The sequence below is a fragment of the Bubalus bubalis genome, chromosome 2, assembly GCF_019923935.1.
Source record: "Bubalus bubalis isolate 160015118507 breed Murrah chromosome 2, NDDB_SH_1, whole genome shotgun sequence".
Taxonomy (NCBI): domain Eukaryota; kingdom Metazoa; phylum Chordata; class Mammalia; order Artiodactyla; family Bovidae; genus Bubalus; species Bubalus bubalis.
In genome coordinates this window covers 2,556,303-2,627,629 of record NC_059158.1, presented here as the reverse complement: position 1 = coordinate 2,627,629, position 71,327 = coordinate 2,556,303, and the positions used below count along the sequence as shown (strand labels likewise).

At 47.5% G+C, this 71,327-nt stretch overlaps 1 protein-coding gene and 2 long non-coding RNA genes across 3 annotated transcripts; 1 reads left to right on the top strand and 2 right to left on the bottom strand.

Annotated features, from left to right (window-relative positions):
- Window positions 1–21,248: 21,248 nt before the first annotated feature.
- Window positions 21,249–38,179, bottom strand: LOC123328728. The gene is made up of 3 exons (XR_006543760.2): window positions 38,034–38,179; window positions 34,671–34,809; window positions 21,249–21,476 (listed from the first exon to the last, which is right to left on the bottom strand). It is a non-coding gene; the product is annotated as an uncharacterized LOC123328728 (long non-coding RNA).
- Window positions 38,180–38,736: 557 nt separating this feature from the next.
- Window positions 38,737–46,698, bottom strand: LOC112579149. Its single transcript, XR_003103590.3, has 3 exons — window positions 46,506–46,698; window positions 39,753–40,076; window positions 38,737–39,218 (listed from the first exon to the last, which is right to left on the bottom strand). It is a non-coding gene; the product is annotated as an uncharacterized LOC112579149 (long non-coding RNA).
- Window positions 46,699–67,584: 20,886 nt separating this feature from the next.
- On the top strand, window positions 67,585–68,837 carry LOC102414718 (ERI1 exoribonuclease 3-like). The gene has a single exon (XM_044925391.2). The coding sequence runs from the start codon at window positions 68,164–68,166 to the stop codon at window positions 68,644–68,646; it is 483 nt and encodes a 160-aa protein (XP_044781326.2). The 5' UTR covers window positions 67,585–68,163; the 3' UTR covers window positions 68,647–68,837.
- Window positions 68,838–71,327: the final 2,490 nt, after the last annotated feature.

Genomic DNA, 71,327 nt, shown 5'->3' with positions numbered 1-71,327 from the left:
CCACCTTTGCATGATATGTTCGCTTGGTATCTCTAATTTTGAACTCTGCACTCAAATGGGTATATCTTTCCTTTTCTCCTTTGACTTTAGCTTCTCTTCTTCTCTCAGCTATTTGTAAGGCCTCCTCAGACATCCATTTTGCCTTTTTTTGCATTTCTTTTTCTTGGGGACGGTCTTGATCACTGCCTCCTGTACAGTGTCACAAACCTCTGTCCATAGTTCTTCAGGCACTCTGTCTATCAGATCTAATCCCTTGAATCTACTTGTCACTTCCAGTGTATAATGGTAAGGGATTTGATTTAGGTCATAAATGAATGGTCTAGTGGTTTTCCCTACTTTCTTCAATTTAAGTCTGAATTTGGCAGTAAGGAGTTCATGATCTGAGCCACAGTCAGCTCCCGGTCTTGTTTTTGCTGACTGTATAGAGCTTCTCCACCTTTGCCTGCAAAGAATATAGTTAGTCATCTTATTTTGGTATTGACTGGTGATGTCCCTGTGTAGAATCTTCTCTTGTGTTGCTGGATGAGGGTATTTGCTGTGACCAGTGCGCTCTCTTGGCAAAACTCTATTAGCCCTTGCCCTGATTCATTCTGTACTCCAAGGCCAAAACTGCCTGTTACTCCAGTTATCTCTTGACTTCCTACCTTTGCATGCCAGTCCCCTATAATGAAAAGGGCATCTTTTTTTGGTTGTTAGTTCTAGAAGAGTGTTAGTTTTTTTGGGGTGTTAGTTCTACAGTTTCAACTCTAAAATTGTATAATTCTAAATACAGAAATAGGGAACAAACTTAAGTCTGAGCTTATAAACTATACATTTATTCTTGTCAATGAATCACGGCTACAGTGGTGTTCCAGAGCCATCACTGACGCTCACATGGAGCTCACAACACTAAGGCTCTGTTCAGTCATCAAACAGGCATCATAGTTCCATTTTTACACACTGATGCCGAGAGCTGGCCTGCACACGATACCTGACTGAAAAGCACCGTAAGCTATGAGGTGGGCAAAAGCAACTCCACTTCCTCTTGAAGAGTCTGAAAGGGAATTCACATGGTTGACTGGACTGGAAATCAGGTATTCTTAATTCTAGAATCCATGTTTGTTTCATTTTCTCTATCAAATTTATTTGCTTCCTTTGAATATTATATAGTTCATAGATGATTTACATAATAACTCTTCCAAACCTCTGAGGGACATAAAAGATGTTTGAGATCAATCCTTGCCCTCCAAGGAATTTAAAATCTGACTGGGGATGCAAGACACACACACACACACACACACACATACACACACACATCCCTTACGACCAAGGCAACATGCAGTTGAGCTGAATGAGTACTGTGAATAATAAATACAGTCATTGGAGGACTCCCCTGGCAGTCCAGTGGTTAGCGCTCAGTACTTTCACTCCTGGACCTGGGTTTGGTCCCTGGTTGGGGAACTGAGATCCTCCAAGCTGGGTGGAGCAGCCAATAAATAAACAAAGTAATTGAACTTTGCTGCTGCTGCTGCTAAGTCACTTCAGTCGTGCGACCCCAGAGATGGCAGCCCATCAGGCTCCCCTGTCCCTGGGATTCTCCAGGCAAGAACACTGGAGTGGGTTTCCATTTCCTTCTCCAATGCATGAAAGTGAAAAGTGAAAAGTGAAAGTGAAGTCATTCAGTCGTGTCTGATTCCTAGTGACCCCATGGACTGCAGCCTACCACGCTCCTCTGTCCATGGGATTTTCCAGGCAAGAGTACTGAAGTGGGTTGCCATTGCCTTCTCCGAATTGAACTTTAGAGGAAGGTAAAAACCACAGAACCAAATCAAAGGCTTGAATTGTGCCTTTCAGGGGCAAGAGGTGGAAGAAGAATATTTAATTCAAGTGAGGAAACACTATGAACAAAAGCTCAGAAGGAAAATCAAATCTCCGTTCCAGGAAGCAGAGGAGTGCTGGGCTGCAGGAGCTGATAAAATCAGAGAAACAGCTTAGGTCCCATTGTGGAAGCCTAGCCTGTCAGGCTCAGGACCTGAAGCAGTGTGGTCGGCTGAAGGCTTCTGATCAGATAAAAGGACGGGCAAGTTGTGCCCTCGGAAGGTTCATCGGTGGTGATCCGGGGAAGGAGGGTGTGCAGAGGAGTCAGACAGAGGGAGAGGGCAGCAGTTTACTGGAGACGCTAATGGGTAAGTGTATGAATGCGAGGAAGGAGGAAAGAAAAATTAGGAAGAAGCACAATCACAGGACCTGGTGATAGATTCAACATGAAGGGTGATGAGGAGGGAGGACCAATCAAGTACCCAAAATTTTAAGCTTTCATATTTACTAGGAGGATTATGGTACCATAGGCAAAAATAGGGACAGAGCAAAAGTTTGGGATAAAATAAAACAATTTAATTTTAGGTATAAATTTTGGGAGGCAGCTTCACATGACAGACGTGAGTTCACATTTTATTTTCGTAATGTTGAACAAGCCTGGTGAAATCAAGATTCTGTGCCTCTCTCTTTCCCAGTCTCCTGCTAGGTAAAGCGAAGGTGGCCCACCTCTAGGATGCTTCGGAGGGTTAAAAAATGACATTTCATTTCAAAGCACTGGTGGTAGCCTGTGGTGTATATGATCAATAAAATGACTTTGTTTTTGCCATTGCCAAGCCTTATTATGGTGCTAATGAATGAAATTGACAGGCGTCACTAACGGCGGACACAAGGCCTTTGGTGTGTCAGTGGAAGTACCCAGTAGGTAATCTGAGTGGAGAGGTTGGAACTAAGTGAGTGTTCAGACTGGAGAGTCATCTGTTCCAAGTGATAGTTGATGCTTGAAGGAGGATTCGTTATTTAGCAAACACGAAAGGAGAAGACGTGGCCTGAGTGCAGAACTTAGGGGACACCCAAAGCGGGAGGCTGTGAGGAGGAAGAGGAAAGCTTCACAAAGGCTTAATCAGCGAGGGAGAGAGGAGAAACAGGATGCAATATTACAGAGTTCAGGACAGGGGTGAGGGAATCCCCGGGTGGTCCAGTGGCTAAGACTCCACGCTCCCAATGCAGGACCTGGGGTTCAATCCCTGGTCAGGGGACTAGATCCCCCATGCTGTACTAAGAGGTCACATGCACAGCTAAGACCCAGTGGAGCCAACAGAGAAAAAAGAGGGGGGTGATTTCAACAAAGAAGTAGTGAACATTTCCAAATGTTGTCAAAAAGGTATGCTATGCTATGCTAAGTCACTTCAGTCATGTCTGACTCTGTGTGACCCCATAGATGGCAGCCCACCAGGCTCCCCCGTCCCAGGGATTCTCCAGGCAAGAACACTGGAGTGGGTTGTCATTTCCTTCTCCAGTGCATGAAAGTGAAAAGTGAAAGTGAAGTCGCTCAGTCGTGTCCTACTCTTCACGACCCCATGGACTGCAGCCCACCAGGCTCCTCCGTCCATGGGATTTTCCAGGCAAGAGTACTGGAGTGGGGTGCCATTGCCTTCTCCATCAAAAAGGTAGGTATTACTTAAATTCTTGAGCAATATCAAGAATTGGCATGACTATCAAGATCATTCACATTATATATGGGAAAAGAATCAGAAGATGAATGGATATGTGTGTGTGTGTGTGTATGTGTGTGTATAGAGACAGAGAGAAAGACAGAGGTATAAATGAATCACTTTCTACACCTGAAACATACAACATTGTAAACCAACTATAATATAAAATAAAAATTAAATTAAAAAGTGAAAAAATAAATGTTTGTGTTAAATTTTAGGGATAACCACTAATATAGTGGAAATAGAATATATTATTTCTAAGAATTTGCCCGCAATGCAGGAGACCTGGGTTCCATCCCTGGGTCAGGAAGATCCCTTGAAGAAGGAAATGGCAACCCACTCCAGTATTCTTGCCTGGAGAATCCCACAGTCAGAGGAGCCTGGTGGGCTGCAGTCTGTGGGGTCGCAGAGTCAGACATGATTGGGCAACTATCACTACTAATTCTAACTCAGCAATGAATACAAAGAGGACAAAGATCAAATCTAACAGAAGATGGAAAAAAGTGGAGGCAAGTAAAAATGATGGCAAATAGAATTTTTTAAAAAGATCATATACGTTACAAATGATTTAACTACTAGGATATTTTTCAACAGTACATATTTATCACCTTCAAGGATAGACTTTCTAATCAGAGTAATCAAATATTAATTTAAGAGAGAGGAAGACTTTGTAATCAGCATATTAAAGTACTAGCCAGAGCAGTGCTGTTTATGAAGATAATCTAATGACATTTTAATATACACATAAGAATAAAAATTGTTGGGAAATAACTCTTTAATATTCATCTACTCCTTCTTACAAATTATACTCTTCATTTGTTTAATAAACCCAGAGAACAAAGAGTCAACTTCAACCATTCTTTGTCCAAATTTTCACAAATTTCAAATGATACAATCTGATTGGGATTTTACTGTTTAGCAGGTGGGTGAGTCCAAGAACTGAACGTCAAAGACCAAGTGCCTTGTCTGCCCTTCAGAACCTGTCTGTAGGTTTAAGAGATCTTACAGAGAAGGCAATGGCACCCCACTCCAGTACTCTTGCTGGAAAATCCCATGGACGGAGGAGCCTGGTGGGCTGCACTCCATGGGGTCGCGAAGAGTCAGACACGACTGAGAGACTTCACTTTCACTTTTCACTTTCATGCATTGGAGAAGGAAATGGCAACCCACTCCAGTGTTCTTGCCTGGAGAATCCTGGGGACGGGGGAGCCTGGTGGGCTGCCGTCTACAGGGTCTCGCAGAGTCAGACACGACCGAAGCGACTTAGCAGCAGCAGCAGCAGCAGCACAGAGGTAAACACAACTTCTGCAATGAAGATCTGTCGACTTTGTGTATTTAAGCTGCATTATGATTGCCATAGGTCCAAGAAAAATCATAGCTCAGCATGGTTGCCAAGGCCCAACTGCTACAAGTACTTGGCATAAAGGCTTCGCCAGCAAATAAGGCCAGGGACTCCGTTCCATTCAACTGAAATTTATGAAGTTGATACAGCTGATTTATAAAAATGAGTTGATTTACAAAATACAGGTGATACAAAGACATAGAAGAAATTTTCAGAGGGAAAGGGGGATCAGAAAATTGCAGCATGCAACAAGGATAAAATTATTACAGAGTAATATATTCCATTTGCTAAGCAAATTTGGCCCAAGTTTCCCAGTGGCCAGAGGAAAGAGGAAACCTTCCAGAAAGGAAGTGAGCACTCACTGCTGATCAGAAGATTAAAAGGTTGTTTAGGAAAATCGACGGTCCCCCTGCATTCCCAGGGGAAGTTTTCCTGTGGGTCCTCACAAAGAGGAATCTAGCGACAGAGCGGACCAGGCTATCAATAAAGCCCCTAAGCTAAGAGGAAGGACACATTCCTGGGCTGGGTCTGATAGCAGCCCTCTCTGTGCACACAACTTGGTCAAGTCCGCTCTACAAGGAGGCAAGTGCCTCTGATCTAAACGCACAGTGCTCAGATGCCCAGACTTGATCCCAAGTTAAATTTGAGGGTATCCAGCAGAATGGATAATTTACATACCCTTCAGGGAATTCTCAAACATTATTTTTCAAAAAATCACTATTTGCTAGAGGACTGGCCAGTAGAGAGCTCGAGCTTGGATTCTCTAGTGCAAGGCCAGAGCGCCGGTGTCCTGTCAGATGGAGGGCAGGCAGGCGCGCCTGGACCACTGCAGACCACGGGCAAGGACCAGGGTCGCTCGGGAAGGCAACCTGGTCCAGCTCGGCTCGCAGATGGGCAGCACATGGTCTAGTGACTGTGGGCAAGTTACCAGCTGACTCTCTTGAACCTGCCTTCTCAGTTTAAAAGAATATTGATCTTTAAAAACATACATTCTTTTGGTTGACAAGCATGTAAACCAGAAACATAAGGGTTTTCAAAGACAGTCTCTCGTTTCGTCTGACTTGGTCCTTCCTGCCGTAAGATGAGACAGGGCAGGATTAATCCTCATTTGATAAGACTGCACAGAGATCCAACCAGTCCATCCTAAAGGAGATCAGTCCTGGGTGTTCATTGGTAGGAGTGATGTTGAGACTGAAACTCCAATACTTTGGCAGCCTGATGTGAGGAACTGACTCATTTGAAAAGACCCTGATGCTGGGAAAGATTGAGGGCAGGAGGAGAAGGGGATGACAGAGGATGAGATGGTTGGATGGCATCACCAACTCAATGGACATGGGTTTGGGTAAACTCTGGGAGTTGGTGATGGACAGGGAGGCCTGGCGCACTGCAGTCCGTGGGGTTGCAAAGAGTCGGACACGACTGAGCGACTGAACTGAACTGATAGACAGTGGCCAAAAGAGGGAGAGGGGACCAAGGCCTCTTTGAGGGCTAAGAACCCACGATCGTCACCGTGAAACCTCTCACCTCTCTGGCCTTCCAGGACCATGGCCTCGATTCTTGCGGCATCCGCCCGTGCTTCTTGGAACAGGCACCCCCTAGGAGGCAGACTCAGGGCGTTTGTCAGGAGCAGCACGCAGTTGCTTTGTGAGTATTATCCTGACCTCTGATTCCTCCTCCCCCATGTTGGATGAACACCTGTTGTCGGGACATGGAAATGTTTCAGGTTGTCGTACCAGCAGGCAAAAGAGACTGTGAGCTTTCAAGAGCCGTGCAGACCTGTGTTCAGAGGCGCTCCGGGCCCTCACGTGGTCCTGCACGACCTTCGCCTTGGGAAGGACGGTCGGTTGATGTCCCTCCTGGTTCCCAGGCTGCAGGACAGTCATGGGGCGTTAGAAGAATTCTCAGGAGACGCCCCCCCCACCCCAATGCTTCCCAGCCCGGGACATGCTGCAGATGTGGCCAGGAAGCCCCGCGTGCTGTCTCATTGCCCGCCACGTGATTGTCTTCGTCCAGCAGGGGGTTCACAGGGTCGTGTGTGCAGCAGCCCAGGCTGGGGCCTGGAGAAGCTGTTTCCGGGCCGCAGAAACACTCCAGTGTGCAGCTGTGGCCTTGCTGGGGGTTAGCAAATTCGTGGCAGCCGAGCCAGCAACGCTGGCAGAAGAGCTGGGCGAGGGACCCCCAGAGCACCCTCACAATCCTTCAACTTGTACCAGATAAAACCTTTTGTTCACCATTTACAATGAAGGAAAGTGGAGATTTCCTGGATTAGTTTGCGTTTCCAAGCATGGTTTCTTCCGTCATTTACTTGTTTTTCCTCCCACTGGGAGAAGTTTTTGCACCAAAATTGGTTGGCTAGAGCTAAAAGCTGGTCTCTGCCAGAAAGGAGTCGCTTATTGTGTGAATCTGAGTTTATTTTCTATCCTTACCCCAAATGGAGAATGCAGTTTGTGGGGATATCAGGCGTCTCAGCCCCATTTTGATGGATCTCTTGGTAAATAACAGTCATCCCCATTATCATCATTAACGTTCTAAATGCTGAAATGGCTTAAAAGCAAAAGGAAACTTACTTTGGATATATTTTATACAGGAGAGCAGCAGAAGAATAGAAGTATATTTAAGTGTTTAACTAAATGTTATTCTTTTGGAAGAATTAATGTGGTACAGAACAGTGCTTCCCAAACACTGATGTGTCTGCAAACTGCCCGTGGACCTTGTTCAAGGTGGATTCTGACTCTGCAGGTCTGGAATGGGGCCTGAGAGCCTGCATTTCTAGCGCATCCCCAGGTGACGCTGACACTGAGGTCCAGGGACTACACCTTGGATATTGCTGCTGTTATTTAATCACTGCAGTAGTGTTCGATTCTTTGGGGGCCCCATGGACTGTAGCTCGCCAGACTCCTCTGTCCATGGAATTCTCTAGGCAAGAATACTGGGGTGGGTTGCCATTTCCTTCTCCAGAGGATTGTCCCAACCCAGGGATCGAACCCACAACTGCTGCATCAAAGGTGGATTCTTTATCACTGAGCCACCAGGGAAATCCCTTCACGTTACACAGGAAGGGCATAAACCTACCCTTATTAGGAACATTTCCAGCTCTTTAAAAATAATTCTGGATTACCTTCATTAGATCATTAAAAGAGGCATTTTGCTCAAAGCCAAATGTCTGTCATTAAAAACTCTAGAAAGACATGTCTGATTTTGTGTGTGTTTAAGACAGCTAACTCATTACTACAAACTTGAGGCATGTACAGAAGCTTTTAAAAATTATTCCTCTAGCCTTTATTATTCACACACAGTTTTTGTTCCCATTTAATACTTATTAACTTATTAGGGGCTTCCCTGGTGCGTTAAAGAATCTGCCTGCAGTGCAGGAGGCTCAGGTTCAATCTCTGGTCTGGGAAGATCCCCTGGAGGAGGGCATGGCAACCCACTCCAGTATTCTTGCCTGGAGAATCCCATGCACAGAGGAGCCTGGCGGGTCACAGTCCATAGCGTCGCAAAGAGTTGGACACGACTGGGTGACGGAGCACACACAGCATGATCATACTTATTAATTCTAGAAGATTAAGTAGTAGTGTCCTAATTAGGAATGAGATGGCAGGTGTTCCAAATGGTGGGAATGGTATATGCAAAGGCCCAGAGGCTCCCCCGTGGAGAATCTGTTCTCTCAAATGAACGCCCTTATACCTGCCTTGACCATATGGTCTAGTTGGTTCCTACTCTCTTGGTTTATTTATTAATAAGTACCCCTTTCAGTCTCAAAAGCATCCCAGTTTCAAAAGTAAAGTAACTCAGAGAATCACTCTACATAGAGCCTATATACTCGTATAGTCGCCCGACATTTAACACACTGTTGTCCTGTATTGCTATTATTATTGCTATTATTTTTGCTGTGTCCCTGTCTTAGGTTTCCAATGAAATTATAGTCTCCTTTAGGTTATCAATAATCACATTCACTCACTTGATCAATGTGTACGGAACATTCTTCAAAACAACCTGAAGGCACGGTCCGTATGCAACTACGAGCTGGAGTCTGAGAGCGCTCGCCGTCAGAAAACACAGGTCTGGCCACTAACACCTGGGTAGTACTGGTAGCCCTGGTAGAGTGCTACCCACCTACCCACCTAAGCTGTCCACCCTTCTGTCTGTCCATCCGTCCCCCCGTCCCTCCATCCACCCACCCCTCCACCCATCCACCTACACTTCCATCCACTCATCTGTCCACCCACCCTTCCATCAACCCACACTCATCCACCCCTCCATCCACCCACCCTCCCATCCACCCACCTATCCATCCTCCCATCCACCCACCCTTCCATCAGCCCACACTCATCCACCCACCCCTCCTTCCTCCCGTCTGTCCATCTGTCCAAACAAAACCTTACTGAGAGCCACTCTGTGCCAGGCACTGGGCCAGGTCCTAGAAATACAACAGCAATTGAAACATAGCCTCTGCCTCCGAGACTTCTTGTTCCTTTAGACAGAGATGTTTATTGACTTATTTTTTAAAACAAACATATTTTTTCAGTTCTGTTTGGAGAAATAGGAACAGTAAGTGAATATCTACTGCGAATGAACAAAGGTCTGGAAGCACAGAGACCATGATTTTGCCGACACGGACGTCCCTCCGTCCTCTGGGCCTCGGTTGCCTCGTGTGTGAAATAAAGGTACTGTTAGGGTTTCTTCTAATCTTACAGTTCTGTTATAGGAGTTAAGATGCTTTCTTCCCTCCTGCTAAAGATTTCTAGGAAGAGGCTTTTAGAAAAGCTTTGAAGAGGACTTCCCTGGTGGTCTACATTTGCTTGCAACGCAGGGGACACAGATTCTATCCCTGGTCCAGGAGGATTCCACGTGCCTCGGGCAGTGGGGCCACAGCTACTGTCTCCCCGTGCCCACAGCCGGTGCTCCCACGCCCACAGCCGGTGCTCCCGTGCCCACAGCCGGTGCTCCCGTGCCCACAGCCGGTGCTCCCGTGCCCACAGCCGGTGCTCCCTGCCTACAGCCGGTGCTCCCGTGCCCACAGCCGGTGCTCCCGTGCCCACAGCCGGTGCTCCCGTGCCCACAGCCGGTGCTCCCTGCCTACAGCCGGTGCTCCCGTGCCCACAGCCGGTGCTCCCTGCCTACAGCCGGTGCTCCCGTGCCCACGGCCGGTGCTCCCTGCCTACAGTCGGTGCTCCCTGCCTACAGCCGGTGCTCCCGTGCCCACAGCCGGTGCTCCCTGCCTACGGCCGGTGCTCCCTGCCTACAGTCGGTGCTCCCGTGCCCACAGCCGGTGCTCCCGTGCCCACAGCCGGTGCTCCCTGCCTACGGCCGGTGCTCCCTGCCTACAGTCGGTGCTCCCTGCCTACGGCCGGTGCTTCCTGCCTACGGCCGGTGCCCACCCCCGCCCCCCCACCACACCCCCCACCCCCACCACACCCCCACTCCCCCCGCCACACACACCCCCACTCCCTCCGCACCCCCTTCCCCCCCTTCCCCCCCCCCCCACTCCCTCCACTCCCCCCTTCTCGTCTACAGCCAGTGCTCCGCACGAGAAGGCACCACACTGAAAAGCCCGCACCCGGCAACTGGGGGGTGGGCCCTGATCGCTGCAAATAGAGAAAAGCCCGTGCATCAAGGAAGACCCAGCACAGCCAAAAATAAATAAAACAGAATAAATAAGTACATAAATAAATAATTTTTTTTAAAAGAAAAGCTTTGAGCAGCAGAAGGAATAAGATGGTAGCAGTCTTTGGGGTGGGCACTTAGCTTTTGTACGCTTTCATTTTTTTTTTCTTTCTCAACTCTGTCATCAGTTTACCGAGATTTACCACGTTTATAGTTTACCAGTATTTCCTTTTTTTTTTTTTTCATTTCTTTGCCATCAGTCTCTCTGTCCAGCCACAGAATTTTCCCTTTCCTGGTTCCCTGTCCTGTCTGTCCACCCCCTTGGCTTCCTTCCCTCCTAAAGCCTTCAGGCCTCAGTTTTGCTCTGGTCTCAGTTCTTGCTATCAGTCTCCATGTCTGTGGATTCAGAACCCCTCCTCACACACCACTGCGAAGTAGACACGTGCCACATAACCTGTGCTATTGATACACATTCTCTACGCTTTTTCTCAGGGGCAGATGGAGCAGCAGGAACCTTCCGCCTCCTGGACTTGGTGTATCAGGAAGCTGCCTGACCCGCTGTGAACGGCACCTCTGTCTGCAGACTCATTCATTCATTGGCATAACAGATATGGATTGAACACTGCTATACACAGCACTGTGTCAAGGCCCAGGGACAGGGGATCCATAGACGGGTAAGGGATATTTCTCTTCTTAGAACTTAAGATAAAGGGGAAAAGACGGACTTGTAAGCAAATGAATTAGGACGCAGTGTGAGAAACACCATACAGCTGTGGGAACTCCTGAGGAATCTAGGGGATCTCAGACGCGGTGGTTTCTTCTCCACCACACCCTGCCCGTGTTCCTGACCTGGGGCTTTGCATCGGCAGATCAGACACATGGTCCGATTCTGTTTTGTCTGTGCCAGAATCACCACAATCTGAGGTTTCCACGTTGCAAATAAACGTACTGAGCGTGGGTCCATGTTCTTTAGACAAAAAAAGGATCAGGATACAGAAAGCCAGGTTCAGATCAGATCAGATCAGTCGCTCAGTCGTGTCCAACTCTTTGCGACCCCATGAATCGCGGCACGGCAGGCCTCCCTGTCCATCACCAACTCCCGGAGTTCACTCAGACTCACGTCCATCGAGTCTGTGATGCTATCCAGCCATCTCATCCTCTGTCGTCCCCTTCTCCTCTTGCCCCCAATCCCTCTCAGCATCAGAATCTTTTCCAATGAGTCAACTCTTCGCATGAGGTGGCCAAAGTACTGGAGTTTCAGCTTTAGCATCATTCCTTCCAAAGAAATCCCAGGGCTGATCTCCTTCAGAATGGACTGGTTGGATCTCCTTGCAGTCCAAGGGACTCTCAAGAGTCTTCTCCAACACCACAGTTCAAAAGCATTAGACCTATGCTTTCAAAAGCGAAAAACCCCATCCTCAATTTTGGGGAAAATCCATGGCTGAAGAAATGGGCATTACAGTGGGGCAGGGGTGGGGTCTTAAGGGGCAGGGTGCCTCAGGACAGATCACCTACCCAAACATGAAGGAGGACGGGAAGAGGACGGGAGGAAGAGAGGGGGGAAGGAAGGGAGAAAAGGAGAGAGAAGGAGCAAAAGAGGAAAATCTGAGGTTGCGACGGATTTAAATCTTATTGGCTCTCTACAATCAAAATTCAGAAGCGTGTTAAGTCATAATCTGTTAATGTCTATGGGTTTTTAGCAGTAAATCATTCATCTGAGTAGGAGGGAAAGTCTGAGAGCAAGGACTTCATTCTGGATGGGGATCAGGGCAACTATCCAAGAAGGGGGTAAGACCGCAGAGAGCAGCCTGGGTAGGGGCCACCCTGGGGAAGGACTCGGCCCCTGGGGGGCAGCACAAAGTGAGGAGGGCCGGGACTCCGCGTGGGGTGGGGGTGGGGGGAAGGTCCACCTCTGCCCCCGGACACGCTCAGCCCTTCCCTGGCTCCAGCGGCTTTGGACACAGAGCACAGCAGAGCTTCCGCCCCAGGCCAGGTCTCTCCAGGGACCTCATGACTCCCAGGACCTGGCCCAGACCCGCTTCTTTCCCCCAGCACCCTCCGCCCCGCCACTGAGTTTTCCAAGCCAGAAACCAGGGTCCTGGGCCAGGTGTCTGTGTCCCCCTCATCTGCCATCCTTAAGCAGGCATTCCAGTCTGTCCAGTTCTGTATACTCCTGTTGCCGGCACCTGAGTTCTAGCCAAATCATCTCAAGACTGCTTTAACGAGGGAGACCGTTCATGGGGTTCCCCACTGAAAGTCATCTTTCCAGCCACCTTCCTGGAGGCCTGGAGCTGCAGCGAGCTCTCCACGCCCATGTCTGAGGAGTCCCTCTCGTGTCATCCTCAGGATAAACTCCAAACTGGGGAGCAGATCACTGGAACCGTCAGGATCTGAGTGCAGCAATCGGGCTGGCCCTTGTTACTCTTCTGCCATGCTCCACAGCCATTGCCAACAGCACCGAGAACCCACGCTTGCTCTCTCTCTTGGGCCTTTGCACAAGTGGCCCTCCTGCCTGCCTGAACTTGGCTAACTTGTGTTTATCCTCCTTGGTCTCTGCTAGGCATCATCGCCCTAAAGGAAGCCTTTTCTTCCCCTCCACTGCCCACCAGATGGGATGTGACATTGCCCGCATGTGCTCAGGGGGCACCCCACCTCAGCCCGCCAGCACCACTGTCCTGACCCATGAGCCCAGAGCTGGCTTTGAGTGTGGCGATGCTCCTGGCAGCTGATGCAGAGTGGATGAGCCGACTTGATGAAGGAAGGAATGAGAGAGGGAAGGAAAGGGTAAGAGTGGGATGCAAGCTCTTCACATTGTTCTTGGTCTCTTTACTTATTTTCCTAAAAGCAAACGTCTTCTTCTTCTCCACCCCACTTCTGCTTATTAACACTGTAATATGTGGTTTAAAAATATCGATTAATAATCTAGAGCTGGAGTGACCTTTCTCCTGATAAGACCAGACTGATGGTGCAGTTAATGAATGATTGTTTAGGACTGAATACTTAACATGATGAAGTTACTCCTTTGAGGGAAAAAACCAAAACCAGAAATCAGTCACTGTGAACAGTGTACCACAGTGCTTAAAGGGCTTTCCTGGGGGCTCAGATGGTAAAGAATCTGCCTGCAAAGCAGGAGACATGGGTTTGATCCATGGGTTGGGAAGATCCCCTGATAAAGGGAATGGCTACCCACTCCAGTATTCTTGCCTGGAGCATTTCTTGCCAGACAGAGGAGCCTGGTGGGCTACAGTCCATGGGGTCACAAAGAATCAGATGAGAGTGATTGTGAAGTTGCTCAGTCGTGTCCGATCCTTTGCGACCCTATGGACTATAGCCCACCAGGCTCCTCTGTCCATGGGATTTTCCAGGCAAGAGTACTGGAGTGGTCTGCCATTTCCTTCTCCAGGGGATCTTCCTGACCCAGGGATCGAACCCCAGTCTCCCACGTTGTAGGCAGATGCTTCACCATCTGAGCCACGAGGGAAGTCCTAGACGAGAGTGAGCAACTAACAATTTAGTCTCTGAGACACCTGAGTTCAGGTCTCTGTCTGCCATTTGCTGTGACCTTGGGTGAATTATTTGACCTCTTTAGGTCTTAGTTTTCTTATCTATACAATGGTATATACTAAGGTATGTAAAGAATTTAGTTCCAAAATTCTTCCGAGTCAGGATTTGATGAATACAATCATGACATCTGTGTAACTCTTCTTGTGAGAAACATTTCAAATCCTGTTCCAGCTTGGGAAAGGCACCGTTATCACGCACGCTCATGGGCGTTTCATCTAAGTCCTAAGTGCTCAGTACTAGAACTGTTACAATTCCTAAACATGCATGAGTTTATCATCATGTATTCTGCCTATTCTGTCATCGGGCTAGCCACATCTTTGGTTATCGGGACTTGTTCTATGTTTAAACCTCTATTATTCTGCATCTTCATATTTGATGCAGCTTAAGTGAAAGTGAAAGCCGGTCGCTCAGTCACCTCTGACTCTTTGGACCCCATGGACTATACAGTCCTTGGAATTCTCCAGGCCAGAATACTGGAGTGGGTAGCCTTTCCCTTCTCCAGGAGAATCTTCCCAATCCAGGGATCGAATCCAGGTGTCCCGCATTGCAGGCGGATTCTTTACCAGCTGAGCCACGAGGGAAGCCCCAGTGCAGCTAAACCTCATCCTAATCAATAGGAAACGTGACAGCTGGGAGTTGGGTGATATAACAAAATCCAAGAGTAGCATTGGCTTTGTAGGGAAAGCCAGGACTTGAAAAGTCATGAAATGGAGCTCATTAGTTGGGAAGTTAGTGACCCCTGTGATACTGTGCAAGTTTTAGTTGCTCAGTCGTGTCTGACTCTTTGCGACCCCATGGACTGTAGCCCATCAGGCTCCTCTGTCCATGGGATTTCCCAGGTGAGAATACTGGAGTGGGTTGCCATTTCCTTCTTCAGGGACATCTTCTCCACCCAGGGACTGTAACCAGGCAGGCAGATTCTTTACCGTCTGAGCCCCCAGGGAAGCCCTGGTGATGTTGTGATGCTTAGCAAACATTTGATCCAACTATCGCCTGCTGAAGCAGCCAAAAAAACCATGCAGCCAGGGGGAAAGGGACACCTATAAAATGGTGGTTTGTGTTGGTTGCTTCTTGTGACTTTTAGCCAAGACAAGAACTTGGGCTGGAGCTGTCCCTCCCGCTGGCACAGACGGGTGGGGAAATGCCTTTGCTAAGTGATGTCTCTGCTTGTGCTCTGAATTGACCAAGTCTTACACCTGGGAGTCTTACAGGGGTGAAAAATCCAACCCATTGTACCTTAATTCCTCACGGGGATGGGTTCCAGGACCCCCTAAAGTTACCAAAATTTGCCGATGCCCAAGTTTTCTTCTATAAAATGGCCTGGTATTTGCATGTAGCCTGTGCCTACCCTCCTGTGAACTTCAGATCAACTCTACATTACTTGCGACCAATACAGCACCATGTAAACTCTATGCGAATCTTTGCCAGAGTGTGCCAAACCCACGGGCGTGCTTTACTTTCTGGGATTTTTCACCTGAGCGCTCTGATGACCTAGAGGGGTGGCATGGGGGTGGGTGGAAGGGAAGCTCAAGAGGGAGGTGTACATGTAGATATATTTATGCATATTTATCGGAGAAGGCAATGGCAGCCCACTCCAGTACTCTTGTCTGGAAAGTCCTATGGACAGAGGAGCCTGGTGGGCTGTAGTCCATGGGGTCGCTAGGAGTTGGATACGACTGAGTGACTTCACTTTCGCTTTTCACTTTCATGCATTGGACAAGGAAATGGCAACCCACTCCAGTGTCCTTGCCTGGAGAATCCCAGGGACGGCGGAGCCAATCGGCTGCCGTCTATGAGGTCGCACAGAGTCGGACACGACTGAAGCGACTTAGCAGCAGCAGCAGCAGCGTGCATATTTATACATACAGCTGATTCACTTTGTTGTACAGCAGCAACTAACACAACATTATAAAGCAATTACACTCCAATAAAAAAATATTTTCTATCCGAGATTGATTAAATCCATGATCCAGCACCTGTGGGTATGGAGGGCTGACAGTACTACCTGACGCAGACTGAGGCGGCAGTCAGTGGCTGCAAGCCCATCCAGCCTTGGCAGGAGAGGAGAAGGCGGCCCCTGGCCCTTCTCAGGTGTCTTCCCTGGGACTCACTTCCAGACAATGAAACAAGCCCAGAAGATCAGATGGAAGGAGGGGTTTGCATCCCACCCAGCTTTTCTTTCTTAGCTTCTGACAATCTCAAGGAGAGCCAATGTCGATGTGAGAGGAAAGGGATGGGCAGGGCTTAAAGGGCTCCAAATAAAATGAACGATCAGTGACTTTGGGCTTAAAGACTGTTTCTAGACACAGATTTAGGTTGAGGTAATTCACACTTGGAACCCACTGGAAGCAAATGGGTTGGTGGCTTACTATATTTGGACAGAAGCCCTCAGCTTGGCCAGCAAAAGCTTACGATTGTTCAGCTCTTAAAAGGCCCCCTGGGTCTCTGCACCTGCACAAGCAAGAAGTTGGCCATGGAAACCAGCTCCAGAGAAGACCACATTCTCAGTGCCCATGGCGCAGAGACAGCCATGGAGGAGACCGGACAAGGAAGAACCTTCTAGAGGGCATAGCCAAAGGCTGTGGGAACAGTGGGCCAGGGAGTTTTCTTCCATGCTGCTGATTTGAACCTGGGTGTTCTGGCAGGGACTTCAGCAGCCATCTTGGACCATGAGGATGCGGGCTGCAGAGTGCTCAGGAAGCGTGATGGCATCATGGCACTACCGAACCAGCCCTGGATTGCCCACCTCTAGATGTCACTGAACCGAGAGCTAAATAAAGCTCTATCTTATTTAAACCACTGTATTTGGAGGCTTTTGAATTCCTCCAATGCAGGAAGCTGAATCTCATCATGATTGATACTCTCTGTGGGATCTGACCAATTGAACTTCAAGAATCAGGGGCAGTTGATTAGCGATGTGGATTGGAGGTCTGGTCCACTGATGAGCTGAACTGTTGCTTGGGAGGTTGGAAAGAAGTATATGCTTCTTCCTTTAGCCCTGGAAACAGTCAGGGTTAGACTGAATTAAGATGCAAGCCTGATAACATTTTCAGGATCAGAAAAGATTCCACAGTGATTTGCCAAATTAAAGTGATTACAGAGCGGACACCCTGTCTGGCAGATGGCATTCTGCCTGGTGTGGAGGCAGAGGGAAGAATCAGGGGTCAGGGTTGAGTGGGAGCAGATCTGTCACCCACTCTCTCCGATCCGGCCCCAGTGCCCACTGTTATCAAGAACGGGTGGTTTCTCATGTCTGGTAATTTAGAGGAAGGACTCATTGGAAAAATAGTCAAATTTACCCTGTTAAATTCAGTTCAATGATATTTGCCTTCGATGGGCTTTCCACGGTGTTTCTCAAGCTCCGCACTCCTGACAGTTTCTGCCAGGCGGGTCTCTGCTGTGCGGGCTGCCCTGTGCCTCCCAGGATGCTCAGCAGCTTCCCCGGCTCGGCCTTCTACGTCAGTAACAATGCCCCCATCCCGGTGCTGACAATCAGAATGTCCCCAGACATTGCCAGGTGCCCCCTGGGGGTGGATAGTGTCCCTAGTTGAGAACCGTTGGCCAAATAATGATGTTCAACACACTAACTTCATGTTGTTAGCATGAAGATGACAGAGCCTGCCGCCAGCTGGTGTGCTAGGCGGGGAGAAGGTATAGCTGGTGTCATCAGGAGGCAGGACAGGAACACATTCTGGTTACCTCTACTGGACGGCAAGTGTCCAGAGCCGAAGTTTTACAGGCACCTAATAAAGGCCACCAAAGAAGGCACTGGCACCCCACTCCAGTGCTCTTGCCTGGAAAATCTCATGGACAGAGGAGCCTGGTGGGCTGCAGTCCATGGGGTCGCGAAGAGTCGGACACGACTGAGCGACTTCACTTTCACTTTTCACTTTCATGCATTGGAGAAGGAAATGGCAACCCACTCCAGTGTTCTTGCCTGGAGAATCCCAGGGACGGGGAGCCTGGTGGGCTGCCGTCTCTGGGGTCGCAGAGAGTCAGACACGACTGAAGCGACTTAGCAGCAGCAGCAGCAGCAATAAAGGCCACGGGGCTTCCCAGGGGGCTTAGTGGGCAAGAATCCACCTGCCAAGCAGCAGATGTGGGTTGGATCCCTGGGTCAGAAAGATCCCTTGGAGAGGGAAATGGCAACCCACTCCAATATTCTCGCCTGGGAAATCCTATGGACAGAAGAGCCTGGGGGCTACAGTCCATGGGTTCACAAAGAGTCGGACATGACTTAGTAACTAAATAGCAACACAGTATGTATTTCTACTTGTATGTGTAGTTATCTATATCTGAATCGCTATGCTGTATACCTAAAACTAACACAGTATTGTGAATCAGCTGTATTTCAATAAAAATGATTCATGTACTTCAAAAAATGTATATGAAAATGTAATAGCAATTCTCCTATATTTCCTTCCCATCTGAACTTTGGTATATGTCCAGGCCTTGATTTTCATACTTTTACTGCAAAGATCATCTGTAAACAATACTTAGGGTTCCTCTGCATTTTTAAGAATGTTTACGTAAATGGTATCGTATTGTATGAAACCATCTGCAACTTTTTTTTTTACTTAAAATTATGTATTTTTTGTGATCCCTGCATGTTGTGACATACAAATCTGGTTAATTTAGTTTGACTCGTGTGTGGTCTTTATTGTGTAAATGGGCTATGATTTTATTCACCCATCCTTGTACAGATGGACATTTGGGCTGGTTCTGGTTAATTTCTATTGTGAAGTAACGCCTCAGTAAGCATCTTTGTACGTCTCTTTTCACCCACATGCAATGGGGTCTTCAGAAATAGAATTATTGGATCAGAAACTGTGCCCATTTTTCACTTTCCTGGATGCTGCCAAATTGTTCTCAAAGTGATTGGATCGGTTAATATTCTGAGGAACAGTGCAGAGAAGCTATTTTCCACACAATCCTCTCCAACACTTGGTATTACTGAATTTTTAATTTTTTCCTAATATCATGAGAGTGAAACATTTGTTTGGTCTCCGAAGTCCGTGCTGCTTCCCACGTGGCATGATGCTGTCACAGAAGGCCATGTGCAAATGAACATAATGCTTTATTTTTCCAAGCACATTTCCTGCATCCTTAGTGAGGGTATCATGTATCTCTAAGGATATGCTTGAATGGAAACTCTGAGGTTAACTCATTTTTCTTCCACTGTGGAAGGAAGTTCTGGTCCACTTTGGTACAGGATCCTCCAAGCCTTATGTGGCCTGAAGCAACAGTGGTCAGTAAGCTAACCTTACCTGGACTGGGAATAAAAGTGAAGTGATGTGGCCTCAGCCATCACAGATTCCTGGGATTTCATCTGTACGTTTAGGATTTTCCTTCTCCCTTTTGCTACCCAGTTGTTCTCTGGAGATGGTGAATCAAGAACAAAAACAAGGAAGAGGGATACTTAAAACTCCAAAACAGCTGTATGAAGCGTGTTATTCTTTTTCTCATTGATTTATAAAGTTGCTGCAAGACTGTTAGCTCCTTTACAGTAATTTTTATTGCAAATATTTCTTCATGCTTGTCACTTTTCTCTTTTAGCTTTGTCTGTGATATCACTGTTTGACATACCTTTTTGCATAATCAAACCTACCTTCCCCATCATTTCTTTTATAAATTTTATGCTTAGAAAGCTGCCCTCACTAACCTTGGATCAGTTAAAATCACATCTAGTTTCCTTCAGAAAAACTTTTCAGGTGATCTTTAACATTTGTTTGCATTATATAAACAAAATATATTTTATTGTTATTATTATTTTTCAGATAGTACAAAAGAATTTAGCAAAAATAGTAATTCCTTTCCCCTCTTTCCAGGCTCCCATCTCCACTCCTCAGAGCCCATCAATGTTAACAGTTTCTCGGGTATTGATTCCAGTGTATTTTCCCGAATGTAGGAGAGAAAATGAATTCACAGCAGCAGGTCATTCAGGGCACTTTTTCTGTCGTCTCAGAGTCGCATGTTTCAAAGCTGAGGACTATTGGTTTCAAATTTTTCTCCAGTCTGCAGGGAGCCGCAGGCTTCACTAAGAGGCCACCACACCGGCCGTGCAGCCGCCTCGCCTCTCCCCTTGCTGACCTACAAGCAGAGGCAGGAAGGCTGTCAGGGGAGGGTTCCCCGGAACAATGAATCTTCCAGGATGGGGTTCTTGATCCAGAGCCCTCGGGGATTTGTGGGTAGAATTCACAGTGTCCATGAACACGCATGGCAAAAATCAGCTCAGTTTAGTGGCTCAGTCGTGTCTGACTCTTTGTGACCCCATGGACTGCAGCACGCCAGGCCTCCCTGTCCATCACCAACTCCCAGAGTTTACTCAAACTCATGTCCATCAAGTTGGTGATGCCATCCAACCATCTCAACCTCTGGCATCCCCTTCTCCTCCTGCCTTCAATCTTTCCCAGCATCAGGGTCTTTTCTAGTGAGTCAGCTCTTTGCATCAGGTGGCCTAAGTATCGGAGTTTCAGCTTCAGTATCAGTCCTTCCAGTGAATATTGAGGACTGATTTCCTTTAGGATGGACTGGTTGGATCTTCTTGCAATCCAAGGGACTCTCAAGAGTCTTCTCTAACACCACAGTTCAAAAGCATCAATTCTTCGGTGCTCAGCTTTCTTTATAGTCCAACTCTCACATCCATCCATGACCACTGGAAAAAACCATAGCCTTGACTAGACGGACCTTTGTCGGCAAAGTAATGTCTCTGCTTTTTAAATACATTGTCTTGGTTTTTGCTTTTTTGCTTCCTTCGTCCACAAAGCCCTGAGGGGTGAGAAGCAGCAGGGGTGAGGGAGAGGAGCACCGGGCCAAAGTGGCCTCGATCTCCTCCCAGAGGACCCTTGGGCTACAGGTCCCCCTAAGATGGATGCAGGGGAAACTCCTTGAACGGACATGAAGTCCGTCTTCAGCTTAGCCTGGCCTGACTTTTAAAAACCTGAAGTAGAATCTTAATGACCAGAACGAGGCTACTTTTTTACAACCAGAGACTAAGGCGCTGTGTGCTCAGCCCGAGGGGTCAAGACAAGACAAGGAAGGAAGATTTGAAGACAGCAGTTGAAAAAAAATCATCATTTCGCATACTCCCTGCCAGTGTAGACCACCCATTTGTACTGGTTTGTACTCGTGAATCCCTTTCTTCCTTTTTTTTTTTCCCTTTAAACAGAACTTATATTTTTTACTTACCTCTCTGAGTCAAGTGTATTTTTACAGTTTCATTTTTTGAAAATGTCACTTTTTAACACCAATGGGATTTTGCCATACTGTGGACGAGGGGGTGGGTAGAGGGTAGCGTGCCTTCTCCCTGAAGTCAGGCGTCCCCGAGTGGCCGAGGCAGGCCCACACAGGCCCCGCACACCTACCTTGCAGGCTTCCCTGGGGGGGAGTCGCTCTTCCTTCCCAGGCTGGTCCGGCTCTGGTGGGCTGTAGTGCGCCAGGCTGCTGCTGAGGCCCTGGGGGAGGGAAGGATGGACAAACCAGTCACATGGGGACACCCACTGTTTATGCAGAATCTGTACAGAGCTGGACTAGGAGGGGAGGGGGCAGGGCACGGCCTGTTAAAGAATGACACCGCCACTGTCGATACGGCAATGACCGGTTAGAACTGATCACGTCCAGGACGGCAGAAGACTCAACTTCCAGTGCATCTTGGGCCTCATTATACACGCGCTGTAGAACACGGGCTAAGTGACACGCCCACAGGTGCCAAGGCGAACCATAAAAGGCCGAGCAGTGGGCAATGGCCCGAGCCCTGGAAATCCCTGCCCCTTCCCCAAAATAGCTGGAATCATTCTCCTACTCATTAGCCTCAGAAATGACTCAGTCCATGAAAACTACCCCCCCACCATATTTCAGGGCCTCTTGCCTTCTGAGATGGCCCACACTCTGGGGAGTGTTTCTCTCTGAATAAATCCACCTGTTACCTGTCACTATCTCTCACTGAATTCTTCCTGCAATGAGATATCAGGAACCTGAGTTTCAGTAAATCCTGAGATCAGGTGTGTGATATCAATTAAAAGACAGTGAGGGAGGGGGTTGTTGGAAGACAGTGAGTCTGGGCGTCCCTTGTGGCTCAGTGGTAAAGAATCTGCCTGCCGATGCAGGACACACAGGGTTGATCCCTGATTCAGGAAGATCCCACGTGCTGCAGAGCACCCGAGCCCATGCACCACAGCTCCTGAGCCTGTGCTCTAGAGCCCGGGAGCCAGAACTACCCTGCTGCAACTACTGAAGCCCGTGTGCCCTAGAGCCTCTGCTTGGCAACAAAAGGAGCCACCACGATGAGGAGGCTGAGCACCGCAGCAAAGAGCAGCTCCTGCTTGCTGCAACTGGAGAGAAGAACTCACGGCAAGGAAGATCCAGCACAGCCGTGAACACATAAATAATAAAAGTATCTTTTAATAAAGATGGTGGGTTCGAGTCCCAGTCTGGGTTGTGGGTTTCAGGGCTGCGAGGCAGGCCTGGCAGGACCCCCTGGCTACAGGCCCCTGTCTGGACCACGGAGGAAGGTGGCTCTCTTAGAGGGCTGAGGCCGATGGCCGGCGGGTAGGAAGACCTGCCGAGGTTTGGGGGTGTGAGGCCGCTCCCGAGGCCCCATCTCCCAACCTGTAGGGTTAAGTGTCCTCCATACCTTCCCCACCCCATCTTCTGTTCCACCCGTGTTCCCCAGCTGCCAACACCCAGTCCAACTCCAGCCTGCATCTTTCTGATCACTTTCATTCTTTCATTTTCCTTCTCCGTCTTCCATCTTTTCCCCTTCCTTTTGCTTATTTAACGCTTTCTCTCTCCTCATTTTTCTCCGTTACCTTTTATTTTCACTCAAAACTCAAAAAAGTAATGAGCATTTTCTCCCCACTTTAAACCAACTCACATATTCCTTTAAAAATTATTATATGTTTAAAATTTTTATCATGTAGTACTTCATGCATACTAGAGGATATAAAATAAAACGGTCCCATTGTGTTTGATACCCCATAGAAATAACCACGAGCATCTCCCTCCCTCCCCTTCACAGCTTATCACAACTTTGAATTTCTTACATGCTAACTTTTGCAGGAGGTAATATTCCAAGAAATGTCTTGTGAATCTGGGATGGAAGGACAGTGGGCAGAAGGAGCTGTAGTCAAAGTTGTCCTTCTGGGAACCCTCCTACCCTGCTGGTGGGAATGCAAATTGGTGCAGCTGCTGGGAAAACAGTATGGAGGATCTTTAAAAAGCTAGAAATAGAGCTACCGTATGATCTAGCAATCCCACTCCTGGGCATGCATCTGGAAAACTCTAGTTCAAAAAGATATGAGCAAACTAATGTTCCCTGCAGAAGGAAATGGCAACTCACTCCAGTATTATTGCCTGGCGAATTTCATTCATGGACGGAAGAACCTGGCGGGCTAAAGTCCACGGGGTCACAGTCAGACACGACCGAATGACTAGCACTACTAACGTTCATAGCAGCAGTGTTTACAGCAGCCAAGACAGAGGCAACCTAAGCATCCAAGACAGATGACGGGCTTGAGAAAATGCAGTGTGTGTGTGTGCAGTGGAGGACTACTTGGCCATCAAAAAGAATAAAGGATCACCGATTGTCGCAACATAGATGGACCTAGAGATTAGATACCAAGTGAAGTAACACAAAGACAAATATTCTATCACTTGTATATACGTGGAATCTAAAAATAGAAATGAATCTATATACAAAGAAAATAGAAACAGGCTCGCTCACAGGCATAAAAACAAACTTATGGTTACCAAAGGGAGAGGCAGGTGGAGTGAAGAATAAATTAGGAGTAGTACGGGATTAACAGATACACGCTACTATATATAGAGTAGGTAAGCAACAAGGATTTACCATATAGCACAGGGAACTATATCCAGTATCTTATATAAAATCCTATAAGGGAAAAGAATCTGAGCAAAAATAAATAACTGAATCACTTTGCTGTATATGTGAAACTAACACAATATTATTAAATCAAATATACTTCGGTAAACCAACCAATGAGCAAACAAGAAATCTCAAAATCCCATTCTGCTCACCAAACACATGCTTTAGAGGTAGGCCTGACCCACTCCCTGGAATTCTCACCATTTGAATTAGGTCGTAGTGATTCCCTTGAAGGCATGTTGCTGGTTAGACTAGTCTAACGCACTGGCACCCTTTACTACTGTAGAAACAATTTATGGCTTAACTACTCATAAAGAAGAAGATAGGATGGGAGATTCGTGATTTAGCAACACTTCATGTAAAGAGACCTGGGGGCTTTAGGGACCTACAGGATTTGCTGAAGCCAAACGTGTGAGGTGGTTTTGGAGAAGACAAGCACCGTCCAGATTGTGTAACCGGAAGTGTGGCATTCCAGACACATGGGACACCAGCTCTGCTGCGCTCACACCTAAACGCCCTGGTCAGACAACCCAAGTAACACTTGGCCCACGCCCACACACTGTGAACACGCAGTGAAGGAGAAAACGCCTCTGTCCCGGGTAACTGCACCATTCCAAACATTCACAGCACATTTTCTGGAAATGCCCTTCCAGCGTATTTGCCAAACAGAACCTGAAAAGCAGGAAGGGCGGTGACCCAGACTGTGCAAGGAGGCAGGTGGCCAGGATGGGGTGGGGAGTGGGGGGCTCAACTGCAGCGGCTGGGGGAGCCCAGCTCCAGGGTCCTTTCAGAGACCACGCGGGCCCTCATGGTTGGTGGGGGCTGGGGCAGACCTGCAGAGCTGACGTGGAAAGGAGGTGTGTGCAGACATCCCCTGGGTTTTGCAGGGTTCAGTTCCCAAAGTGGCAGCTCACTCCCAGCTCCTCTCCATCCCCATCCGTCAAGGTCCTTGAGACCCTGAGAGCCTTGAGGTCAGAAAACCTGTGCCTTTTTGTCCCTCCTTCTCAGGACAGACGTGGTGCAGATGCGCAATGGCTGATTCGCCTGTTCGTAGGGAACCAATGCTAGCTGTGTCCCTGACTCATCACTTTCAGCCCCTGTGTGTTCCATCCGTTCAGTTCACGAACAAAACCTCAAAACTGACTTGCTGAGCAGGAAGACATTTGGAGCCACTACTGAAACCACAGAGCTCTGTCTCCCCAAGCACTCCCTTCTGTCACTTGGGAGCACACACGGTACATTATCTGTCACAGAGCCTCAGAAAAACACAAAAATAGGTTTCCATGATCAGACAAGTTTAATCATCTCAGGTTGGGTTGGTTCACTGTGCCACCCAGAAATCACCTTGACCATTTTCCAGACTCCTGGGGTTTACTCTAAAATGACTCAATCAAACATCATCAGAAAAATACACTTGCTGGAAGACAAGTCACCTGATGCCTTTGGAATAGAAAAGCAGCTTTGGGATCTTTGGATGTTTCAGGTCACCTACATCACCGTCTCTAGCCTGTGACCCTTGTGGTCTAAAAGTGATGGGGTCACTCATTTTGTGTAAGGACCAAGCCTTCTGCACATCGACCGAAAGAGCGCTTTTGTCAGATCCCTGTCTCAGTGTGGCAACTGTTCCCTCCTCTGAAGGAGTGAATGACCCAGGAGCAAGCCTACTCTGTCTGGGCTTTAGCTTTATTTTTAAATTGAAACCTACGTGACTTACGACATTGTGTAAGTTTAAGGTGTATCACGGGCTTCCCAGGGGGCTCAGTGGTGAACAGTATGCCTAGCAATGCAAGAGACGTGGTTCCATCCCTGGGTGGGGAAGATCTCCTGGAGGAGGAAACGGAAACCTATGCCATTCTCCTCGGCTGGAAAATCCCTTGGACAGAGGAGCCTGGTAGCTATGGTCCACGGTCACAGAGAGTTGGATGCAACTGAGCATGCACGCACGTGTTGATGTGATACATGTATATAATGTGATGTGATTGCCATTGTCTGGATAGATGGGCAAAAGGATATATGGTCTGGAGACACGGATGTGGTGCAAACAGTTTAAGTTGCCCGTGGATTATACCCCAATGGCTCTGGACTGTAGAAAAATCATTTCTCCACTTCAAATGGTGCCTGCCTTGTTGGGCTGGGGTGGACAGGATATGACCTGCACAGAAGGGGCCCTGAGCCCACGACGTCTCTTTGAAGGAGAGATGGTCTCAGCTCTCTCTGCTGCTAGAAGCAGAAAGCTACCCCAGCACCAGACATCTTCTGCCAGCCTCGTCGCAACTCCAGTGACTCTGACCTCCTTCCCCTTTAATAAGCGGGAGTCCGGGGCCTCTCAGCAGGCGTGGAGCGGAGACCGTCCTTTCTCACGACCTTTGGACGGTTTAGTTCAATGGCCTCTCTGCCCAGCTCCCCTCCTTTTTCCATTTTGTAGCTCAGCCAGTGATCAGCGCAGGTTAGAAGTATTCTAGAACCAGGAAGGATGCAGGTGGAAGGCTGTGCCAGGGAGCCTCCAGAGCTCTGGCCACAGCGGAAGGCCAGGAAACGTGTGTAACTGCATCACTGCGCTGAACACCTGAACTAACACAGCATCGTAAGTCAACGACGCTCCGATAAAAAAATGACAGTCACGGAACATTAAATGACATACGGGACAGCTTGGAGGACTTTCGTCAAGGCCGACATGTTAAATTACAGTATTACTGAAGAAGGGCTTAAGTGTGCAAAGAAATGTAATAAAAGAAGCGGCTCTGAGTGGGGAGGAGGGTGACTGCCAGGGGGCAGAGCCCGAAGCGAAGACCCGTCAGCCAGGGAGGCCGGCAGGGATGTTTGGAGAGTAAAAGGGGCTCAGATGCGGACCCGTCTATGGCTAATCAGATGCCAACGAGCCTAATTTGACCGGCTGTGAGCAGAGATAAACGAAGCAACCGTCTAGGTCATTTCATGTCAGTGGGGTGATAACAATTTGAAGGAAAATTATTTTGTGAGTTGAAAAAGAAAATAAGAAAATAAACACAAATTCTGTAGCGTGGATTAACTCTAAAAATCAGTACTTGCCAGGAGTCTAAACACATGAACCTTCTCACCAACAAATGGCTTCTGTCGACAGCACCAAGCTTGCTGCCATATCCCCGTAGGGGAGGCAGTAACGGATTTTAAATGTGGAAAAGATTGGTAACAGAAAAAAAAAAAAAAGAGCCAGCAAGATTGAAACCAACCAGTCCTAAACCACAGACTCGAGAAAAAAAAGCCAACACACCATTTGTCACCATTTCATCACCGGCCTTGCTAAATAGCAGCCACTGAGAACCTCTAGCCCCCAGGTGGCAGCTGAAATCCCCAGCTAACACTGCATTTTATTGTGGTGGCCTCCCACCCGAGAGGGCAGCTGGAAGCAGTTTGTCAGTGAAAATTCAAGAAGGAGAATCCGTGACCAGTCAGAGCTTCCACTAAACGCAGTATCAAAAGGAGGTACTTGAAAAATCTTAATTTCTTTTGGCAGTGCTGAAGGATAAGGATGGATAGAGCCCAAAACAAAACTGGGCTTGGAAAAAGCAAAGAGTACTTGGTTAGATGGCGTGAAGAGGGATGAGTTGGTTGCTGACACCATTGCTCTGTCTCAATTCACGCTCCCCACAGCAGCTGGGCTGCAAAAGGCTGCCCCCGGGGAACCCCCTACGAACGGGCAAGAGGGTCTTCCTGCTGAGTGTGAGTGGAGTTCTCAGATGTCCTCTCTGTAAACAGGGACGATTCCACCGCGCCCCACTGCCTGAGGGTGTGTCAGGCTGCCATATTTGCCCCAGCCCATCCCACGTCTTTGTGGATGGCTACTCGATGATGGTAACTGACTCAGTGGACACGAGTGTGAGCAGACTTCGGGAGACAGTGGACGACAGGGAAGCCCGGTGTGCTGCCGTCCGTGGGGTCGCAGAGAGTCAAACACCACTTAGCAACTGAGCAAGAACAAAAGGGTGCTCTAAAATTTCTTCCATTTTTAAAATTGCGTCTCTCTGGGCCCCTCCAGACTTGCTGTCCACTCTGCTCAGTGGCCAGAATGCTGAGGGTGGCGGACTGCCGTCCACAGGACCCCTTCCTCTGCCGTCCAGGGGGACCTGCCAATGGGAGGCACTGATACTGCCGGCCAAGCCCTGCTCAGGGTGGGCGCAGGCAGTGTGGAGCCAGCCCCTGCCTGCAGGGGGAGGGGACCCCAGGGGTCTCCAGGCTCTGCAGACCATCCCCGCCCCACCTCTCCAGGTGCTAGTGTCTCCGGCCACCCCAGACACGAGACGCATCCTGTAGGTTTCCCTGGCTCCGCCCACAGCTCTGCAGGGAAATTTTTTTTTTTTTTTAATGAAACTCTTTTCAAATTACCCCGTTTGGCTGTGCCATCTGTCTCCTGCCTGGACCCTGACCGAACCCTGACTGATTCAGCCCCCTTCTTTATATACAGCAGGACATTGAAAAAAGGCTTTAAGAAAACTTACTTATTTTTAATTGGAGGATAATTGCTTTGCTGTGTTGTGCTGCTTTCTGCCATACACCAACAGAGTCAGACATAGGTATTCATACGTCCCCTCCCTCTTGAGCCTCCCTCCCACCTCCTGCCCCATGCCACCCCTCGAGGCTGTCACAGAGCGTAGGTGGGGCTCCCTGCGTCATTCCCGCCGGCTGTTTTATTTAATACAGAAAAAGGCTTTTTAATTTCATTAAATGAAGCTGTCTGACTTTTCTGATATTTTCATTCAAAGATGGCTTATAGTAGGTTGACTGATTGTCCCCGATTGTTCGGACCTGAGGGAACTTGGGGCTTTTTGTCTTCAAATTAGGAGAGTTCTGGGCGAACCCGATGAGGTGCTCACGGTGGCATGGACTCTTGTAGCGTTTCTAAATTGTTTTTGAAGATCATTATCTTTCAAAAGATTTCTATGATGATATTTAAGCTAAAGTTGTTTTACTAAAAATAATAGACTATTTCCCACTTCTGAGAAAATCTGTGTCTGAAATGCTTTTCTTAAAGGCCAAGTGTATAACGTGGAGAGACCGTGCTTTATTGAGTTCTGTCTGCTCAGGTCTGGTTACTCTCCAGGGGAAGTCACCTGAGGAACTGTAAGAACCGAGGAGCGATGTGTAGGGCTTAGTAGGAAGTTGGAAAAGAAGAGAGTGGCAAAGAGCTTTGCAGTGGAAAACCGGGCTTCTAGAATATAGTTCTTCTCGATTTCAAAGACACTTGCAGGCATTTGAATTGATCGTTTCCTGTTTCCCTGTCCTTCCAGTGTGTTGTGAAGAAGATAGGAAGATACAAGTACAAGAGCATGTTTCATGTCTTTGTGTCACTACTTACTGGCATATTTACTGATACGTTTGCCAGTATTTACTAGTAATATCTTAATTCCTAGGAGACAGACCAGTTTGGGGGGGGGGGGCATGGAAATCCCAGCAACTACAAGCAAAGCTAACATTTTGAGAAGAAACCTTTGTTCACATGTTGGAATATAGTTTGTTATTTTATCTTTTTCCATTAGAGAAACGTTTATTGAACGACAGTGTTAGCAGCTGCCACGCTGCTCTGGGACAGAGGCGCCTGGGAGGAGAAATTTAATTGGGTTAGAAATTTACTCTGATTTGAATGCTTCTCAATTCAAAGTATTATTTTCTGGTAGGAGAGCTTTTGACTATTCACTGTAGGGAGCCGGCATTTCACATACGTATCTTTTTACCCCTGTCTTTGAATATCAATTTTCTTGATCCACTTTTGCTCCCAAATCATTGTTCCCTTCTAAGAGGTGGATGAGTTATTACAAATTTGTGATATTGGTTTTGGTAAAATTAGAATTTAATAACTCACCTTGAGTGTGTCAGGATTGCTGTCTTTGGTATTATCTCTACACTGAGATGGTTGTCATTAATATTGTTTTCCAACTATAAACAACCACTAGAAATGCATGAAATATATTGACCTAGTGTATTAAATTTAGTCCCCTGTAATAAACATTTATTGAATACCCACTACATGTAAGGGGATAATAGAAGATAAAATTTGACATTGGGAAGGTAATAATTTAAACATCAAACTCAGGGAAAGAAAAAGTCAGTAGCCACTCATTTTGGTTAGGTTTTTAAAAGTTATATTACGTTACATATATTCATATGTATCTATTTTTTTTAGGCTAAATTTTTAAGACTTGACTATCTTTTTCTTCTGTCCTCTTGTGAAATTTGTAAGGATCTGACTCAGCACTTAGAGTAACAAGCCTTTTCTCTTCAGTGAGCTGCAAGGAGACCCCAGGCTCCCACGTACCCCCCCCTCACTCCCGCAGCTTGCCACAATGCGGCAGGGCGTGATGCTTGTGGCTGATATAAGATCCCAGGCTCCCACGTACCCCCCCCTCACTCCCGCAGCTTGCCACGATGCGGCAGGGTGTGATGCTTGTGGTTGACAATGTGACAGAGTTTGAGTTCAGTGGACCAAGTAATTTGGGGGTTGCCATCAGAGTACATCATGAGAAACGCTGGGCTGGAAGAAGCACAAGCTGGAATCAAGATTGCTGGGAGAAATATCAATAACCTCAGATATGCAGATGACACCATCCTTATGGCAGAAAGTGAAGAGGAACTCAAAAGCCTCTTGATGAAAGTGAAAGTGGAGAGTGAAAAAGTTGGCTTAAAGCTCAACATTCAGAAAACGAAGATCATGGCATCTGGTCCCATCACTTCATGGCAAATAGATGGGGAAACAGTGGAAACAGTGTCAGACTTTATTTTTGGGGGCTCCAAAATCACTGCAGATGGTGACTGCAGCCATGAAATTAAAAGACACTTACTCCTTGGAAGGAAAGTTATGACCAACCTAGATAGCATATTCAAAAGCAGAGACATTACTTTGCCAACAAAGGTTCATCTAGTCAAGGCTATGGTTTTTCCTGTGGTCATGTATGGATGTGAGAGTTGGACTGTGAAGAAGGCTGAGGGCCGAAGAATTGATGCTTTTGAACTGTGGTGTTGGAGAAGACTCTTGAGAGTCCCTTGGACTGCAAGGAGATCCAACCAGTCCACTCTGAAGGAGATCAGCCCTGGGATTTCTTTGGAAGGAATGATGCTAAAGCTGAAACTCCAGTCCTTTGGCCACCTCATGTGAAGAGTTGACTCATTGGAAAAGACTCTGATGCTGGGAGGGATTGGGGACAGGAGGAGAAGGGGACGACAGAGGATGAGATGGCTGGATGACATCACTGACTCGATGGACGTGAGTCTGAGTGAACTCCGGGAGTTGGTGATGGACAGGGAGGCCTGGTGTGCTGTGATTCATGGGGTCGCAAAGAGTCCGACACAACTGAGCGACTGAACTGAACTGAACTGAACTGATCCTGAGTTGAAATGCACAGTAGAAAGGAAGACAGAGGCCAGAGGACCTGTTACTTGGCCCAACAGTGGGCAGAATTTGGTCCAACTCTGTTTTCGTGGTGGCAGAGACATTTCTTTTCTCTGTGATGGCAAGAGAAGGTGTACTAGGGCAAGTGGGAAGAGCTCCCTAAAGTGAAAATTCTGGCGACTGTTTTAATGAAGAGATTATGCTCATAAAAGATCAAGAATATTTCACACTGATAAACGGAGTCTAACTGAGAACGCCTCACCTGGGTGGGGACGGGCTGCTTTGAGGGTTGGCAGTTGGGGGCTGCCTCGTAGCAGTTCCCTGCCTCTGTGGTCTGTGTTACATCGCCATTCCTGTGGCTTCACCCATCATCCTAGTGTGCCTGCAAATGGGTCACTAAATGCCGTGCAGAGTGAGTCTCTTATTGATTAAAGAGATTAGCCAATAGCTCAGGCCTTGCAAGAATCGGGGGTTCAAGAGGGGTGTATGGATGGGGAGGGGGGCCACATGATTGGTGGGAAGTATTTAAACTGAAGTGAGATGAGGCCAACACTTACACCACTTGGTGTTAAATTTTAAGGACTGTGTGCGTTAATACAGTGAAACATGCCTTTAATTCTCTTAATTATGTTTTAATTTCCTTCATTAAAGGTGTGTTCAATTGTATTAAACACATCTGTTTGATACAGATTAAACAGATCTGTGTTCTCTTGGACCCTGTAACTCTACTTCTAAAAATTTATATTTAGGAAAAACGTCCAGATACATGCACAGGGGTGCACATACAAGGATGTTTATCACAGCATCATCTAAAGGCAGCACGCTGCTGCTGCTGTGTCGCTTCAGTCGTGTCCGACTCTGAGCGACCCTGTAGACAGTAGCCCATCAGGCTCCTCTGTCCCTGGGGTTCTCCAGGCAATAATACTGGAGTGGGTTGCATTTCCTTCTCCAAAAGCAGTATAAAAGTGGACATAACCTGAATATCTGTCAATAAGGAGATAGAACACACTACAGAAATCCAAAATGGCACTGTAGCTGTGTATGTCAAAGAAGGCCACAGTATACTACTTAAAGAGAAAATAATGCCAAAAGTCACGACTACCAATGTCTAGGTGTTTTTTAAAAAAATATGCAAGTAACAAAAAATCAGTATGCAGGTATTAATTTGAATTAGTTGCATTAACTAAAAAGAGAATTTTGGTACATGAAGCGTATCATTGCTGGGTGGCAGGGATATAAATGACTGTTTAGAAGAAATTTTGTACTTTTAAAATAAAAAAGAAACTAAAGGTAGTACCTTAAAAATCTGAAATAAACAAGAACAAACCAAAAAAGCTTTCACTTTAAACACCGAGTTGCACCTTTGCCTAGGCAGAAGTCCTTGATCTCAGCTGCAGGAGGAAGACTCTCTGCTGGGAAATGAACAGCCCCAGCTGCACATGGGTTTGGATGAAGGCACCCCACCCCAGTGAGTCCTACACGGAAGGTGCTCCATTCTGAGAGCGCACGTGTGAGTCCAGGTGGTGTGTTGAGTCCTCTTGGTTTGTCAACTCCAACAGAGTTCACCTAGGCACCCAACTAACACAATCGGTTATAGATACTATAATTTAATAGGTTTATAATACCTCTCACACAAATAATGTATAAAGAATGAACCCAGAAATAAAATGTTTTTAACAAGTGCCCTGGAGAAGGAAATGACAACCCACTCCAGTATTCTTGCCTGGAGCATCCCATGGACAGAGGAGACTCACGGGCTATAGTCCATGGGGTTGCAAGAGTCAGATCTGACTTAGCGACTAAACCACCACCAAGGAGTGCCAAGGAATTGATGCTTTTGAACTGTGGTGCTGGAGAAGACTCTTGAGAGTCCCTTGGACAGCAAGGAGATCCAACCAGTCAGTTCTAAAGGAAATCAAGTCTGAATGTTCATTGGAAGAACTGATGCTGAAGCTCCAATAGTTTGGCTACCTGATGTGAAGAGCCGACTCATTGGAAAACACCCTGATGCTGGGAAAGATTGAAGGCAGGAGGAGAAGGGGATGACAAGAGGATGAGATGGTTGGATGGCATCACTGACTCAATGGACATGAGTTTGAGCAAGCGCCGGGAAATGGTGAAGGACAGGGAAGCTGGACGTGCTGTAGTCCATGGGGTCACAAAGAGTTGGACACGACTGAGCGACTGAACAACAGCAGCAAAGCTTATGGTGCAGTTCCTTAAAAAGTACAGTAGCACCAGCCGCATCATTACTGCTTTTCTGCTTGCTCTGGACATCCTGGGCTTGAAACAGAGCTACTGTCTACTGTGCTCATGTAAAGTACACAAAAGCACAGCCGCTTGGAGAGGGTGCAGGCGTGCGACAACGCAAGTCAGACACACGGACAAACTTTCGTGGTTGGACATGTGGACGCACGCTCACGACTTTGAGAAGTTTGAAACTTGAAGATTCATATGCAGTGGGCTTACTGTAGTCAAAACAGAGGTTGGGGAACTGAGAATGAACTCTTCCCATCATAACTTTGGGCTCTTTACTTCCCAGACACACCCTCTTCCTCCTGATTTCTGGCCCATGTCCCTACTGCCTGTGAGTCCTTGCACTTGAATTGCTTGCAAACTGATTGCAAACTCGACATCCCCCAGACTGACTGGGACCTCCACCAAGTCTTCCCCGATGGGATGAAATCTCTCTCTCATTCCATCTTCCACAGTCCTGTCTGCCTCTCTTGGGGTGTCAACCTCTTGCTACCTGTGTCGTGGAGAGATCTGAGCACCTGCCTGGTTCCCCTTGCAGAAGGAGAGCTCCTTGAGATGGTCTGTCTCACTCGTGGCTGTCCACCATGAGTCACCCTGCCCCATGATTTGCTGATGGGAGGTGCTGAACAAGGAAGTACACGCAGCAACAGACAGATGACTTCTGTAGGTTGGGAGCTCTCGCAACATCTGGACTTGCCGGCTATTTCCGTAGAAAACCACTTTCCCACTCTGTTTTGCCCTGTCAAGAGTCCAGGCATGCTGGGGTGAAGATGAGGCAGGGAGAATGAACGCTGCCTCCTCTATTTGTACACACAGGGCGTAGGATGCACCATCGTTGGCCTTGGAGGAAGTGGAAAACGGAACTCAGCCAACTATTTCTTAGGTCATTAAAAGTTATTAAAGACAGCAGTAAGAGACACGAAAGTAGCCATTGCAATAAAATGGAAGTTCTGGCTACACAAAAATTAATTTAGAGACACCGGATGGGAGAAGATTTAAAGGTACCAGAAGAAGAGGAGAGCTTGGTTTTCAGAATGCTGGTGTTGAACAACTTCTGAGTTCAGACCAGTGAAATCATTGTCTTGATATAAAAGGTGCCCCTCTAAGAATTCTGCCCTCCTACACCAGAACCAGTTCAGTTGGTCTTACCATTGTCTCTCCTCGGAAATAACTTCCACGCCCTCCCTGTATTGCCAAGTCTTATTGCTGCTCCTCCTCCAAGCTGGCCTGTGTCCTGTCTGGAATGCCATAAAATTCTTCCGTGGTCTCTGCGGCCTCTGATCACCACCTGCAAGTACAGTCCCGATAAAAGGAATTTACTAGAGTCCAGGTCAGAACAGAGGCTCCTAGGACGTGTCTTTTTCCTGAGGTCCGGATGGAGAGCGAGCCTGGCTTTTGTGCTCGGCCTGCCGGCGTCATTAGCACGGCGTCGGAAGGAGCATCGCCTTGAAAATGATAAAGAAAACGTGCCTACAGCTGTCAGGCCTGCTCTTCCTCTCCACAATAGATGTCGGTATCTTGCTTTCCTGCGATGTGCAAGAAGTATTACAATATATTAAGGAGTAAGCAAGCCAAGGACCTGAGGATGCCATCAGGAGGGTGGAAAGCTGTCATTTTTGGTCATGGAATTGTGTCCACATCACACCATAAGAATTGTCTCCATCACTGGCTTTCTTTATCTTTTCTAATAGGCTGGGGTACGTAAGGATGACAGGAAGGTAGTTCTCGTCTTCAAACGACCTATGCTCTATTAGACAGACACACCCATAACGTCTTAAACAAAAGTTCAGAAAATGAGGAAGCAGTAATGAGGTGTTCAGTTGGAGCCTAGGACCAGGTTCATTCCCAGCCTGGGGGAGTGGGAGCAGGGCCCAGAGGCGTGTTTTCAGTGAGGAGAGTGGATGGCAGGCCCAAGGCAGAGGGCCCGGAGAAACACACCATTAGGTGTGGAGACGGCTGTGTGTCAAGAATGGCAGAGGAGCAGCCTGATCCCTAAGATGTGTATGTGTGTGTGTGTGTGTGTGTGTGTGTAAGGCTTGGTGGGCAAAGTGGATGACGGGTATACTGAAGTCATCAAAACACTAAGTGTTGTGAGGATAATCTTAACTGTTACAAATTAAGGTGTCACTTGTGTACAAAACAAGGCACCCATTTAAGAGTCAGATTTTTTAAGCTCTTGAATGCTCAGGAAAGGGATGTGGATGGCCAGGGATCACATGATGCAAAAAAAAAAAAAAAAAAAAAATCAAGAGGTCTGGCATTGAATTACAGTTCCATCGCTTTGGTAATGATGTGATGTGATTTTAGACAGATTACTTGAGTCTCAGTGTCAAAGGTGACTGGACTAAGCCTTTAGGGGAATATGGGAAGATCAGATAACGTGCTGGACATGACATGCTTGGCATGTGAGAGAGACGTAAGGGCTATGGCTTCACTCCCTGTCTTATCCATCAGAACCCTCCTGGGAACCACAGTCTCCCACGCTGCAGGAGCGTCCTGGTTGAGGCCGGGGCACCAGTGCAGGCAGCGGGGGCCACGTGGGTTTTGGATCAGGGAGCCAGTGTGTGCAGAGCCCTGCGTGGGCAGCAGGTGGGGGTTGATTCAGAGAGGGCAGTGGTGAGACTGGTTCCAGGTGTTTGTTGACTCATCCACAGGAAGACTGGTTCACGCCTGCTTGGAGGAGGCCCTGCATTCTGTACAGAGATAAATGTGCCCTCACTTCCTGACCTGTGTCTTAAGGAGCGACTCTTGGCTTTCTGTGACCTCCTGGTGGCTCTGGGGAGCAGGCAGTGCTGGGAGAGGCAGGTCAGGAAAGCGTAGGGGTTTCCAGCTGGCTGCGGGCTCCAGACCACTTAGCTCCCCCTGGGGCCAAGGCTGGGGGAAGAGTTGGCTAGCTTTATCTTGCCTTTTGGATCTTTGAGCCTGGAACCAACAACCATTTCCTAATCTAGAGTTCCTTCTTAATGCAAATGCAAAAAGAGGTAAAATAAATTAGATTTTCAGCCCAAAAAGATCACGTGGCTACTATGGAAGGGCAAGTTGTATTGTTGTTTTGTTGCTAAGTCGTGTCTGACTCTTGGAGACCCCATGGACTGTAGACTGCCAGGCTCCTCTGTCCATGGGATACTCCAGGCAAAAACACTGGAGCACATTGCCATTGCCTCCTCCAGGGGATCTTTGAACCCAAGGACTGAACCCCTGTCTCCTGCATTGTAGGCAGATTCTTTACCACTGAGCTACCTGGGAAGCCCTAAGGACAAACCAGAGAAGGGTCGGTGTGCTTTGGGGTGTAGTTCAGGTGAGAGGTGGCGGTGGCTAGCTCCATGGGACGTACTGAAGACAGAAATGAGCCAGGTAATGAGGAAGCTGAGTCGAGAGTCCTGGGTGCTGAAATATCGATAGAAATGATGGTGGGAATCAATGGATTGACTGACTGCCTATAAGCAGTGCCCGCTGTGTCTTGCCATCACCCACAGGCCCCAAATGGAGTACTTTGTAGTTCTCCGAGTCTCTCTCTCTGGCTTCCTAGAGATGAATGCCTGGTCCCCCAAGTTCAAATGTTGAAACCTGATGCCCTGTGTGATGATGTTAGGGGGTGGGGCCTTTGGGGGGCAGTGAGGTCATGAGGCGGAGAGCCCTCATGGGTGGGATTATTGCCCCTAAAACAGGGACTCCAGAAGCTCCCTCATCCCTCCCATTGTAGGAGGACATTGTCTCTGAACCAGGAAGTGAACCCCATCCCCCAGATACCGAATCTGCCTGCACCTTGTCTTGGACTTCCAGCCTCCAGATTGGCGAGAGACAAACTCGTGTTGCTGCAGCCGCCCAGGGTGTGTTGTTCTACTAGGGCAGCGCTACCTGCTCACGACCAAACACTGGCCAGTCATTCCACTGAAAACCTGAATGGACTTTGGGACTTCCACTTTGCTTCTATCCCCTAATCACATTAGGCACCGTGTCTGGAATCTTCTCTCTCTGCAATATCCCTTGCATCTTTCCCTCTCTTTTCCCTCTAGTTCAGGACTTTCTTATATGTGATCCTTGGAGCCTTTGCTGCTCCAGTTTTATCTCCCAGCTCTGGTCCTTGTCCTGAGCCCTGTAACTAAGAGTTAGTCTCTGAAACTCCGTGTTCACCATTCTGTGCCTCCCGAGGAAACTCGGGATTTCCGATTTCCTCTGTCATGTAGGGATTCCCCGCTGACCAATCGCTTCGCAGCCTTTTGGCTAAGATCAAGTGCAGGGAGTCCCCGCTGACCTGACGTGAAAGCCTGAGTTTGAGGCCTTCTGTGGTCTCTCTGCCATCTTCTATGTCTATGTCTGCTCTGCTCCCCGTAACAGTAGTTCTAAAACTCTTGTCAAGCTACAAAACCCTTGCTCAAACGGAATCTTTTGTTCAAAGCATGGGGGCTCCATAAGCCAAGCCTGTGAAAGTGGAGGTCTCGGGTGAATCAGGGGTGGAGTTTGACTTCCTCTCCATTGCCCCTGCCGCCCCACGGCCTGCTTTCTACCTACCTGCGTGGTCCCCTGAGATGAGTCTGAAGAGACTGCTTTTGGAAATTCATCGCCTTCCAGGAGGAATGCTCTTGGGTAGAGATAGGTGTTCTGCTCAAGGAACCAGTGCTCACTGAACCCGGCGTGCGTCCCTGTCCCCGGGGCCTCTGGTCAGCCTCTCCTCTGCCTGTTCCTCACCGGGCAGGGACCCTGCCTCACAGAAGGTCCCTCTGTGATGTAATGCGCCCTCACCACGCCTCTGCCGGCTGCGGAGCGGTCGCCACCTGCTGCTGCCTGTAGCATCCTTCGTGGGGCTGAGGCGCTCTCAACAAACGCGGCCCAGACGAGCAGGTTTCCAGGGGCCATCAGCGTGGGCCAAGCACTCCCTTATTTTGATTTGATCTAGAAAGTATTCTACCCAGAGCAGTGGTTTCCAAATGTTTCCCTCCAGCGACTCCATCGAGATAATTTCCATCTGAAAGCCTTCTTTCTAGGACAAATTTTATTTAACACTGAAAATGTTTTGTATCTGTAGGTGTCGAATATTTGTTAAACAACTGTTGACAACACTATTTAGCACTTTTATCCATTTTGCATTCTTCTCCTTCATTTTTTACTTTGTCCTTTTATTATGAAAAATTTCAAATAATACTGAAAAAGTATTAGAAAAAAGTAAAAAATTATAATTAAAAAGTAATAGAAAAGTACAAGTACACGTAATATATAACCTACATTGAATAATTTTAATATTTTCCCATATTTGCTTTATATATAAGCCTTATATATACATATTAAATATAATATGTATTTAATATATTTATAAAGCATTTAAAAGTTAAATTTTATACACCCCAAAGCTTCACCTCTAAATACTTGAGTGCTCCTTTCTAAAAATGACATTCTCTTACATAACTGCAATACCAATATCACACCTAACTCAACGAATAATTTCACAGTCTGTATTTAAGTTTCCTCAGTTGTCCCCCACATAGTTTGCATATCTGGTTTGTTCAAAACAAGATCCAGGCAAGAACATCCCTCTTTTTCTAGAATAATTGCCCCTCCCCCTCTTCCTCCCAAACACACTGATTTGTTGAAGTGGCTGGACCTCTTCCCTTGCATGTCCACAGTCCGGATTTGTTGGATGGTCTCCTTACAGTCCTGCTCAGCTGATTCCTCTATCCTCTGATTTTCCTGCATCTGGAACTGAAAAGGAACCAAAGGCTTGATTCGATTACAATTGAATATGTTTTGCAACACCACCTCATGGTGGATGCGGTGCCCTTCACGTTGCTCGTAGCTTCAGAACCACACAGCTGATGCCTTTGGGACAACGTGCTTCCGGTGTCTTTGACACCTCCTGTGTGCCCCTTTCCAATACCCCCGTACCTTTTCTGTTATCCTGCATGCTGTGTTGACTACTTCCTGTGTTTTCTTTAGTTTTATCACGTAAGTATGCATACCTCCAAGTAATACATTTTTTAGCTCTAAGCTTGTATAAATGAAATCATAATTTTCACTCAGCACTGATTCTGCAATTTTTCCAATTGCTATGTGAAGCTACAGGTCATTCAGGTTCATGTCTGTGTCCTATTCTCTTGCATTATTTATTCATCCTACTCTTGATTGGAGAAGGATACCACTCCGGTATCCTTCCCTGGAAAATCTCGTGGACGGAGGAACCTGGTGGGCTGCAGTCCCTGGGGTCGCAAAGAGTGACTAACACTCGCCTACACTTACCCTTGATGGATGTTGGATTTTGTCCGTGTTTGTTATTACAGACGGTACTGCAGGAAACACCTTCTTGCGTATTCGTGGCCTGCTTGTCCGGGAGTTGGTCTAGGCTGCATCTCCAGGGATGCGATTGCAGGGGTACGGATGGCGTCTCCGGGAGTTGGTCTAGGCTGCATCTCCAGGGATGCGATTGCAGGGGTACGGATGGCGTCTCCGGGAGTTGGTCTAGGGCGCATCTCCAGGGATGCGATTGCAGGGGTACGGATGGCGTCTGCGAGCACACCTTTGCCAGGTGCGTCAGTCAAGGTACATTTCAAAGAGCAGAGGAGCCTAGCTCATCAAGACAGAAAGGGATTTAGTATAGGTTATCGATCATTTGCAGCGATGTTGGCAGGGTTGAGGGAACAGACTCTAGGCTGAGCTTCTAGGAATGATTCCCAAAGCCACACCAAACGACTGGGCCACCAAAAAAGCTGCCACTTGCCCCTTCATCAGGAAGTGATGTTCCGGACTGGAAAGTTGCCAGGGTAGTTCTGGCTGCAAAGCCACAGAGCGCTACGTACAATTAGGAAGCCACTTCAGCTAAATCAGGAAGCCGCTGTTAGACCTTCTGGCTCCAGAACCAGGCTACCTCTGGCCTGAAACTGACTTTTATAACTGGGAAGCCACCATTATAATCCCTGCCAGTAAAGCGAATGCCCCAAGCTCTGCCTAGCTCCCCACTTAGTGGAGTTCAGATCTCACTGAACGCATCGGACGGGCCAAGGCTTCGTCACACCCAGGGGCCTGGCGACCGGGGTGTCTCGGAACCATTGACTTCAGTTTTCTGTGCTTTGAAATACAGAATGGCACCCTAGAAGGAGGCCAGAATGAACATAGAGCAAATTAGTTCAGAGTTAATGTCAAATTGCTTCCCAGTGGGGTGGAGCCAGTCTCGTCTCTTGCCAGCAAAGCAGGGGAGTACTTGTGGTTCTTCATTCTTGCCAGTGTTGGGTTTTGTGGGGTTTTGTTTTTGAAAAGCTACTTTGTTGTAATCTGAATTTGTGGTTCCATGATTAATAATAAGGTTGAGTGTGTCTTCACATATACGTATTCATATATATTGGCCATTCCTGTTCCCCTTTCACAGCTAGGCTTATGTCTGCTGTGTATTTCCTGCTCTTTTTCTTTCTTATTCATTGGGATCCTTCACATATTCTGAATAATGATTCTTTGTGAGTTGTGTTTCACAAATATCATCTCAGACTGAAGCTGATCTTTTCCCTTTTCAAGTGGTGATTTTACTGAGCAGAAGCCCTTATTATTAATCAATTTTGTCAATTTTTTTCTTTATGATTTTTGCTTTTCTCACTCATTTAAAAAGATCATTAATATATTATTTATTATTTTTTAAAAAAGTTTCAAAATTTTACTTTTCTTATTTTACTTCCTGAGCTGCCTGGAATTGATTTTTATGTATGGTGTGAGACAGGAATCCATTTTCATTTACGGATAACCTCTCTGGTCTGCAATGCCTGGTCGATCATGTGTCTCTTTTAAGTGTGGGTCGGTTTCTGAGCTCTCTTGTTTTTTCTGTTGGTCTGTTTTCCATCCTGTGTTAGTAACACACCATCCGAATCACCGAAGCTTAATGATACGTCTTTAGTCTGGTGGAACAGGCTCATCTTTTCATTTATTCTTGGCCCTTTTAGAATTCTGGATCACAAAGCTCCACAACATATCTTCTTGGGATTTTTATTGGAATTCATTGAATCTATATAATAGTTTGGATAGAAATGAGATCCTGAAGCTATTCAATCTTCCTATCCATAGAAAAATTTTGTCATTCTGTTTATTTTGGTCTTATTTAATGTCTCCCACCAAAGTTTTATAACTTTCTCCAAAAAGGTCTTGCATATCTTTTGTTAAGTTTATTCCTTGGTACCTTATTTTGTTGTTGCTATTGCAAAAGATATTTTTATAAATTGCATTTCCTAACTTTTTTTTTTGCTAGTATGTAGAAATGCAGTTGACCCGTATATTAATTTTATGTCTACCAAACTTACTAAAGTCTTTTGTTAATTCTAGGAGTTTAGAGATGATTGGAAGTTGTCTATGAGGAACTTAATGTTCGCATATCATGACAGTTTGGCTTCCTTCTGTTCTGAACCTGTATCATCCTTGCCTTGGTGCGCTGCTCAGATCTCCAGGGCCCGGCTGAGAACAGGTGGGCACGGCGTGTCCTTTTGTTATTTCTGATTTTAAAGAGCATGTGTTAATATTTCACAACTGAGAACAAGATTTGCATTATTAGTTTGAAGAGCGCTTTTGTCATATTAAGGACATTCCTTTCTAGTTTGTAAAGAAATTAAAAATGTTTTTTCCTCATGAATGCTCTTCTGAATTTTATCAGATGCTTATCCCATATCAATTCAGGTCACAAGGTGGTTTTTCTCCTACTAACAATAGAAATTACACTGGCACATGTTTCAGTTCAGTTCAGTCTCTCAGTCGCATCTGACTCTTTGCGACCCCTTGGACTGCAGCACACCAGGCCTCCCTGTCCATCACCAGCTCCCAGAGTTTACTCAGACTCATGTCCATTGAGTCGGTGATGTCATCCAAACATCTCATTCTCTGTCGTCCCCTTCTCCTCCTGCCATCAATCTTTCCCAGCATCAGGGTCTTTTCCAGTCAGTCAGTTCTTCCCATCAGGTGGCCAGAGTATTGGAGTTTCAGCTTCAGCATCAGTCCTTCCAATGAACATTCAGGACTGATTTCTGTTAGGATGGACTGGTTGGATCTCCTTGCAGTCCAAGGGACTCTCAAGAGTCTTCTCCAACACCACAGTTCAAAAGCATCAATTCTTCGGCGCTCAGCTTTCTTTAGGGTCCAACTCTCATATCCGTACATGACTACTGGAAAACCATAGCCTTGACTAGATGGACCTTTGTTGGCAAAGTAATGTCTCTGCTTTTTAGCATGCTGTCTAGGTTGGTCATAACTTTTCTTCCAAGGAGTAAGCGTCTTTTTATTTCATGGCTGTAGTCACCATCTGCAGTGATTTTGGAGCCCAAGAAAATAAAGTCTGCCACTGTTTCCACTGTTTCCCCATCTATTTGCCATGAAGTGATGGGACCAGGTCTCATGATCTTTGTTTTCTGAATGTTGAGCTTTAAGCCAACTTTTTCACTCTCCACTTTCACTTTCATCAAGAGGCTCTTTAGTTCTTTACTTTCTGCCATAAGGATGGTATCATCTGCATATCTGAGGTTATTGATATTTCTCCCAGCAATCTTGATTCCAGCTTGTGCTTCATCCAGCCCAGCGTTTCTCATGATGTACTCTGCATATAAGTTAAATAAGCAGGGTGACAATATACAGCCTTGATGTACTCCTTTTCCTATTTGGAACCAGTCTGTTGTTCCATGTCCAGTTCTAACTGTTGCTTCCTGATCTTCATACAGATTTCTCAGGAGGCAGGTGAGATGGTCTGGTATTCCCATCTCTTTCAGAATTTCCAGTTTATTGTAATCCACACTGTCAAAGGCTTTGGCATACTCAATAAAGCTGAAATAGATGTTTTTCTGGAACTTTCTTCCTTTTTCCATGATCCAGTGAATGTTGGCAATTTTATCTCTGGTTCCTCTGCCTTTTCTAAATCCAGCTTAAACATCTGGAAATTCATGGTTCACGTATTGCTGAAGCCTGGCTTGGAGAATTTTGAGGATTACTTTGCTAGCGTGTGAAATGAGTGCAGTTGTGCATTAGTTTGAGCATTCTTTGGCATTGCCTTTCTTTGGGACTGGAATGAAAACTGACCTTTTCCAGTCCTGTGGCCACTGCTGAGTTTTCCAAATTTGCTGGCAAATTGAGTGCAGCACTTTCACAGCATCATCTTTTAGGATTTGAAATAGCTCAACTGGAATTCCATCACCTCCACTAGCTTTGTTCATAATGATGCTTCCTAAGGCCCACTTGACTTCATATTCCAGGATGTCTGGTTCTAGGTGACTGATCACACCATCGTGATTAGGGTTAATGCTGACCTAACCTTTCAATCCCAGCATAAACCCAATTTGGTCATGATTTATTTTCATTTCTTTAAGTTGCTGGATTCCATTTGCCAATATTTTGCTCAGGACTTTTGCATTCATGTTTGTGAATGAGATTGATCTTCAGTTTCTTCTCTAGTTCGGTGCTTGCCTTAGTCGGAGAAGTGTTCCTTTTTTTCCTGTTCTCTAAAGAGTTTGCATAAGTTTGGATTGTTGGATCTTTGTTGCTGTTTAGTTGCTAACTTGTTTCCAATTCTTTGTGACCCCATGGACTGTGGCCCCTGGGCTCCTCTGTCCATGGGATACTCCAGGCAAGAACACTGGAGTGGGTTGCCATTTCCTTCTCCAGGGGATCTTTCTGATGCAGGGACTGAACCTGAGTCTCCTACTTGGCATAGGTTTGGATTGTTGGGTCTTTACAGATGCTAGAGCCAATCAGCTTAGTGGAGAGCCCAGCACTTGGAGTCAGAGACATGCTTGAGCTCTCTTCTTCCCGTTTAGTAGCTGAGAGCTCTTGGGCTGGTAACTTGCATCTCTGGGATTCACCCCATCGGTTAAATGGGAGGTAGCAGTACATACTCTTCCTGCCTCAGAGGGTGGTTGCGTTGCCGTGGGCACTGAACGGGATACTTTCTGCCAAAGTGCAGTGTAAATCCTATAGGGAAGCTAATGCCTGCCAACGCTGGCTTTGGGGAAACATCCCTCTGTGATACTGTATAGAAATCAGAGGAAGGACGTGGAAATGCTCTCGGAGACTTCCGCTAAAGTCTTGGGTTGGGCAGAAGCACTGTCAGCGCGCTTCCAGAAGAGAAGGTGTTGGCAGCTTCTGAAGTCAGATTTCTAACTTCTCCTTCAGACCCTCCAAGAGGGCCCAGGGCACTGAATCACCGCCTGTCAGGGCTGGACAGGGCTCACGTCCAGTCACTGGGGAACCGCAGCCAAGAAGGTATGAACTCAGGCCGGGGATTTGGAAGCTTCATTGTAAGCTTGACATTAACTGTTGCATGTGGGCTTTAATTTATAAATATAATGCCTTCTCACAGGGACAGGAGGGATTTTAAATGACATGAGAGTTGTACACACACACACACACACACACACAATTTTTTTTTTTTCCTCCGGTCACCTCAGCCTGTTCTCCTCCTTAGAGATAACTTTTTAAACTTTCTCTTTTCAATCTTTCTGGTAATCCCTGCCACAATTCTACAGGACTGCTATTTCTTGATTTGTAACTTTGCAGACAGTATCTGTTGCCTCCCCACCACAGTGATGAATTTATCTTTTTTTTTTACTCCTCTCCACTGTCTGCTGGTCACATTTTGTTTGTAGCCCTTCTCTTGGTTACCACTATATTGATATTTAACACTATCATTAATAATAAATCAATAATACTTAATAATATGAGATATTCAAGGAACATTTTGGAACTTCTGGATCTTGACCTATCAATTTGAGTTTCCCTGGAGTTCTCACCACGTAAGATGAGAAGACTGCTCCCTCCACGTTTGGCTTCCTTCTCTCACCTCGAGCGGTCTCCTAACCCCCGCCATCCATACCATTACGCTTCAGTGTCTTGGTTCGTAACATAAGATCCTGTTCTATAACCATATATGTCCTCTATGCTTTCCCTGTAGTTTGGTTCTAAAAACTGAAAGCCAAGTGTTTATAATTTATCCAGCGTTTATTATTAAGATAATATAAACGTGATTGTTAAACTAGAGAAACAGATGAAACCCAATGTTAACCAATGCCAGTTCTTAAAGGAGGAACCTCTCGAAAACGGGCCAGAAGAAGGATTTCCAGTGAAGAGGCCCAGCGTATTGTAACTACTTACCTTGATCACTACCTTACCCATCCATCTTATAAATAAAATTATCCAGCTTTTTAATTATATAATTTCTTGCAGGGAACCAATTTTCTTTATGAATACGTTTTTTTAAAGAACTTGCTGAATTTTTCTAGGCTCTAATTTGGACCCGCCGCTTTCCAGGCCTCCTGGATGGCTGTCATCCTGGGGTTTATTCTTGCTCTCTTCCGGGTTAAGTTCCCTGCAGGCCTCGTCTGTCACTTTTTCTAGTTCTTTGTTGTTTGACTGTGGTACCTGCTTGAATAATACTTTCAGAGAAGGTCACTATGTGATAAGTCGCTGAGTCCTCGCACTTGCATAACATCTAGATTTTATTATGATCAGTGACTGAAAACTCAGGAAGATACAACCTTTTATGTTTAAGAAAAAATTTCTTCAAAACTTAAGGACAATACTCATTGTCTAATGGCATTAAACGTTGCTGATAAGAAATCTGATACCAATATGATTCTGGTTCCTCTGTAGGCAACTTATTCTTTCTTTCTGTAAACCTTTTATCTGTCATTCTAAAATTTCAGGATGATTGCCCTAGGGCCGTGTGTGTGTCTCTGTGTGGTTGTGTGGTTTTCCTTTTCATAACCTGGTGTTGTCTGCAAAATGATGTATCTTTCTTTTGCTCTGGAAAATGTTAATAATTTCCTGTCTTGTATTTTTTTTGTTCTTTCCCTTGAACATCTATTAGTGATGTCAGACTTCCTGAATTTATCTCCTTAAGTCTCTTAACCTTTTAAATGTATTTTTTGTAAATCTCTGCATTTTTAATTTATAATCTGAGATATCAATGTTTGTCTCCTAGCCCTTCCATCGAATGTTTTATGTTGTCAATTATATTTTTAAAATTCAAGAACTTTTTCTTACCTGAGTTTTGGGGTGAGCATGCCGTGTTGCTTCTTCCTCCTCCTCCACTCTCTGTCCCTCCTTCCAACTTTTGTTCCTCCTACTCCTCCTCTTCTACATGCTACTTTTCTCTGAGATACCGATTAGAAAGTTTTGAAGGTCTCTTCTCTTGTTGCCTATACCACCCGCTCTCTCTAGGGTATCTTGTTTTTGTTCATCTTATTCCATCTCTCTTGCATGGTTAGTTTTCCCCCTCTAAATATCAGTTAGTATTCAGAATGATATTTACTTAGTTCTTTCGCTGAGCCAGACATTGAGCAAGACAGGCTAGGTGCCTACCCCCATGGAGCTTGCACAGTAGGGAAGAGGGTGAAATGATCAAGATAAACAGGAATGTCCGTTTGTGTACGTGTCATGAAGGAAGCAGAGCAGGGTGACGTGAGAGTCAGTCACGAGGCGGGGCCCTCTGTAGCCAGTGGCTGGGAAGGCTTCTTTTAGAACGGGACAGAGATCTGATACCAGCAGTGTGACGGCGTGGGAGGGGGTCCGAGGGGAAGGTGCAGATCACAGAGCGGCCAGGTGTAGGAGGTTTGGCTTTGATTTAACTGCAGTGCAAAACCGTCGTGGGGGGTCATGCCCTGGTTTATGTGTTTAACGGTCAGCGCTCCCTGCTGAGCGGAGACAGACCAGAGATAATCAAGGGTGGCCCTTGGGAGCCGTGAGGAGCCTCCTCTTGCCGTGTCTAAGCTAAGAGCGAGGTTGGGGTGGGGGTGACAGTGTGACATGAGGCATGGTCACCAGGGGGATGCGCGTCTTGAAGGCAGGACAGGAAGTGCTGCCGGGAGAGAGTGGTCCATCATGCTAACTGTGGTGGAGAGTCACGGAAGGTTCAGACACAGCAGTGAGCATCACACTTGACAGGTGCTGGCCAGTGGTGGATCCATCACATCCCATGCTGCTGCTGCTGCTGCTAAGTCGCTTCAGTCGTGTCCGACTCTGTGCGACCCCATAGATGGTAGCCCACGAGGTTCCCGTCCCTGGGATTCTCCAGGCAAGAACACTGGAGTGGGTTGCCATTTCCTTCTCCAATGCATGAAAGTGGAAAGTGAAAGTGAAGTCGCTCAGTCGTGTCCGACTCTTAGCGACCCCATGGACTGCTGCCCACCAGGCTCCTCCGCCCATGGGATTTTCCAGGCAAGAGTACTGGAGTGGGGTGCCAGTGCCTTCTCCAATCACATCCCATAGGCAGCCTGAAGTCTTTTAATATTCGTTGCCAACACAAAACCCTTTTCAGAACTCTCCATATATCTTCTAAAGCCCTCTCTTCTCCACACATTTCCTTATTGTTCTTTTAATTGCCCCCGTGAGGAGCAAATGGTTAAAAAAAAAATCTCCCTTGTCTCCTTGTAATTCCTGCTGGCATGCTAAGTTGCTTTAGCTGTGTCTGACTCTTTTAGACCCTATGGAATATAGCCCACCAGGCTCCTCTGTCCATGGGATTCTCCAGGCACGAATACTGGAGTGAATTGCCATGCCCTCCTCCAGGGGATTTTCCCAACCCAGTGGTCAAACCACATCTTTTATGTCTCCTGCATTGGCAGGTGGGTTCTTTATCACTAGCACCACCTGGGAAGCCCGTAATTCCAGCTTATCTGTGAGCAAAAAGGGCTCTTGAATTCCGTTTTGTTAATAGGGTGGCTATGTGCAAGGACTGGGGCTTTTAGGGGCCTTCTGGTGTTGAAGCCAGGGAAGGGCTGGGTAGGGCAGGCACTAGGCAATTATCAGGAAATGGATGAAGTTATTGAAGCCGTGAGATGCTGTTTGGATGCACTGAATATCTGAAACCAGGGAACTAAACCACAAATCTGTAAATTTTCCTTTAAAACTCTGAAACACAAAGGGTGAGTTTATTTCTTAAGTTACCCTACACACATAGATGCTTTTCTCAAAGTCCAAACTTTTGAAGGTGGAGATCTGAGCCAACTGCTGAAAGAATGTGGAGAACTCACAAAGAAACTACGAGGTGACTCTGCTGTAAAGGTATTGGCTCATTTTATCCCGTAACCGCCCCGGGCTGCTGGCTGTTTTCATTCCTGGTTACAGATGAGGAAGCTGAGGGCTGGCCACAGTCACACAAGCTAGTGACCAATATACTTGGTAGTCGAACCCACATGTAATTCCAAAGTCTCAAGCAGCCTTGCAACCAAACCTGTCTTCAGCCCCATCTTCTCCTCCACTTGTAAAGGACGCTGGTGCCACTCCTGAGCCTTTTGCAGGTCTGTGGTGTGAATCCTGACTTTCCCCCTTGTGGCTCAGGTTTGCTAAATTGGTGTCTTCTCCTCCTTCACCTTCTAGCTTCCAAAATTGCCTCTCCCTAGCCCCTCTGTCCTCGTGGGTCTATGCCTTGAAGATCACTACCATTACTTTGGTTTAGGGAGGAAATGGAAGTAAATATTAACGTTTAGTCTGTCATCCTTAAGTGAAAGTTGTTACTTAAACTTTCATTTTTTGTTTATTTATGGCTGCCCTGGGTCCTCTTGGCTGCACCCAGGCGTCTTTCTAGCTGCCGTGGGTGGGGACTGCTCTCCCTTGCGCGGCTTGGGCTTCTCTGCGGTGGCTTCTCTTGCTAGGGCGCGTGGGCCCGGGGTGTGCGGGCTTCGGAAGCTGCAGCGAGCGGCCTGGGTAGTTGAGGTTCTCGGGCAGCTGTTGTGGCACCTGGGCTTAGTTGCCCCTGGGCACATTCAAACCCTCCCTGACAAGGGATGGCACCAGTGTCCCCTGCCCTGGCAGGCAGATTCTCACCCACTGCACCACCAGGGAAGTTCGGCCATTTTTTTTTTTAAATCTCAAATTAAGAGATGCAAGTTCAATTCAGAGCACTTAGACAATAACGAAAAGGACAAAGGGGACCCCCCCCTTCCCAAATCTCATCAGAGGTCACCACAGTTAACACCTTTGCATGTGACTCTAAATAACTTCTTTGCAATAAATTCTCAGTTTTGAAAATGATGGATAAACTAGCATGTGCATGCTAAAGACTTCTGACATATATTGCCAGGGTGACCCCGGAGAAGGCAATGGCACCCCACTCCAGTACTCTCGCCTGGAAAACCCCATGGATGGAGGAGCCTGGTGGGCTGCACTCCATGGGGTCGCTAAGAGTCGGACACGACTTCACTTTCACTTTCATGCATTGGAGAAGGAAATGGCAACCCACTCCAGTGTTCTTGCCTGGAGAATCCCAGGGACGGGGGAGCCTGGCAGGCTGCCGTCCATGGGGTCGCACAGAGTCAGACATGACTGAAGCGACTTAGCAGCAGCAGCAGCAGCAGCAACCTGGGTGACCCAAGGAAAAGTTATTGCCATACACAATCAACCAGCGCTTATTTTTTAAATGTTGCCATCAACAATTGTTAGTATTCTTTTTAAAACATTTGCAGTCTTGTAGGGAAAAAAGTAATCATGTATGGATGTGAGAGTTGGACTATAAAGAAAGCTGAGCACTGAAGAATTGATGCTTTTGAACTGTGGTGTTGGAGAAGACTCTTGAGAGTCCCTTGGACTGCAAGGAGACCCAACCAGTCCATCCTATAGGAGATCAGTCCTGGGTGTTCATTGGAAGGACTGACGTTAAAGCTGAAACTCCAACACTTTGGCCACCTGATGGGAAGAGCTGACTCATTTGAAAAGACCCTGATGCTGGGAAAGATTGAGGGCAGGAGGAGAAGGGGACGGCAGAGGATGAGATGGTTGGATGGCATCACTGACTCAATGGACATGAGTTTGAGAAAGCTCTGGGAGTTGGTGATGGACAGGGAGGCCTGGCGTGCTTCGGTTCATGGAGTCGCAAAGAGTCGGACATGACTGAGCAACTGAACTGAACTGAGGGGAAAAAAAAGTGTCTCCTTTTAATTTGCCTTTGTTAAATCTTTCCCTGGTGGCTCTGACAGTGAGGAATCCACCTGCAATACAGGAGACCTGGGTTTGATCCCTGGGTGGGGAAGATCCCCTGGAGGAGGAAATAGCAACCCTGGAGAATTCCATGGACAGAGGAGCCTGGCAGGCTACAGTTCATGGGCTTGCAAAGTGTTGGACAGGAATGAGCAACCAACACACAAACCCTAATGACTTCAAGTCCTATACTACACATAACCCTATAAAATCTGGTGTGAATTGTCAGTTTGTATTTCTTCTTTTCTGAATTACATTTCTCTTTTTTCTGCCTATTTCCAATTAGTGTTTTTATTTTATTGATTCATAAGAATATATTAAGGCTATGACACCGTACTTAAAAATAATTTTCCTGCTGACTTTCAATTTTTAAAGATCTTTTTCATATTGTGCTGTTAGGCACTTGGTTCTTTCTTGTATATCTATATCTTTGTTACTCTGTTCTTACCCCAAGGCTGTGCTTATTACCTACATGGTCTTTTAGTTCTTACATGGTTTCATAAGGCATGGAATAATGCTCTAACTTTAGTCTTTTTCTTATTTACCATTTATTTAAACAATATTATTTTATATATTTCCACATTGACTTGAAGTATCACTTTTATTTGGATATTTCGGAGCAAAGACCATGAACCTCTCAGTATACTGTGCTCCCCCTCAGAACAGGTGAGTCCCTATTTCTTTGAGTCTCTATGTCTTCATCTGTCAGTGATGTCAGGAAAAGGCATCATTCTCGCTCTTGCTATTTTGCGGCCTGTTATGCTCTTATTCATGAATTCCATAGGTGTACACGAGTCCTCTGTGGTGCCAGGGTTTGTGCTAAACCCTGGGAATACAAAAGAAACTGGAGTGAGGCAGTCATGTCAGTAAGCTGGAGACAGATCCAGCGGGAGTCATTCCGCCTGGACGGGTGTCAGCTACACGGGAAAGCGGGGATTACAGAGTCTACGGGATGTTGAGCGAAATGGTCATGATGGTTGTTTCCGAGGGTGGGATCTTACTTGGATTTTTGTCCCTTCTTTATTCATTGCTGTAGCATTGCTTGTATGTTTCACAAGCATGCACATAATTCCTTTTTAAATAAATCATTATTGTGTTTAAAAAAAAATGGACCTCTGTTTCACAGAGTTGGCTTAATTGCAATCCTTGGTTGGAACACTCTCTTGGGGACTCACGTTACCTTTACAAAAAGAAAACAAGGAGAAGGAGCCTGCAGGGGTTAGCGCAGCCCCAAGGGAGGGAGGCTTCTCCGGGAACATGATGGGAGGGTGTTCCAGGGGTGGACATGCCACGGGGGTGTGAGGGGACAAGGCACAGCAGCCTGGAACAATGCGGCCTTCAGGGACTTGGGAGTAATTCAGCTTGTCAGAGGCTGGGTCGTAAACGGGAGTGACCGCGTGTTATCTGTCGTGTGTAGAGAGCATTGAAAATGAATAATTTTAGGGCTGTGAGAATTTCCATGTGTTAGGCTCTCATATATCCAATTAAACCAGTCCTCTGGGGCATCTTCTCACAAATGGAGGATTAGATAGTCTTCCTATTAAAAAGGGTAACTTTTTCATATATCTCCGGTGCTATATTAGTAACCAGAGAAATACTCTCTAAGCTAAAAAACATACCTAGGCGAAATAAACAATATAAATAAAAGCATACAGGGAATTCCCCAGCGGTCCAGTGGTTGGGACTCTGCTCTCACTGCCAAGGGCTGCAGGGCTTCAGTCCCTGGTTGGGGAACTAAGATCCTCACAAGTGTGTGTGTGTGTATATATATATATATATATATAATACATTTAAATAAATAAATGTGTATATCCCAGATTATTAACTAAATGGTATCTTTGCAAAGACGCCCTTTCCGTCCAGCGTCGTCAATGCCCAGCCTTCCCCGGGGCACGTTGACATGTCCCTGACTCCCCTGTGTTCTCCATGCTGGTCTCACAAGCGTTTCATGTCTCTGCTCTCCTTCCCAGTAAAACGCCACCTCACTGCTCCATCTGTCTACCTCCCTCTCTCCCCATCCCTCTCCTCCAGCTTCCAGCCCCTCTGGACCACCGAGACTGTCATCATCAAGGTCGACGGAGACCTCTGACCTGCCGAGCCCGGGGGTCTGATGCTGTCCTCTTTGTACTGCGCCTTTCAGCAGTGTTTGGAAGGCTGACCACACCCTTCTGTTGGAAACGTTTCTCTGAGCTTCCACCCCGTCCCTTTCTGCTGGCTTTCCTGCCACCTGGCTGGCTGCTGCTTCTCAGTGTGTGTGTGTGTGTGTGTGTGTGTGTGTGTGTGTGACCTCTAGATGCTAGAATATTCTAGGACTCAGCTCTTGGACCCCTCTCTTTTCCTTGTTTTCTCCCCAATGAGCTCATCGGCAGTCTTGACTTCCTCTACCACCGACAGACCCCATCGAAGACCCCAATAGCCTAACTTCCCCCTGGGTCTTAGATTCCTGCTCACTTGGCACCTGCTGCTGCTGCTGCTGCTAAGTCGCTTCAGTCGTGTCTGACTCTGTGTAACCCCAGAGACGGCAGCCTACCAGGCTCCTCTGTCCACAGGATTCTCCAGGCAAGAATACTGGAGTGGGTTGCCATTTCCTTCTTCAACTTAGCACCTACGCAGAGATGTTTTTTAAGCATCTCAGACTCAGGTGGCCAGAATGAATCCTTGCTTTTCTACCCTTTCACAGTGGCTTCTCCTGGGTTTTCTCTGTCTTACTAAGTAAATGGCGCCTCCATCTCACTCTCTGGGGCCTCAAACCCAGGAATCATTGTTTTTTCTTTTGGCTGTGCCATGTGGCTTACAGGACCCTCATTCCCTGACCAAGGACAGAACCCAAACCCCCAGCAATGGAGCTCAGAGTCCTAGCCACTGGACCGCCAGGGAGGTCCCATGGGAACCATTCTTCTTTTTTCAGTAAACAAATGATCATGTACTATTTATTAAGTATCTTTACAAAGCATGTTATTATAATCATATGCTAAAACATCAGACTGCACATGTGAAATATCCACAGTTCGTTGCATTTAAATTGATCAAATTGAAGCAGTGAAAAATGCACTTAACAAAATAAATGAAAATTAGGGCAAAATGGATTATTCTGTTTATGATCTTAAGAACTTTTTACTTCTAGCCATATCCTTTTTAAAGATTTTGGTAATGATCTTCTCTAAGGAACCCATTACACATATAACTCTATTCTCACACACACACATAACTTTGAAACAAATGTTTCCCACAGGAATCATTCTTGATGCCTTTCTTTGGCTCTTTTCATTCAGCTACCTAATCTTGGCAGATTTATTTCAGAAATATATTCAAACCTGACCACCTCCCCCATCAGCAAGGCTCAGATCCTAGTCAAAGCCACTGTCTTCCTAGCTGGTCTGCTCCAACGCTCTCCTGACCAGTCCTCCCCTTCCCCAACATATCTCTGTACTGGACACAGATCGTTTTGAAACGTGAGTCAGAGCAGCACACGGTGCTCCAAGCCTCCTCCTGGCTCGAGTGACAGAGCGCATCTAGTCTCCTGAAGTCCTGCAGACTCCAACTCAGGCCCCACCCTCCTCACCGTCCACACGTTGAACACTCTGCCCCTTGGTCTCTGCCTCTCCAGCACACTAAACTTGTACCTCCCTTGGACCTTGGAGTTTGCTGTTTCCTCTGCCTAAAATGCTTTACCCCAAGATCTTTGCATGGCTGACTCCTCATCAATCATTCAGGTCTCTGTTTAATTACCACCACCTCGATGAAGCCTCCCTAGGGTCACTTAGACCTGCTCTATGGCACAGCGTTTCAAAAAACTGTCAGAATGGAGCTCATGGCCATTCTGATATTTCCTTTTCTCTTGATTTCTGCTTTCCCAACCAGAATGAAAGCTCTGAGAGCGCAAGACCCTGTGGGACTTGTTGACGGGAGTGTCTTTGACACCTAGAACCTTGCCTGGTGCTCAGTAAGGGTTTGTTGACTGAGAATGTGTTATCTTGTCACGTGGGGTGGCAATAACCTTGGCCTCATTTCGTAGGCAGGAGAACGACACCAAAGAGGCTAGTTAGATCGTCGAACTGAAAGGACTGTTAGGAGCATCGGTGCTGGCATCCGATCCCGGAGCCTTGAGTTTAATCCCCAGTAATACTACCTTCAGGATTTATCCCTCTGGAACCAAGAGCTCATTGATAAAAATGGGGAGGATTCCTAAAATATCTGTAAGCAGATGAGTTAACTTTTCATACGTGGGGAAGCAAACAGGCTAGAAATGAGATTTACTAAAGTGTCAAGAACTATTTTTATCAGATGAGCTGGTCAAGTTTATACAAAATCCTTTCTTTGTTTAAACCTATAATTAACACATAGTATGATTCCTATTAGAACTAGTGGCTTGAACGCAGATCTGGTTACTAAGGGCACAGAACCCCAGGAAGGAACCCCCCGGGCTCTGTCGCATGTGGCCTCTGCTTGTGGCAGGGAAGTCCCTGCCTGCCTGGCGTCTTCCCCTGGCCTCTGCTCTGAGGCTTGTGCCTGAGTGCTTCTGCACACACAGAGCGCTCTAAGTGTTTCAGAGTGGGGTAGTTACGCATTCACTCCTGTGAACAATCGAGTGTGTCCCTTCCCCTCACCCTTCAGAATCCAGTTCCTGATTGCAGTCCATGTGGCGTCATGAGATCTGCAGTGGATTCTGGCTCTTCAGGAAAAGCTGGCCCTCTGACCTCTTGGCCCCACATGGAGAGTGCGGATGGAGAGAGTCCATCTTTTCTGATGTGGAGGCGATCTCCTGGAGGAGGACTTGGTGTCAGGACCACACCTTTCCGAGGTCTACCTACATGGCTCTGGGACACCTGCTCACCAGCTCTCAAAGTGTCGCCCTGGCCCTTGGCTCTGCTTAGAGGGTGACGGGAAGGTAGAGGTCGGGAGGGACAGGCGGCCAAGAAGTTCAAGGCAAAACCTTTTGTTTCTGCTTTGATTCTCCAGAAAGTGAATACTCCTCTGAGTATCAGCCACCAGCTGGAAAAAGATATTTTTGAAACAATTAGGGAAATTTAACATGGACTGCTGTTGCTTTTGTTGAATGGGGCAATGGCTGTATTTTAAAAGTCCTATCTGTTAGAAATGCACAGTGAAGTACTTATAGGCGAGATGGTGCAGTGGCTGGCATGTGTTTTAAGCTCCAGAAAAAAGGGTGAGTGGTTGTGAAAGAGGGTAGATAAAACTAGTAAGGAAGACAGCTGATGGTTGAAACTGTGTACAAGGGAATTCTTCACACTAGTCTCTCCAGCTCTTATAAGCTTAAAATTTCCTCAACAAAATGTTTTTTAAAATCCATCATTATCCATCCGTTCAAATTTACAAATTACTTATTTTGCTAGTCCTGAAGAACGTGGGGCTGCAGTGGGTCACTCGGGGCTTATATAGAGGACGTGTCAACCAAGAACCAAGGCCACAACCCGCGAGCGCCAGCCTGGCTGAGGGAGAGGTCTCGTCACCTTGCTAGGTCGTCTGTGACCAGGGGTCTGTCTCCTCGCCCTTCTGACCTTGTAAGGCTGTCGTGATGAGCACAGGAAAGCTCCCGGAAAGTGGACAGACACTAGAGGGACCTCCCTGGTGGTCCAATGGTTAAGACTTTGCCTTCCAATGCAGGGAGTGCAGGTTCCCTGATCAGGGAGCCGAGATTCCACATGCCTCACCGCAAGCAAACAAAACCTAAAACAGAAGTAACAATGTAACAAGTTCAGTAAAGACTAAAAAAATGCTCCGCACCAAAAAAAAAAAAAAAAAAAAAAAATCTTAAAGAACAGATACTGTAGAAAAGCAAAGCCCAGCTGAGTCAAGGCGTGCTCCCTCCTCCCTCCTCCCTGCTTCCTCCTCCCTCCTCCCCGCTCAGTCCCTTCCTCCTTCCTTTGGGAGATTCGGGGATTCTGGTCCTCAGCTCTGCTTTCCCGCTCCTTTCTTTCTTGCAAATTTTCCACTTTGCAAATCTCAAAGTAAGACAAGACAGAAAACGCGCCCTGTGTTCTCCCTTTGTAATTCCATGACAAGTCCTGCTGGTCAAGACTTGCTGACCCTGAGCAGAACCTCCCCGAGGTTTCTGTGGGATGTTTCTGCGCTTTGGAGGTTACAAGGGGGCTGGCCTCCTTCCGGTCTTGGCAGATGTCCACACGAGGTGTACATTGTCCCGACATCGAGGTTACAGGGGTGGAGCAAGAAGATAAAGAAACTGCAATATTTGAGGGCCCTGATGGTTTTCTGTCACCTTGAATGAACACGAATGGTTTCCACAGTTTTAAAAAGGTGCCTGGGAGAATTGGGTTAATTATTCACTACCGGGGGGAAAAAGTCCTTTGTGCTAATCTGAGACCATTAAAATGTAATCTAGGCACTGAGCTTTGAATGTGCTGCCAAGGAAAGCGAGCTTGGAGACTCCGGGCGGGCGCTCCTCTCTCATCCCCTGGATTTGTGTCTTGCTGAGGGGTCACACTCCCAGGATGTGCTCCCCACCACGCCTGTGACCCCGCGGCTCCGCTGGACCCGGGAGCTAAGCGGGAGGCCTAGGCTGAGAGGGCGTCATGTCCTCTGGCACAGGCTGAAGTTACAAAATCAACTTGGCAGGAAGAGACTGAGGTGTGAGGAATTAGTCCGGAAAAGAGAAAACCACCTTTTGGAGGAAGGGAAGGTGAGAACAGGAAATTTCAGGTAGATCCCTCCGCGCCCTGAATGCGCCTCAGTCACCTTGCTCCCTCCCTGGATGGGGCTTCCTGTAGCCACAGAAGGATCTCGTTCCCTCTTGCATCCCCCTCATTTCTCCACCCGCAGAAACTCCCTCCGTCCACGTGTTGTTTTAGTAAATCTACTGCTCTTCGAACAGGTCCTCCTCCTCACGCTCTGCCATTCCTTGTGTGCGCTCAGTCGTGTCCGACTCTTTGCGATCCCGGGTACTGTAGCCCGCCAGGCTCCTCTGCCCATGGGATTCTCCAGGCACGAACACTGGAGTGGGTTGCCATGCCCTCCTCCAAGGGATCTTCCCCACCCAGGAAATGAACCCGGGTCTCCTGCACTGCAGGCAGATTCTTTACTGCTGAACCTCATAGGGAAGTTGACGTTAGTCATTCACCTAGAAATAAATTTTGGGAGAAGACGGCGGGGAAAGTCAGATCTCTCCGAGGCCGCCTGTCCTCCCCGAGCTGTGGTCAACGTAACCAGGTGGTCGGCGGGCGGCTGCATCATCACAGAGTTAAGTTCTCATCACGAGAGAAACAGCAGCAGGAGCAGAAGACTGAACAAGCAGGGCTCGCGGTGGCCTGGGTGCGGCCATCTGCATGGCCTTCAGGAACGGGTGGTCTGGCTTCCACATCGAAGTGCTCCTGGTCGCCTCGTGAGCAGAGTCCTCTCATCAAGAGCCCGCCACACCTGCCTGACCGCTTGGGGCCGAAAGCCTGGCAGCTCCTCAGCGACGCGGTGTCACCCCTTTCCTGGAGCAAGGGTTCTCACGCAGGCTCACTACAGACTGGCTTGTGACATGGGCAGGTTCCTGGGTCTCCCCGGGCCTCAGTTTCCACGTCTGTTAAATGAGAATAGTAATAGGTCCCACAGAACTATAGCAGGACTTCATGCATGGATACATATAAAGCTGACTCACCCTAAGTGTTGGGTATTACTGTTATTGTTACTGTTTCTAGAGGAAAGAGGGTGGCCTTCTAGGTCAGGGAAGAGAAGGGAGCTGGAGGTGGGCAGGGGAGGCACAGTGTGACTGTCCTGCAGCGGAAGGAAGTGAGACCTTCAGGGAGACGTTCAAGCTCTTCACAACTCGCTGGCCCCGACCCCCTGGTCTCAGACAGTCACAGCCAGAGGGGCAGCTGTGCCCAGGGAGCGGCGAGTGCAGAGCTGCACAGATGGAGACGGGATTCTGTCCTGGGCAGGCAGCCGCTCGGCTGGCACGCTGGACAGCTTGATCTGGAGCTCAGGAGGGAAACCGGGCCTGGTGAGGAAGCTCGGGGGTCGTGGGGCAGGAAGGGAGCGACCAGATGGGGGAGTGAGACTCCCAGGGGCTCCATGCGTCCGGGATGAGAGAAGCCGGAAGTGACCGGCTGACTCGTGTGGAGGGCCTGGTGCAAAAAGAAGAGCGGGTGGAGGGAGAAAGAGGGTCCAGAGGTGGGAAGGGCGGGGGCAGAGGGAGCAGAGGACGGGAAGGTGGTGAAGCGCTGAGGGTCATTGGTGTCCGATGCTAACGAAGAGAGAAGAGGGGAGACCTGTGTAAGGCCCACTCCCGTAGATGGGCGGCGCAGCGAACAGGAGGAAGCCGGAGGACGACGTCCCCTCCCTCTGTCAGTCACCCCCTCGCCAGCCTTTCAGCAGCTCCCCAGCCGGGCGTCTGCCGTGGTTTCCTTTCGGGTCCGCAGCAGCACCCACGCCGCCACCTTCCTCGAGCCCAGCTCTCGGGGCCGAGGGGAGCACGCGCCCCCAGGCCCAGCCTCCCCGCTGGAGAGACGCCGGCTTCAGAGCCCACGCTGGACCCGGGGCCCAGCGCCGCGTGCAGGGGCCTCTCACCCAGCCCTGGGGACAGAGGCAGGGCGGGTGGGGTGTCATGACCCACGTCACGGGCAGGGCAGGTGGCGGAGGTCCGGCCGTCTCCACTGTGTGGCTCCACGTGGCCGCGGACGCTGCCGTCCAAACAGGCAGAGCCTGCGGAAGTGCCTGGATGGAGGCCCGGCCACGGCCTGAAGAGGTGGGACTCGGGCCCGGCCTGGACCGTGCACGTTACGTCATTCTTCCGTGTTCTGTCGGCAGAACTGGGTCATGTGGCGGGACTTGGCTCTGAGGGAGGCTCTGGGGGGTGGTCTAGCGGGGTCACGGGGGAACGGAAAAGCTTTCCAGGCTCTGGTGGTCCCGGCATTGAAGACTTCGCACAGTGAAACCCAGCCCCCTTTTTCGGTCCGTCTTCCTGGTGGTTGACTCCGAGGCCCAGGGGAGCATCGCCTACGGTCCCTAGGTGTGCCGAGCACAGTCCCACCCCCGCAAGCGGAAACACTCCTCTCCCAGCCCCTACCTACTTCGAGGAATCCCACTCACATTCTAAGCCACAGGGAAAGGGCGTCTCTTCCACGGAGCCCTCCTGAGTTGCAATTATTCTTTCCCTCCTGTTATTTGTTTGCCTCAGACCCCGTCACTCTTGATCTCTGCTTGTATGAAAGTCGTCACAGTTCCATAATCCCCTCTGTGAGCTGCACACACATGCAGGGCAGGGTGAGTACGCAGTTACCTTTGCTCACCCCACACCTCCAGAAAAGGTGGGTTCTACCATCCCAAATCAGGAGGTGTGCCCTGAGAAGTCTCAGGGCACCTGCCCGGATGGAGTGGCTGACCTGTGAGATGGTGACGCTCTTCCACATGTCCTGGAGAAGTGAGAGAGACTCAGCGACTCCTGCCGGCCCGGGAGGCAACTGAAGCATTGCACCCGCATCGTCACATACGAAGCAAGACAGGAACTTGGAGGGACTTTTCATGGCAGCCGCGCCGGCTGGTGACAGTTCCTGGGGCCCTGGTGGACCCACCTTCTCACCAGCCTTCCCAGACTCTCAGCCACACGGCAGGGCCTAAGGCACCTTGCTGCAAGAGTATGAAGACTCGGTGAAGCAGAGACGTGGTGTTCTAGGATTGGCCTTTTGTGCTAGCGTGTGGCCATTTGAACTTGCTTTGAGAGGCATTCCTGGGTCCTGAGATGATTTTAAGATGAATGGTTTTATCTGGCGTCTGCCATGGTTCATTCAGCAACCGGGAGCTTGTTCAGAGCTCCGTGGCTGAGGCCTGAGGACGGCCTGTGAATTATTTTGTCAACAGGTCAACCAGGGATGGTGTTTCTAGTTGGCTGATTGCTGGCCTGTGACCCTCAATTTTGAATGTGAATGCAAGGAAGACATTATTTTAGCAGTAAAAATGTTCTCTTGTATCTGTTCCATTCATGGCTGGGGTTTTATCAGCACTAATCTGAGTTGAGGCAAAAATGAGGAAATGAAAAGTATGAGCTGGTGCCAGGGAGTCTGCTGGGCTGCTCCCAGCTTGCTGTCACGGGGTGGCATGTCCTGGGTGGGCTGCTGGTCTGTGGGACAGGAGACTCCTGCCCGGGCAGCCAGACGAGTGGGCAGCAAGGATGGGTGAGTGCAGCCAACCATCACCTGCTCACTACCCAAGACCCCCTGAGAGCTCTAGAACCCGTGACCTTGGCCTTGGCAGGGGGGAGCCCAGCCCAACAAGACTTCTGTGGGGATTCATCAAAGAACGCTCTGTCCAACCCGATCTCCTGGTTTATTCTTTTCCTGCATTTTTGTTCAAATGGCAGATGTTCCCAGGACACACCCTACGTGCCTTTGCTGGTTCTGTCTCTTCATTCTAGAGCCTGCCTCACCCACGTGGAATCCAAAGCATCCTTGAGTCCGTCTCCAGGGGCACTCCTTGCATGCCTCTCTTGATGGTCTCCACCGGCTAGGAACCCGGAGTTCAGGGTTCACCTTCTGTAGCTGCTGATGCTGCTACTTCTGGTTCTTTCACGTCCTTGGGCTTTCTCAGCGCCGGGCACTGGCTCTGCCGTCAGGCTACCCGGTTCACTGTGGAGCTTCCGCCCACCTCGGCTGTTGGCTGTTGGGTGGAGAGACGGTTAGTCTGTCGCTGACGGAGCTGGTGGGAGCCCCGTGTGGATACACGGGACAAGCAGGTGCTCAGGTTCCAGGCTGGGCAGATGCCCATGGCCGGGAGCTTGTGATGGAACAAATCAGAGGAGGAGCTCACTTGGTACAAACGGGGAAGGAGACAGGAGAGAGCACCATGTGCGAAGCTCGGAACCCAGACTCCGGAGACGTGCTTGATGGAGCAGGGCGCCCGCTGGTCCTCCTCTTGAGACCCAGGGGCCGCCGTGGCAGGGCTGGGGAGCCTGAATCTTGGCAGAAGCCCCTGAGGGGCCCAGATGAGGTCTGAGGATTCAGCTTCCTTGAAAGAACTTTCTGGTGGGGAGTGCTGTCTGCAGATGAATTAGGCTGCTCGAAGGGGTGGTGGACTGCCCATCACATCAGCACTTGGTGGAGGCCTGGCCAGAGCTTGGGAGGAAGACTGACCTTCGAGGGCCCTGGTGAGCCCAGGATGGTGCCTGGCTTGTCCCAGGGGCTGTGGAGGCCCTGCGTGTGAGCTGGATAAACGTGAATATTGTAACGCGGGTGTTACCTTTCCTTGTGGAAATCGTCACCCCTCCTCTTTCAGGAGCAGGCTTCAGATGTAGGGTGGGGAGATGGGATCCCCCTGCAGGAGGTGGATGTGCTTGGAGCGGGGAGGACTGATAAGAAAGGGCTGGGAGCTGCCCCCCACCATGCCCCCTACAAAGGGGCCTCTTGGTCAGCATCCCATGCCCACCCGGCAAGGCCGCTGGACCAGCTCGCACGGGAGGAAAGATGGGACCGCCGGGGTGGTGGTGGGGGGAGGGCTGTAAGGCTACACGTCCCACATGGGAGTTTTTCTAGGATGGGGTGGGGGTCAGTTCAGGGTGGCCGCCGTAGGTTAAAAAAATAAAATACGGCCACCAAGAGGAGGTTGGCAGGAGCTTAATCTGAGAGCCTGTTCCTAGGAAGGGCTATTTATAAAGTCAGCACAGCGTCCAGCTCAGCTCAGTGGGGGCTCCCTCCCTCCCAGGATTCTGCCCAGGGTCGGGGGTGGGGGGTGCCTGCCCATCAGAGACAGCCAGTCCCACAGGCTGACCCTCAAATACCCAGGTAGCTGGTGGCTGTGGTTTATTTTGTGTTAGGAGGGTTGGGTTGCTGAAGATGTTATTTTGAACAAATAAAGGTTCACAGAGTTGAAAGAGGCTCGTGGGGTAAAGCTCTTTTATTGTCAGTGGAAGCGTGGCTATGGAGGTTAACTCAGGCTACGTGTAAAAGCAAACACGAGACCAGGGGCTGGGAAAACCAACTGCAAAGTGGGGGGAAGTGAGGGAGAATGCTGATTCATAGGAGAAGACAGGCACTCTCTGAGGGGTGCTTCCCGTAGACTGAGTCGGGGGATACTGCAGAGGGGGTGCAGCCCTGCACAGAAAAGCTGGGCTTCGCCCCAGCTCTGCACTCACTAGCTGTGTGACCTGGGGCCAGTCACGTCGCCTCTCTGAACCTCAGTTTCTCCCATCTGTAAGTTAGCCTGATCACCCCCGCCTGACCAGCCTCACTGAGCAGCTTGCAAGTCCATCTCTGTGAACAGAATTAAAATATGGATACCGTCAAACTCGACTCCCTTGCTTTCTGGCCGTGTGGGCCGTCTCTGCTGACTTGCTGCGTCATGCCCACCTGAAAATGCTGTTTCTGTGTCGCCTAGAACGGCCCCTTGGGGCCTCGTGAGTGCCTCTGGGGGGCTGCTCTCCCGAGAGGGGTGTCCTGAACTTCTCTCTCTCTCCCCCAGTGCTCGGAGGCGAAGCCTGGGCTGGGCCCTCGTCTTCCCCTGTCCTCCCCCTTGGCCCCCCAGTCCTGAGGGTGTTTCTGCGTCCCGTTCACCCCTCGGACACCGCCGCCAGGCTCCCATCACCGGGCCTTTGCACGTCTGCTCCCTGACCGCCCAACCCCTCCCCCGGTCAGCCTTTACTTCCCTCCTTCAGGTCGTCTTCACATGGGAGGCCTGCCTACCTGCCCACCCGATTTTAAACCGTGCGAGCCGTTCCCGTTCGTCTCCCTTGGTTTATTCTTCCCTTCAGCAATCCTCTACCATGCTCGTTTACATGTGCCCCTCCCACGCCCACCCTGGAGCCGAGGCTGCACCAGAGCGACCTGCGCCTTCCCTTTTTACAAGGCCTGCTCTCCTCCTCAGTCTCCCCTGGAGGACAAGCTGGGGAGGAATCTCTTTCTTCCTTCTTTGTTGGCCACGTTGCCCAGCATGTGACATCTTAGTCCCCCATCAGGGATCAAACCCATGCCCCCTGCATTGGGAGTGCAGAGTCTTAGCCACCAGACCTCCCAGGAAGTTCCAATCTTCTTCTGTTGTCTGGAGGAATCTGTATCAACTTCAGATGATTTGTTCCTTGAACGTTTGACCTCCTCTGTCAATCCATCTGGGCCAGGTGCTTTCGGTCTAGGGGGAAATAATTCTAGCCAGAGTGCTGCAGTTTCTTTGATAATCACATAACTAAAACATTTTGCTTGAGTCAGTTTTAGAAAGTTATATTTTTGTAGAAATTTCTCTGTTTTCAAAAGTGTTGGCATATCATTTTTGATCATATTTGGGTTATTTATTATGTACACTTCATGTGTTCTTCCCTGTAATTCATGAGGGTTTCCCTGATAGCTCAGCTGGTAAAGAATCCACCTGTAATGCAAGACACCCCGGTTCGATTCCTGGGTCAGGAAGATCCACTGGCGAAGGGAAAGGCTACCCTCTCCAGTATTCTTGGGCTTCCCTTGTGGCTCAGATGGTAAAGAATCCGCTTGCAATACGGGAGACCTGGGTTTGATCCTCGGGTTGGGAAGATCCCCTGGAGAAGGGAACAGCTACCCATTCCAATATTCTGGCCTGGAGAATTCCATGAACTGTATAGTCCTTGGGGTCACAAAGAGTCGGACACGACTGAGCGACCTCACTTTCACTTTCTCTTTAATTCATAATATTGCTTGTTTTAACTTTTTTCTTATTTGATAAACTTTGAGAAATTTATATTGTTAGTTTTAGCAAGGAACCAACTTTTACCTTTTTGTCTCCTCTCTATTGTCTTTTTGTTTTCTATTTTGCTGATTTATGTCTCTATTGTTACTTTACTTTGGCCACCTCATGCGAAGAGTTGACTCATTGGAAAAGACTCTGATGCTGGGAGGGATTGGGGGCAGGAGGAGAAGGGGACGACAGAGGATGAGATGGCTGGATGGCATCACTGACTCGATGGACGTGAGTCTGGGTGATGGACAGGAGTTGGTGATGGACAGGGAGTTGGTGATGGACAGGGAGTTGGTGATGGACAGGGAGGCCTGGTGTGCTGTGATTCATGGGTCGCAAAGAGTCGGACACGACTGAGCGACTGATCTGATCTGATCTGAATTCCTTTTAATTCCCTTGTGTTTGTTTTGTTTTCTTCCCTGAAGCTTTTAAGAACACTTAACTCACTCATTTTGAGATTTTCTTCCATTCTAATGTAAATATTTAGCTATAAATTTTCCTCAAAGTATACATTGGCTGCATCCCAGAAATTTTAATGTAAGATTTTTTAATATATAGTTTTAGATATTAAAATCTTTTTATTTTGATATTTCCCCTTTAATTCATGAGTTATTTAGCAATACTGCTAAATATGTGGACATTTTTAATTTATATTTTACACTTCTGATTTAATTTCATTGTGGTCAGAGTTGCTAGTCTGCTTATAATAGAGACTGAAGTTTATTGAGACTTTCTAAATGGCCCATACATGATCAGATTTTTGTATATATTCCAGATGTGCTTGAGAAAAAAATGTATATTCTTTATGTTCGGAAGAACTCTACGGTTAGATGTTATTTAAGTGAGTCATAAATCGAACTGAATGCGGCCTACTTTCCATACTCTAGATTTTTCTTTTTGACCAAATAACTGAAAAAGCCTTGCTAAATTCACCCTTGTTCTATACATCTAAATATTTTATGTACATTTTTATGTAAAGTTGCCCTCTTCTTGGTGGATTAAAACTGTTGTTATTTGATGGACCCACAGCTAAGGATGACTGCACATTTGAGGACAGCCTGTGTATTAGAGACTGAAATTCACATTGTCTCTAGAGGAGACACAATTGCAAAGATTGGAAGAAAAAATAGTTGCATTTCAGTAATTTCCTTAGAAAAGAGAAACAATCTAAGAACAAGAAAGAGCTCTTTGAAATAAAAAACTTGAAAATGAAACAAAATTTCCAGTAAGACTTGTAAGATAAAGAGAGTCTTTTAGAAAGTAACAAACAGACAGAAAGATGAACAACTGACAGATAAGATGAGGAAATTGAAGCCTGTATTTGGAAAGTTCAGTATCTTCCTGGAGTTTTAGGAAAAGAAATAGAGAAGGCAGACTGGAGGAATCTTAAAAATACATCTTGCTAGGAAATGTTCTAGAACGGAAGGACATAATTTTCCAGTTTGAATAACCCATTAGAACCTAGCATAATGATTGACAAAAAGTGGGTAAAAACTTTCTGAGAGATAGAAAAGGTCACAAAAGCTCAAGAATTAAGATTGCACCTGAGGAGTTTCTGATGGCCCAGCGAGTTAAGACTACAGCGTCAACGCAGGGGGCCAGGTTCGATCCCACAGACCGTGTGGTGCGGCCAAAAGATTCAAAAAAAAAATTAAGATTGTACCGGATTTTTCAGTAGCAATGTTGAATATTAGATAACATTTCAAAAAATCTGGAGAAAAATTATTTCAGTAAGATAGATTCAAATGATTATATTGAAGGATATGTAAAATGCATAAAAATAAAATCACATCTCCTGGGTGTAAGGCATGTAGTCCCAAACTGCCACCTACATTTTAAAAATCAGCTTTAAGGAGGTACAATTTAATGTACAAAAGCATTAGCTAATTTTAAGTGTACTGTTTAATGAGTTTTGACTAGTGGTTCTCAACCAGAGGCAATTTTGCCTCCCAGTATAGATAGATATCTGGCAATGTCTGAAGATGCTTTTGGTTGTCACAACTTGAGGGGTGGGGTAGCTACAGACATCTAGTGTGACAGAGGCCAGGGATGCTGTTGAACATCCAGGAATGGACAGGCCATGCCTCCAGAACCAAAACCACGCTGCCCAGATGTCAGGAGAGCCAGGGCTGACAAAGCCCTGCTTTGAAAATAGACGTGTAATTGACACCGTAATTGCGATACAGAATAGTTCTCACCTGAGAAGGTTTCTGGTTCTCTTTTATAGTTAATTCTCTCTACATCCTGCTGTGCTTAGTCGCTCAGTTGTGTCCCACTCTTTGTGACATCATGGATTGTAGCCCGCCAGGCTCCTCTGTCCATGGGGATTCTCCAGGCAAGAATACTGGAGTGGGTTGCCATACCCTCCTCCAGGGGATCTTCCCAACCCAGGGATTGAACCCAGGTCTCCTGCATTGCAGGTGAATTCTTTACTGTCTGAGCCCCCAGGGAAAATACTGATCTGCTTCCTATCACTTCGGTTTTACTTTTTCTAGAATTTCACATAAGCGGCATCATACTGTAGATAGCCTTTTGGATCCTGTCTCTTTTGTTTGGCATAATGTTTGTGTGATTCATCCACCAGTAATTCAGTCCTTTTTATTGCTTTGAAGAGTTCTACTGTATGTATGTACCACAGTTTGTTTATCTAGTCATTCAGTGAAGGAAAAGTTGGGTTGTTTCCAGTTTGGGGCAATTATGAAGAGATCTGCTATGGACATTGATGAATATGACTTTTATGTGGACATATGTTTTCATTTCCTTTGGGTAAATATATAGGAGTAGAATTGACGGGTCATAGTAAGTATATGTTTAATTTTATAAGAAATTACCAAATTGTTTTCCACAATGAACACCATTTTACACGCCCATCAAAAATGCTTGAGTTCCAACTGCTCCATATGCTTGCCAACACTTGGTGTTGGCCATCTTTTCAGCGTATGCTTCTGGGATTAATGATTTGTTCAGCGTCTTTTCATGTGCTTGTAAACATTTGTATAACATATTTTTCTAAAGTGTTTGTTCAACTCTTTCCCTTCTTACAGAAAGTATACTGATTGATTATCAAATGTTGAACTCACTTTGAAGTCCTGAATATGTCCCACTTGAACATGATGTGATACACTTAAAAAATATTGTTTGGTTTGTCTTGCTGATATTCTTTTAGGACTTTGAGCCTTTAAGTTCATGAAGAATATTTGCCATAGTTTTACTGCAGTTTACTTTGTTTGGTATTGGGGTGATGCTGATTTCATAAAATGAAATTAAAATTTTCTTTCTCCTATATTTTCTGAAAGTATTTGTGTAGGATTTGTATTATTTGTTTCTTAAATATTTGATGAAATTTGTCAGAGAAGCCATCTAGACCTGGCTATGTATTTTTATGAAGGTTTTTAATTACAATTCCATTTGTTTAATAAATATGGACTTATTCTTACATTCTATTTCTTCTCATGTCTGTTTTAGTAATCTGTATCTTTTAAGAATGTGACTGTTTAATCTACCTTTTGGGAGACATATTCTTGTTCGTACTCTTTCCTTACTAATTTTTTAAAATATTTGTAGGATCTATGGCATTTTCCCTCTTCCATTCCTGAGCGCCTTGTGAGGCCGTTATTACTTTGGATAGGATCTTCAGTTTGTCGCTGAGTTTAGGTTAAAAGATTTGCTCAAGATCATGCTGGTGCTGAGTGCCAGAGAATGGACTCCAAACTCACTACCTCTACTAATTATTCTATAATATGCACAGTCACCTCACAAAACAACTTTGAGCATGTTGATTTATTGACCCACATATTTGTGTAACCGTGACCTGATTACTTGGATGGCAGGCAGTAGGATGGAACATACATTGACTTTGGTTTGAATAGGTTTGAACAAGTGACGTCACAATCGCTTGCTGTCTGACCTTGGGAACATCAGTTTATCTGAGCCTCCTTTTCTGCACCTGAAATAAGATATGATTACCTTCCTCATAGGATTTTCTTAAGAGTTAACATACATAAAATGCTTTAACAGGGGGTCAGAGTGCACGGAGGAAATCATCGAGTTCCCCATCCTGAAGCTAAATGGCCGGACCATGGAGACTGAGTCTACCTTTCACACGTATGTCCAGCCTGTAGTCCATCCACAGTGTACTCCCTTCTGTACAGAGCTCACTGGGATTATTCAAGCCATGGTGGGTGGTCAGCCAAGCCTGCAGCAAGTGCTGGAGAGGGTCGATGAGTGGATGGCGAAGGAAGGCCTCTTAGATCCAAACGTCAAGTCAATTTTTGTCACCTGTGGACACTGGGACTTAGAAGTCCTGCTCCCAGGACAGTGCCAGTACTTGGGCTTGCCAGTAGCAGATTACTTCAAGCAGTGGATTAACCCGAAAAAGGCTTACAGCTTCGCCATGGGCTACTGGCCCAAGAACGGACTTCTAGACATGAACAAGGGCCTCAGCCTGCAATACACAGGCCGGCCCCACAGCGGCATTGACGACTGCAAGAACATTGCCAACATCATGAAGACACTCGCGTGTCGAGGCTTCGTCTTCAAGCAGACGTCAAAGCCGTTCTGACCGGCCGAGGATGGGATGGGGCAGGACAGGGTAGCTGCTTGGCCCAGCCCACAACCTTCCTCTCCCTCACCAGAGGGGCAAAGGGAGAGTGGCACAGCTCTGCGTCCAGAGTGTCCCCCAGCCCGCCCTGTGGGCTTCTGCCCTGGGTAAGGCCTGGCTACTTGGCCCCTCTGGAATAGATACTTTGTGCCCCCAACCCCCACCTCTCAACCTCAGCCTAGTATCAGCCCCTCCCACTGTGGGACTGGGCTGGGGGACCTCCTCCTCACGGCCTCCTCCCAATACACAGGCTTCTGGTGGGGCCACCAAGCCCCCCTGTGCCCCCTCCCATCTGTAGTGCATGGTGCGTGGTGCCCCCAGGGCTCCAGGACAGATCAGGCCCCACCTTGTGTCTGCCCCTGTCCCCACTGTGAACGTGCCACTGAATAAAGTCGGGGAAATGAGGGGAAAAAAAAAAAAAAGCTTTAACAGTAACTGGATGTTGCTTAATAGTATGATCATTTTCGTTAGCTATGCAAATAACTGAAGCTATTTAATGATCCACACTTTGTATATGGGAACAGCAATATTGACCCACTCTCAGAAGGACGACATTAAGTCTTCCTACTGGACTACTCAGTTTCACAGAGGACGCGTGGGTAGGTGAATGTCAAAGCTAAACTGAAATTATTTAACTATTAGTTTGCTTTTGGAGATCACCTTTCCAGGAACAGGAATCTTGTGAGAATCGAGCTACATCTGTATAAGTCCTTTTTTTTGTACAGTAGTATAAATGCAGAGAAAAACGTGGATAAATCAGATAATGGTAGTCATCTCTGAGGGTTGGGATAATGGTGGGGCCATTCACCTGTTTGTTTTTTTATTTTTTTATTATTTTTTTATTTTTTATTTTTTTAATTTTATGACCATAATAGAATTAATCTTTAATAAGAGGGTTATTTGGAAATTCTCAACGTTTTTTTAGTGCTTTTAAAAAAATAATGATGATGACCTAGAGGAGTGGGGTGGGAGGAGAGGGAGACACGGGATACATGTGCACATACAGCTGAGTCATGCTTTTGTGTAGCAGAAGCTGACACAGCATCATAAAGCAATTAAACTCCAATTAGAAAATAAAAAACAGTGAGACGATACCACTTTTATAATCTGAAAAAAAGAATATGATTGAAAAAAGTTTGATGTGACTTGCTCCACGCCGGCTCCTCGAGATCCTTTCTTCCCAGATGCTCAGCAGTCCTCCTGGCATTGACATCAGTGGAGTGGTCTGTAGATCCGGAATTTCTGTAAGCACCAGCCAGCCACTTGTGTCCTGGAATTTGCATCTGGTTTCCATAGCACTGTGCCCCTTCATTCTCTCCAGGCCTGGGAGCCAACACATTTTAGGATGAGAGCAAGTGTGCTCCTTCTAAAGGTGAGGTTTCGCTGCTAGTCTTTCCAGCCTTGAACACAACCTCCTGAGGACATTATTGCTGTCAAAACCGTTTTAATTAAATGTATTTGTAAACAGAGATTCAAAAGGGACTTGGCTGTTATCTCACACCCCAAGATGGCATTCGAACTTTGCCTTTCATTATGCCTAAGAGTTATCTCCAAAGCCAACGCTGGACTCAATTTTACCGTTTCTGATCCTTGCTGGTCCATCCGGGTCTATCCGAGGCTCCCTTCCTGAGTTCCGTCTCTCCGTGTTTTCGCCTTTTCTGTTCTTTCCGGAGCTCCTGCTCTTCCCGGAGATGGGAGGGGGTGGGGAGAGGCCGGCTTTGGCTCCGACAGCTGTGGGAGGAGCAGCGTGGCTCCCTGCGTCCCCGGGCAGCTTGCTTCTTCCGAGGGCTCTCGAGTTCGGTGTCCGGCAGCTGCTCTGAGGGCCCTAGAGTTTCAAATGCTTTCAGATCTCACCTTACTACGGTCTTAAAATGTCATCCTTCTCCAAGTCGACAAGCTCTCTATCCGGGAGGATGTCCAGGGGTGTCGGTTCTTCTAGATGCTCCCCGGTGACTGATTGGTCCCTGGGCACCTACTCCTCTTAAGGTGATGCGCTAACCGACACCACTGCCTCCTTCCCTAGTGTTTGGCTCTTGCTGAAGGTTCAGGAACCGAACAAGAAGCTGGCTGTGCTCTGGGGGCCAGGCTAGGACACACAGCCCCCACCCCCGGAGAGCCTGGGTCACCCCAGTGGGAATTTATGAGCTCTCACTATCTGGATTCAAGTTCACGAGATCCACACAGCGTTTCATTCTCCACTTTTATGCTGGCTTGAATGTGAAACTTTAAACAAATGACTTCAGGGGTGACTGCCCTTTAGAAAGAGTTGAGAAAATTTCAAAAAAGGATGTCACTGGCCATGTTCCGAACAAAGGGGAAAGTGGATGAGGTTACCCAATGACTCAGATTCCGGGGAATCAGCTGAGGGTTTCTGATGGGTTCTGCCTTGTAGATGTGGATGCGTGACAAATCCTGTTCCTAAAGTCTTCCAGGCAAGATCGGAGTGAGACCTGTGCATCTCTTGCCATTTTGTTGTTCAGTCACTCAGTTGTGTCCAACTCTGCGACCCCATGGACTGCAGCACGCCAGGCTCCTCTGTCCTTCACTGGCTCCCAGAATTTGCTGAAACTCTTGTCCATTGAGTTGGTGATGCCATCCAACCATCTCGTCCTCTGTCGTCCCCTTCTCCTTGCCCTCCATCT

What these genes read in the sequence shown, in the direction of transcription:
- LOC102414718 (XM_044925391.2), top strand. Translation starts at nt 68,164, where the DNA reads ATGGAGACTGAGTCTACCTTTCACACGTATGTCCAGCCTGTAGTCCAT.